The sequence below is a fragment of the Spinacia oleracea genome, chromosome 4, assembly GCF_020520425.1.
Source record: "Spinacia oleracea cultivar Varoflay chromosome 4, BTI_SOV_V1, whole genome shotgun sequence".
Classification (NCBI taxonomy): domain Eukaryota; kingdom Viridiplantae; phylum Streptophyta; class Magnoliopsida; order Caryophyllales; family Amaranthaceae; genus Spinacia; species Spinacia oleracea.
Window position 1 is genome coordinate 42366710 of NC_079490.1, and position 72089 is coordinate 42438798.

The window sequence follows — 72089 nt, forward strand, 5'->3', positions numbered from 1 at the left end:
CAGATCCATTAACTAAACCTCTGCCGCAGGCGAAGCACAACTCGCACACTGCAGCTATGGGAATCAAGCATATTGGAGAATGGCTTTGATGTCTCTGTTTAATGTTTTAAAGTTTTAGAGTTTAAATCTTTGTAAAACATTATTGGTTAATCATTCACAATAAATGAAAAGAATTCATTTTTCCATTTAATTTGTGGTTTATTAAATGATGAGTCCCTTCAATTTGACGATATATTCAAGATAGACTGTCAGGACCAGTCCTGTGACTAAGAAATGTCTATCAAGTGAACTTGAATGTCAAAGGTTGAAAATGGTCCCTAATCAAAGTTTTCTATAAAATTGGACGCATAGAAAACGTTAGACGATTAGAATGCAAGATGACTAGTAGTTCTGTTTCTTGAACTATGTGGACATGGCAATGTCATAATCATTTGCATAGATACTTACTTTGGGAAGACTAGTATCGGACAAGACCTATGAAACTTTACTGTAAGAGATGAAAGTCTGTCATAAGTAAATTTCATTAAATTATTAGACACTAAATCCTCAATACCTGAGTGATTTGAGATTACTTGTTTGAGAACTGGTTGCTTTGACGTTGACCAACCGTCGCACCGTAAAAGGAGGCTATAAAGGCAACGCTCAGGTAATCACCTATCAAACGAAGTCTAATCTCAAGATCGCAAGATTGGGATTGTCCTCCCATAAATCGGGATGAGATGCTTAAAAGTTGTACAAGGCCACTCGGAGAGCTAGAAACTGTGAAATGCATGGCCGTGCTCAGATGAATCATAGGCTATGATTATCTGTTTATTTGATCAGTTGAACTCTGAAACCGAGGAACACCTCTGGACATAATAAGGATGACAACTCTTACCTTATGTTCAAGAGCAAGCATCGAGCGACAAAGGAATTAGGAAATGCACACTTGTCCCTAAGGACAAGTGGGAGACTGAAGGAAATAATGCCCTTGGTCCAAGTATGCATTCTATGATAAGTCTAATAAATGCGGTTCAGTATTAATTAAAAAGTTAATAATTCAGTGAGATCAAGTGAGCTGAATGCCTAGCTAGAGGCCGCTTCAGTTCAAGTGGAATTAATGATATTAATCCACAGCTTACTCTTGACTGAACCCGTAGGGTCACACAAATAGTACGTAAACGGATCAAGTATTTAATGGCATTAAATACTCTATCTATGGATATTCGGAACCGACGGATCTTGGTTTCAGTGGGAGCTGAGATCGTCACAGGCAAGAAATGAATACTCCGGAAACGATGATATTACCGGAAACGGAAATATGGATCGTATCGGAAATATAAATATTATACAAGTCGTAGATGTTGCCGGAAACGGAAACATGGTACGTATCGGAAAATATTATCGGAAATGGAAATATTACCAGAATCGGAAATATTGCCGGAAACGGAAATATTGTCAGAATCGGAAATATTACCGGAATCGGAAAATAATTCCGGAAACGGAAATATTAAATATTTGTTCGAAACGGAAATTAATTCCGGAATCGGAAATGTTAAATATTGTTCGTATCGGAAATGAATTCCGGAATCGGAAATTTAATCGGAAGCGTATCGTACGAATAAGCATCGGACGAGGCCTGCCGGACGAGGGCCCAGCACGAAGCCAGGCCATCGCCCAGCAAGCCAAGCGCGCCGCACAAACAGCCACGCCAGGCCCAGCGCAAGGCCAGGCCCAGCAGGCCGTGGCAGCGCGCACAGCGCGCGCAGCGCGCGCGGGAGCTGCGTGGGCTTGCAGCTCGCGCAGGCCTCGCTGCGTGGGCTGCTGCTCATGCGCACGCATGGGCGGCCCATCGTGGCTGCCGTGTGTGCGTGTGTAAGTGTTTGTGTTCGTGCACGTTTCCTAAAACGTGCAGAGTTCGGTTAATGATTAAATTCCTAATTCTATTTGATAAATTAAATAAATTAGAGTTCTTGTAGAATTCTAGGTTTAATTAATTTGTATCTGAATAGGATTCCAATTCCCTTTCCATACCCCTATAAATATGTGGCCAGGGTTCACAATTTATAACGAGTTTTAAAAGTATTCAAAGTGAGTTTTTGAGAGAAAAATTCAGCCACACATCTTGCTCAAAAGTGCCGAAAATTCTAGTACCTTAAGGGCGATTCTAGTTGGTCAATCTTAAGGCGGATCCGGACGTGCTGTGGACTATCTACGGAGGGACGACACTTGGAGTCCTAAAGACTTGTTCTTGCTCGGTTCGGGCGCAGCTAGGGAGGGCACGCAACAAAGAGTATGCATCTAAATTATGCTATATGATTATGTGTAAATAATATGTAATCTTGGGTCAATGGTTGTTTCCGCATGATTTATGTAATATCATATGTTTCATAACCTAACAGGTCCGTATTACGAACCAAGGGCACGAACATGAGCAGGGTGGACGTATGGCTCGTCGAGCCATGCGGGGCCATTGTGCTTGACCGAGCCGCATGCGACACGGGCAGCAGCAGCTACGCTGCGTGCCTCGTGCGCGCTGGGCGAGGAAGGGCAGGCGAGCATTGCTTGCGGGGCTGCGACGAAGCAAGGCGCAAGCCTTGCGACGTCCAGCACACACACGATGCACAACACGCACGCAGGGGCAGCTACGCTGCGGGGACGCGGTGCGCGCGTGCGATGGGGCTGGGGGTGTGCCAGCCTTGCTCGTGCGCTCTTGGGCCTCACGCAAGGCTGGGGCTGGGCGCAAGCCTAGCCCGACTAAGTAATTGAACTTTTTTTGTTAAAAATTGTTTAATTCGTTGGGCATCGTATATTTGCATTAATTTGGGCAAACGGGATATTTAATTTAATATTTTATTTGCTTGGGCCGAGCCGCGAGTTTTAATTTAATATTTCATAATTAATTATCCGGAATAATTATTGGTTTGAGTGGGAGCCACTAAATGAAATTAAAATGAAATAATTATTTTTAATTATTTTCGTAGGTCGCATTATTTTAATTAAATTCAATTTTAATTAGAATAAAGTCTAAGGATTAATAATTTGGAAATTGATTAATCTTTTAGGACGTGTTTATGTGAACGTGAATTTTAATTAATTCACGTAAATACTTGCATATTAACATGGGCCATTCGTTTTAGCACACGAATGGGTGAATGCATAGAATTAATATATATATTTTATGCAATGCAGGTACTCCAAGTGACTAGTATGGCCAATTTAGGATAGTTAAATACGGTCTGCGTATCGTTCTATCTTTAAATGTAAAGTTTTAAATATGGTCTGCGTACCATGGAAATTTTGATGTAATTTATTATTTTCAAGTATTTCTAAGTTTAGAACTTTAAGTTAGCATTTGAATGAAGATTCAAGACGATGCCAAGCTAACAAGGAGGTGATGAAGATTGGATGCTTCAAGACAAAAGTTTTGGGCCATACTAGATCACCATTTATTTATGCACTTCAATATATATATTATGCGTGAATGTATGAATGTATGTATGCTTTGCATGAACAGGTTGTTTCCTATGAATCGATTAGTTTTAAGTTCACTAAATAATCGAACCAACATAGAAACAACTAGGTCCAAGTAATATTGAGTTTAAAATTGCCTTCCAAATCAACACTTACAAAAATCTAGGGATCTAAGATAGTAGGTTTACGCTAAAGCGAGGTGCTATTTTAGTTGACTTAGGTGGTAAGGCGTCCTAAAGGAGCACGTTGATTGTGGTTATGACTCAAACAACAATGGCATTACGTTATTATGTTTAACTGTATTCCCCTACAGTGGTATCAAAGACTTATGTATTCAAAGCATGAATTAGCATGATTATTATTGTTTTTGCATCTGTCGAAAATTTGGAATTTTTGTTGATTTTTCGGAATTTTTTACGAATTATTGGATGAATTGCGTAATAATCAGGTCCGAAATCAAAAATATTCTCTTTTTCGATTTTTAAAACCCTAATCGGATGGAAAACAATTTTCTAAGATCAACTCATGAGAATAGAATTGCGAAAACAGGCCTCGAAATATCGTTTTTTGGGCGTTTTTGTTAATTTTTCATTAAAAATTAAAAGTGTCGGACAGTAATTCAATTAAAAGGTCAACCTAAAATACTCGGAATTTCTGGAAATTTTGACACATTGTTTCGGGGTACATGCTTGATCTATGGTAAAAATTTCAGATTTTTCCGATAAGTATAAACCCTAATTTTGCCTTTCCCCAGTTCGTAAAATTTGAAACCCTAATTGAATTTTAATTAATTTTGGTTTAATAATTCGGTTAACTGGGAAAGGGGAAATAACTTCATGGGTCAGTGGATAATTTTAAAAATTATTGGATTAAAATTTTGAATGGTTTCGTTAATTTTAATCGCACTTAAACCAAATTTTTAAAAATCTGAAATTTAATTGTTTATGAACGATTTAAAGCTTCGGATTTTATTAATTAAAATTTCAAACTTTAATGTTGATTCGATCTATCTTAAAAGTTTGAATATTGTTAGCCCTTGATTTATTAATTTTACGAAATTGAATTGTCGTTAAAGTTTATTAAATCGTTAAAAATCGTTGTTTTTCGAAAATAAAAATCGTAACTTTTTTGAAAAATAAAATTAATGCAAGTTCGTGAATTAAATCTAATTTTAATTAAGTTGGTCCGTATTACGAACCAAGGGCACGAACATGAGCAGGGTGGACGTATGGCTCGTCGAGCCATGCGGGGCCATTGTGCTTGACCGAGTCGCATGCGACACGGGCAGCCGCAGCTACGCTGCGTGCCTCACTGCCTCGTGCGCGCTGGGCAAGGAAGGGCAGGCGAGCATTGCTTGCGGGGCTGCGACGAAGCAAGGCGCAAGCCTTACGACGTCCAGCACACACACGATGCACAACACGCACGCAGGGGCAGCTACGCTGCGGGGACGCGGTGCGCGCGTGCGATGGGGCTGGGGGTGTGCCAGCCTTGCTCGTGCGCTCTTGGGCCTCACGCAAGGCTGGGGCTGGGCGCAAGCCTAGCCCGACTAAGTAATTGAACTTTTTTTGTTAAAAATTGTTTAATTCGTTGGGCATCGTATATTTGCATTAATTTGGGCTAACGGGATATTTAATTTAATATTTTATTTGCTTGGGCCGGGCCGCGAGTTTTAATTTAATATTTCATAATTAATTATCCGGAATAATTATTGGTTTGAGTGGGAGCCACTAAATGAAATTAAAATGAAATAATTATTTTTAATTATTTTCGTAGGTCGCATTATTTTAATTAAATTCAATTTTAATTAGAATAAAGTCTAAGGATTAATAATTTGGAAATTGATTAATCTTTTAGGACGTGTTTATGTGAACGTGAATTTTAATTAATTCACGTAAATACTTGCATATTAACATGGGCCATTCGTTTTAGCACACGAATGGGTGAATGCATAGAATTAATATATATATTTTATGCAATGCAGGTACTCCAAGTGACTAGTATGGCCAATTTAGGATAGTTAAATACGGTCTGCGTATCGTTCTATCTTTAAATGTAAAGTTTTAAATATGGTCTGCGTACCATGGAAATTTTGATGTAATTTATTATTTTCAAGTATTTCTAAGTTTAGAACTTTAAGTTAGCATTTGAATGAAGATTCAAGACGATGCCAAGCTAACAAGGAGGTGATGAAGATTGGATGCTTCAAGACAAAAGTTTTGGGCCATACTAGATCACCATTTATTTATGCACTTCAATATATATATTATGCGTGAATGTATGAATGTATGTATGCTTTGCATGAACAGGTTGTTTCCTATGAATCGATTAGTTTTAAGTTCACTAAATAATCGAACCAACATAGAAACAACTAGGTCCAAGTAATATTGAGTTTAAAATTGCCTTCCAAATCAACACTTACAAAAATCTAGGGATCTAAGATAGTAGGTTTACGCTAAAGCGAGGTGCTATTTTAGTTGACTTAGGTGGTAAGGCGTCCTAAAGGAGCACGTTGATTGTGGTTATGACTCAAACAACAATGGCATTACGTTATTATGTTTAACTGTATTCCCCTACAGTGGTATCAAAGACTTATGTATTCAAAGCATGAATTAGCATGATTATTATTGTTTTTGCATCTGTCCAAAATTTGGAATTTTTGTTGATTTTTCGGAATTTTTTACGAATTATTGGATGAATTGCGTAATAATCAGGTCCGAAATCAAAAATATTCTCTTTTTCGATTTTTAAAACCCTAATCGGATGGAAAACGATTTTCTAAGATCAACTCATGAGAATAGAATTGCGAAAACAGGCCTCGAAATATCGTTTTTTGGGCGTTTTTGTTAATTTTTCATTAAAAATTAAAAGTGTCGGACAGTAATTCAATTAAAAGGTTAACCTAAAATACTCGGAATTGCTGGAAATTTTGACACATTGTTTCTGGGTACATTCTTGATCTATGGTAAAAATTTCAGATTTTTCCGATAAGTATAAAACCTAATTTTGCCTTTCCCCAATTCGTAAAATTTGAAACCCTAATTGAATTTTAATTAATTTTGGTTTAATAATTCGGTTAACTGGGAAAGGGGAAATAATTTCATGGGTCAGTGGATAATTTTAAAAATTATTGGATTAAAATTTTGAATGGTTTCGTTAATTTTAATCGCACTTAAACCAAATTATTAAAAATCTGAAATTTAATTGTTTATGAACGATTTAAAGCTTCGGATTTTATTAATTAAAATTTCAAACTTTAATGTTGATTCGATCTATCTTAAAAGTTTGAATATTGTTAGCCCTTGATTTATTAATTTTACGAAATTGAATTGTCGTTAAAGTTTATTAAATCGTTAAAAATCGTTGTTTTTCGAAAATAAAAATCGTAACTTTTTTGAAAAATAAAATTAATGCAAGTTCGTGAATTAAATCTAATTTTAATTAAGTTGGTCCGTATTACGAACCAAGGGCACGAACATGAGCAGGGTGGACGTATGGCTCGTCGAGCCATGCGGGGCCATTGTGCTTGACCGAGCCGCATGCGACACGGGCAGCAACAGCTACGTTGCGTGCCTCGTGCGCGCTGGGCGAGGAAGGGCAGGCGAGCATTGCTTGCGGGGCTGCGACGAAGCAAGGCGCAAGCCTTTCGACGTCCAGCACACACACGATGCACAACACGCACGCAGGGGCAGCTACGCTGCGGGGACGCGGTGCGCGCGTGCGATGGGGCTGGGGGTGTGCCAGCCTTGCTCGTGCGCTCTTGGGCCTCACGCAAGGCTGGGGCTGGGCGCAAGCCTAGCCCGACTAAGTAATTGAACTTTTTTTGTTAAAAATTGTTTAATTCGTTGGGCTTCGTATATTTGCATTAATTTGGGCTAACGGGATATTTAATTTAATATTTTATTTGCTTGGGCCGGGCCGCGAGTTTTAATTTAATATTTCATAATTAATTATCCGGAATAATTATTGGTTTGAGTGGGAGCCACTAAATGAAATTAAAATGAAATAATTATTTTTTATTATTTTCGTAGGTCGCATTATTTTAATTAAATTCAATTTTAATTAGAATAAAGTCTAAGGATTAATAATTTGGAAATTGATTAATCTTTTAGGACGTGTTTATGTGAACGTGAATTTTAATTAATTCACGTAAATACTTGCATATTAACATGGGCCATTCGTTTTAGCACACGAATGGGTGAATGCATAGAATTAATATATATATTTTATGCAATGCAGGTACTCCAAGTGACTAGTATGGCCAATTTAGGATAGTTAAATACGGTCTGCGTATCGTTCTATCTTTAAATGTAAAGTTTTAAATATGGTCTGCGTACCATGGAAATTTTGATGTAATTTATTATTTTCAAGTATTTCTAAGTTTAGAACTTTAAGTTAGCATTTGAATGAAGATTCAAGACGATGCCAAGCTAACAAGGAGGTGATGAAGATTGGATGCTTCAAGACAAAAGTTTTGGGCCATACTAGATCACCATTTATTTATGCACTTCAATATATATATTATGCGTGAATGTATGAATGTATGTATGCTTTGCATGAACAGGTTGTTTCCTATGAATCGATTAGTTTTAAGTTCACTAAATAATCGAACCAACATAGAAACAACTAGGTCCAAGTAATATTGAGTTTAAAATTGCCTTCCAAATCAACACTTACAAAAATCTAGGGATCTAAGATAGTAGGTTTACGCTAAAGCGAGGTGCTATTTTAGTTGACTTAGGTGGTAAGGCGTCCTAAAGGAGCACGTTGATTGTGGTTATGACTCAAACAACAATGGCATTACGTTATTATGTTTAACTGTATTCCCCTACAGTGGTATCAAAGACTTATGTATTCAAAGCATGAATTAGCATGATTATTATTGTTTTTGCATCTGTCGAAAATTTGGAATTTTTGTTGATTTTTCGGAATTTTTTACGAATTATTGGATGAATTGCGTAATAATCAGGTCCGAAATCAAAAATATTCTCTTTTTCGATTTTTAAAACCCTAATCGGATGGAAAACGATTTTCTAAGATCAACTCATGAGAATAGAATTGCGAAAACAGGCCTCGAAATATCGTTTTTTTGGGCGTTTTTGTTAATTTTTCATTAAAAATTAAAAGTGTCGGACAGTAATTCAATTAAAAGGTTAACCTAAAATACTCGGAATTGCTGGAAATTTTGACACATTGTTTCTGGGTACATTCTTGATCTATGGTAAAAATTTCAGATTTTTCCGATAAGTATAAAACCTAATTTTGCCTTTCCCCAATTCGTAAAATTTGAAACCCTAATTGAATTTTAATTAATTTTGGTTTAATAATTCGGTTAACTGGGAAAGGGGAAATAATTTCATGGGTCAGTGGATAATTTTAAAAATTATTGGATTAAAATTTTGAATGGTTTCGTTAATTTTAATCGCACTTAAACCAAATTATTAAAAATCTGAAATTTAATTGTTTATGAACGATTTAAAGCTTCGGATTTTATTAATTAAAATTTCAAACTTTAATGTTGATTCGATCTATCTTAAAAGTTTGAATATTGTTAGCCCTTGATTTATTAATTTTACGAAATTGAATTGTCGTTAAAGTTTATTAAATCGTTAAAAATCGTTGTTTTTCGAAAATAAAAATCGTAACTTTTTTGAAAAATAAAATTAATGCAAGTTCGTGAATTAAATCTAATTTTAATTAAGTTGGTCCGTATTACGAACCAAGGGCACGAACATGAGCAGGGTGGACGTATGGCTCGTCGAGCCATGCGGGGCCATTGTGCTTGACCGAGCCGCATGCGACACGGGCAGCAGCAGCTACGTTGCGTGCCTCGTGCGCGCTGGGCGAGGAAGGGCAGGCGAGCATTGCTTGCGGGGCTGCGACGAAGCAAGGCGCAAGCCTTGCGACGTCCAGCACACACACGATGCACAACACGCACGCAGGGGCAGCTACGCTGCGGGGACGCGGTGCGCGCGTGCGATGGGGCTGGGGGTGTGCCAGCCTTGCTCGTGCGCTCTTGGGCCTCACGCAAGGCTGGGGCTGGGCGCAAGCCTAGCCCGACTAAGTAATTGAACTTTTTTTGTTAAAAATTGTTTAATTCGTTGGGCTTCGTATATTTGCATTAATTTGGGCTAACGGGATATTTAATTTAATATTTTATTTGCTTGGGCCGGGCCGCGAGTTTTAATTTAATATTTCATAATTAATTATCCGGAATAATTATTGGTTTGAGTGGGAGCCACTAAATGAAATTAAAATGAAATAATTATTTTTTATTATTTTCGTAGGTCGCATTATTTTAATTAAATTCAATTTTAATTAGAATAAAGTCTAAGGATTAATAATTTGGAAATTGATTAATCTTTTAGGACGTGTTTATGTGAACGTGAATTTTAATTAATTCACGTAAATACTTGCATATTAACATGGGCCATTCGTTTTAGCACACGAATGGGTGAATGCATAGAATTAATATATATATTTTATGCAATGCAGGTACTCCAAGTGACTAGTATGGCCAATTTAGGATAGTTAAATACGGTCTGCGTATCGTTCTATCTTTAAATGTAAAGTTTTAAATATGGTCTGCGTACCATGGAAATTTTGATGTAATTTATTATTTTCAAGTATTTCTAAGTTTAGAACTTTAAGTTAGCATTTGAATGAAGATTCAAGACGATGCCAAGCTAACAAGGAGGTGATGAAGATTGGATGCTTCAAGACAAAAGTTTTGGGCCATACTAGATCACCATTTATTTATGCACTTCAATATATATATTATGCGTGAATGTATGAATGTATGTATGCTTTGCATGAACAGGTTGTTTCCTATGAATCGATTAGTTTTAAGTTCACTAAATAATCGAACCAACATAGAAACAACTAGGTCCAAGTAATATTGAGTTTAAAATTGCCTTCCAAATCAACACTTACAAAAATCTAGGGATCTAAGATAGTAGGTTTACGCTAAAGCGAGGTGCTATTTTAGTTGACTTAGGTGGTAAGGCGTCCTAAAGGAGCACGTTGATTGTGGTTATGACTCAAACAACAATGGCATTACGTTATTATGTTTAACTGTATTCCCCTACAGTGGTATCAAAGACTTATGTATTCAAAGCATGAATTAGCATGATTATTATTGTTTTTGCATCTGTCGAAAATTTGGAATTTTTGTTGATTTTTCGGAATTTTTTACGAATTATTGGATGAATTGCGTAATAATCAGGTCCGAAATCAAAAATATTCTCTTTTTCGATTTTTAAAACCCTAATCGGATGGAAAACGATTTTCTAAGATCAACTCATGAGAATAGAATTGCGAAAACAGGCCTCGAAATATCGTTTTTTTGGGCGTTTTTGTTAATTTTTCATTAAAAATTAAAAGTGTCGGACAGTAATTCAATTAAAAGGTTAACCTAAAATACTCGGAATTGCTGGAAATTTTGACACATTGTTTCTGGGTACATTCTTGATCTATGGTAAAAATTTCAGATTTTTCCGATAAGTATAAAACCTAATTTTGCCTTTCCCCAATTCGTAAAATTTGAAACCCTAATTGAATTTTAATTAATTTTGGTTTAATAATTCGGTTAACTGGGAAAGGGGAAATAATTTCATGGGTCAGTGGATAATTTTAAAAATTATTGGATTAAAATTTTGAATGGTTTCGTTAATTTTAATCGCACTTAAACCAAATTATTAAAAATCTGAAATTTAATTGTTTATGAACGATTTAAAGCTTCGGATTTTATTAATTAAAATTTCAAACTTTAATGTTGATTCGATCTATCTTAAAAGTTTGAATATTGTTAGCCCTTGATTTATTAATTTTACGAAATTGAATTGTCGTTAAAGTTTATTAAATCGTTAAAAATCGTTGTTTTTCGAAAATAAAAATCGTAACTTTTTTGAAAAATAAAATTAATGCAAGTTCGTGAATTAAATCTAATTTTAATTAAGTTGGTCCGTATTACGAACCAAGGGCACGAACATGAGCAGGGTGGACGTATGGCTCGTCGAGCCATGCGGGGCCATTGTGCTTGACCGAGCCGCATGCGACACGGGCAGCAGCAGCTACGTTGCGTGCCTCGTGCGCGCTGGGCGAGGAAGGGCAGGCGAGCATTGCTTGCGGGGCTGCGACGAAGCAAGGCGCAAGCCTTGCGACGTCCAGCACACACACGATGCACAACACGCACGCAGGGGCAGCTACGCTGCGGGGACGCGGTGCGCGCGTGCGATGGGGCTGGGGGTGTGCCAGCCTTGCTCGTGCGCTCTTGGGCCTCACGCAAGGCTGGGGCTGGGCGCAAGCCTAGCCCGACTAAGTAATTGAACTTTTTTTGTTAAAAATTGTTTAATTCGTTGGGCTTCGTATATTTGCATTAATTTGGGCTAACGGGATATTTAATTTAATATTTTATTTGCTTGGGCCGGGCCGCGAGTTTTAATTTAATATTTCATAATTAATTATCCGGAATAATTATTGGTTTGAGTGGGAGCCACTAAATGAAATTAAAATGAAATAATTATTTTTTATTATTTTCGTAGGTCGCATTATTTTAATTAAATTCAATTTTAATTAGAATAAAGTCTAAGGATTAATAATTTGGAAATTGATTAATCTTTTAGGACGTGTTTATGTGAACGTGAATTTTAATTAATTCACGTAAATACTTGCATATTAACATGGGCCATTCGTTTTAGCACACGAATGGGTGAATGCATAGAATTAATATATATATTTTATGCAATGCAGGTACTCCAAGTGACTAGTATGGCCAATTTAGGATAGTTAAATACGGTCTGCGTATCGTTCTATCTTTAAATGTAAAGTTTTAAATATGGTCTGCGTACCATGGAAATTTTGATGTAATTTATTATTTTCAAGTATTTCTAAGTTTAGAACTTTAAGTTAGCATTTGAATGAAGATTCAAGACGATGCCAAGCTAACAAGGAGGTGATGAAGATTGGATGCTTCAAGACAAAAGTTTTGGGCCATACTAGATCACCATTTATTTATGCACTTCAATATATATATTATGCGTGAATGTATGAATGTATGTATGCTTTGCATGAACAGGTTGTTTCCTATGAATCGATTAGTTTTAAGTTCACTAAATAATCGAACCAACATAGAAACAACTAGGTCCAAGTAATATTGAGTTTAAAATTGCCTTCCAAATCAACACTTACAAAAATCTAGGGATCTAAGATAGTAGGTTTACGCTAAAGCGAGGTGCTATTTTAGTTGACTTAGGTGGTAAGGCGTCCTAAAGGAGCACGTTGATTGTGGTTATGACTCAAACAACAATGGCATTACGTTATTATGTTTAACTGTATTCCCCTACAGTGGTATCAAAGACTTATGTATTCAAAGCATGAATTAGCATGATTATTATTGTTTTTGCATCTGTCGAAAATTTGGAATTTTTGTTGATTTTTTGGAATTTTTTACGAATTATTGGATGAATTGCGTAATAATCAGGTCCGAAATCAAAAATATTCTCTTTTTCGATTTTTAAAACCCTAATCGGATGGAAAACGATTTTCTAAGATCAACTCATGAGAATAGAATTGCGAAAACAGGCCTCGAAATATCGTTTTTTGGGCGTTTTTGTTAATTTTTCATTAAAAATTAAAAGTGTCGGACAGTAATTCAATTAAAAGGTTAACCTAAAATACTCGGAATTGCTGGAAATTTTGACACATTGTTTCTGGGTACATTCTTGATCTATGGTAAAAATTTCAGATTTTTCCGATAAGTATAAAACCTAATTTTGCCTTTCCCCAATTCGTAAAATTTGAAACCCTAATTGAATTTTAATTAATTTTGGTTTAATAATTCGGTTAACTGGGAAAGGGGAAATAATTTCATGGGTCAGTGGATAATTTTAAAAATTATTGGATTAAAATTTTGAATGGTTTCGTTAATTTTAATCGCACTTAAACCAAATTATTAAAAATCTGAAATTTAATTGTTTATGAACGATTTAAAGCTTCGGATTTTATTAATTAAAATTTCAAACTTTAATGTTGATTCGATCTATCTTAAAAGTTTGAATATTGTTAGCCCTTGATTTATTAATTTTACGAAATTGAATTGTCGTTAAAGTTTATTAAATCGTTAAAAATCGTTGTTTTTCGAAAATAAAAATCGTAACTTTTTTGAAAAATAAAATTAATGCAAGTTCGTGAATTAAATCTAATTTTAATTAAGTTGGTCCGTATTACGAACCAAGGGCACGAACATGAGCAGGGTGGACGTATGGCTCGTCGAGCCATGCGGGGCCATTGTGCTTGACCGAGCCGCATGCGACACGGGCAGCAGCAGCTACGTTGCGTGCCTCGTGCGCGCTGGGCGAGGAAGGGCAGGCGAGCATTGCTTGCGGGGCTGCGACGAAGCAAGGCGCAAGCCTTGCGACGTCCAGCACACACACGATGCACAACACGCACGCAGGGGCAGCTACGCTGCGGGGACGCGGTGCGCGCGTGCGATGGGGCTGGGGGTGTGCCAGCCTTGCTCGTGCGCTCTTGGGCCTCACGCAAGGCTGGGGCTGGGCGCAAGCCTAGCCCGACTAAGTAATTGAACTTTTTTTGTTAAAAATTGTTTAATTCGTTGGGCTTCGTATATTTGCATTAATTTGGGCTAACGGGATATTTAATTTAATATTTTATTTGCTTGGGCCGGGCCGCGAGTTTTAATTTAATATTTCATAATTAATTATCCGGAATAATTATTGGTTTGAGTGGGAGCCACTAAATGAAATTAAAATGAAATAATTATTTTTTATTATTTTCGTAGGTCGCATTATTTTAATTAAATTCAATTTTAATTAGAATAAAGTCTAAGGATTAATAATTTGGAAATTGATTAATCTTTTAGGACGTGTTTATGTGAACGTGAATTTTAATTAATTCACGTAAATACTTGCATATTAACATGGGCCATTCGTTTTAGCACACGAATGGGTGAATGCATAGAATTAATATATATATTTTATGCAATGCAGGTACTCCAAGTGACTAGTATGGCCAATTTAGGATAGTTAAATACGGTCTGCGTATCGTTCTATCTTTAAATGTAAAGTTTTAAATATGGTCTGCGTACCATGGAAATTTTGATGTAATTTATTATTTTCAAGTATTTCTAAGTTTAGAACTTTAAGTTAGCATTTGAATGAAGATTCAAGACGATGCCAAGCTAACAAGGAGGTGATGAAGATTGGATGCTTCAAGACAAAAGTTTTGGGCCATACTAGATCACCATTTATTTATGCACTTCAATATATATATTATGCGTGAATGTATGAATGTATGTATGCTTTGCATGAACAGGTTGTTTCCTATGAATCGATTAGTTTTAAGTTCACTAAATAATCGAACCAACATAGAAACAACTAGGTCCAAGTAATATTGAGTTTAAAATTGCCTTCCAAATCAACACTTACAAAAATCTAGGGATCTAAGATAGTAGGTTTACGCTAAAGCGAGGTGCTATTTTAGTTGACTTAGGTGGTAAGGCGTCCTAAAGGAGCACGTTGATTGTGGTTATGACTCAAACAACAATGGCATTACGTTATTATGTTTAACTGTATTCCCCTACAGTGGTATCAAAGACTTATGTATTCAAAGCATGAATTAGCATGATTATTATTGTTTTTGCATCTGTCGAAAATTTGGAATTTTTGTTGATTTTTCGGAATTTTTTACGAATTATTGGATGAATTGCGTAATAATCAGGTCCGAAATCAAAAATATTCTCTTTTTCGATTTTTAAAACCCTAATCGGATGGAAAACGATTTTCTAAGATCAACTCATGAGAATAGAATTGCGAAAACAGGCCTCGAAATATCGTTTTTTTGGGCGTTTTTGTTAATTTTTCATTAAAAATTAAAAGTGTCGGACAGTAATTCAATTAAAAGGTTAACCTAAAATACTCGGAATTGCTGGAAATTTTGACACATTGTTTCTGGGTACATTCTTGATCTATGGTAAAAATTTCAGATTTTTCCGATAAGTATAAAACCTAATTTTGCCTTTCCCCAATTCGTAAAATTTGAAACCCTAATTGAATTTTAATTAATTTTGGTTTAATAATTCGGTTAACTGGGAAAGGGGAAATAATTTCATGGGTCAGTGGATAATTTTAAAAATTATTGGATTAAAATTTTGAATGGTTTCGTTAATTTTAATCGCACTTAAACCAAATTATTAAAAATCTGAAATTTAATTGTTTATGAACGATTTAAAGCTTCGGATTTTATTAATTAAAATTTCAAACTTTAATGTTGATTCGATCTATCTTAAAAGTTTGAATATTGTTAGCCCTTGATTTATTAATTTTACGAAATTGAATTGTCGTTAAAGTTTATTAAATCGTTAAAAATCGTTGTTTTTCGAAAATAAAAATCGTAACTTTTTTGAAAAATAAAATTAATGCAAGTTCGTGAATTAAATCTAATTTTAATTAAGTTGGTCCGTATTACGAACCAAGGGCACGAACATGAGCAGGGTGGACGTATGGCTCGTCGAGCCATGCGGGGCCATTGTGCTTGACCGAGCCGCATGCGACACGGGCAGCAGCAGCTACGTTGCGTGCCTCGTGCGCGCTGGGCGAGGAAGGGCAGGCGAGCATTGCTTGCGGGGCTGCGACGAAGCAAGGCGCAAGCCTTGCGACGTCCAGCACACACACGATGCACAACACGCACGCAGGGGCAGCTACGCTGCGGGGACGCGGTGCGCGCGTGCGATGGGGCTGGGGGTGTGCCAGCCTTGCTCGTGCGCTCTTGGGCCTCACGCAAGGCTGGGGCTGGGCGCAAGCCTAGCCCGACTAAGTAATTGAACTTTTTTTGTTAAAAATTGTTTAATTCGTTGGGCTTCGTATATTTGCATTAATTTGGGCTAACGGGATATTTAATTTAATATTTTATTTGCTTGGGCCGGGCCGCGAGTTTTAATTTAATATTTCATAATTAATTATCCGGAATAATTATTGGTTTGAGTGGGAGCCACTAAATGAAATTAAAATGAAATAATTATTTTTTATTATTTTCGTAGGTCGCATTATTTTAATTAAATTCAATTTTAATTAGAATAAAGTCTAAGGATTAATAATTTGGAAATTGATTAATCTTTTAGGACGTGTTTATGTGAACGTGAATTTTAATTAATTCACGTAAATACTTGCATATTAACATGGGCCATTCGTTTTAGCACACGAATGGGTGAATGCATAGAATTAATATATATATTTTATGCAATGCAGGTACTCCAAGTGACTAGTATGGCCAATTTAGGATAGTTAAATACGGTCTGCGTATCGTTCTATCTTTAAATGTAAAGTTTTAAATATGGTCTGCGTACCATGGAAATTTTGATGTAATTTATTATTTTCAAGTATTTCTAAGTTTAGAACTTTAAGTTAGCATTTGAATGAAGATTCAAGACGATGCCAAGCTAACAAGGAGGTGATGAAGATTGGATGCTTCAAGACAAAAGTTTTGGGCCATACTAGATCACCATTTATTTATGCACTTCAATATATATATTATGCGTGAATGTATGAATGTATGTATGCTTTGCATGAACAGGTTGTTTCCTATGAATCGATTAGTTTTAAGTTCACTAAATAATCGAACCAACATAGAAACAACTAGGTCCAAGTAATATTGAGTTTAAAATTGCCTTCCAAATCAACACTTACAAAAATCTAGGGATCTAAGATAGTAGGTTTACGCTAAAGCGAGGTGCTATTTTAGTTGACTTAGGTGGTAAGGCGTCCTAAAGGAGCACGTTGATTGTGGTTATGACTCAAACAACAATGGCATTACGTTATTATGTTTAACTGTATTCCCCTACAGTGGTATCAAAGACTTATGTATTCAAAGCATGAATTAGCATGATTATTATTGTTTTTGCATCTGTCGAAAATTTGGAATTTTTGTTGATTTTTTGGAATTTTTTACGAATTATTGGATGAATTGCGTAATAATCAGGTCCGAAATCAAAAATATTCTCTTTTTCGATTTTTAAAACCCTAATCGGATGGAAAACAATTTTCTAAGATCAACTCATGAGAATAGAATTGCGAAAACAGGCCTCGAAATATCGTTTTTTTGGGCGTTTTTGTTAATTTTTCATTAAAAATTAAAAGTGTCGGACAGTAATTCAATTAAAAGGTTAACCTAAAATACTCGGAATTGCTGGAAATTTTGACACATTGTTTCTGGGTACATTCTTGATCTATGGTAAAAATTTCAGATTTTTCCGATAAGTATAAAACCTAATTTTGCCTTTCCCCAATTCGTAAAATTTGAAACCCTAATTGAATTTTAATTAATTTTGGTTTAATAATTCGGTTAACTGGGAAAGGGGAAATAATTTCATGGGTCAGTGGATAATTTTAAAAATTATTGGATTAAAATTTTGAATGGTTTCGTTAATTTTAATCGCACTTAAACCAAATTATTAAAAATCTGAAATTTAATTGTTTATGAACGATTTAAAGCTTCGGATTTTATTAATTAAAATTTCAAACTTTAATGTTGATTCGATCTATCTTAAAAGTTTGAATATTGTTAGCCCTTGATTTATTAATTTTACGAAATTGAATTGTCGTTAAAGTTTATTAAATCGTTAAAAATCGTTGTTTTTCGAAAATAAAAATCGTAACTTTTTTGAAAAATAAAATTAATGCAAGTTCGTGAATTAAATCTAATTTTAATTAAGTTGGTCCGTATTACGAACCAAGGGCACGAACATGAGCAGGGTGGACGTATGGCTCGTCGAGCCATGCGGGGCCATTGTGCTTGACCGAGCCGCATGCGACACGGGCAGCAGCAGCTACGTTGCGTGCCTCGTGCGCGCTGGGCGAGGAAGGGCAGGCGAGCATTGCTTGCGGGGCTGCGACGAAGCAAGGCGCAAGCCTTGCGACGTCCAGCACACACACGATGCACAACACGCACGCAGGGGCAGCTACGCTGCGGGGACGCGGTGCGCGCGTGCGATGGGGCTGGGGGTGTGCCAGCCTTGCTCGTGCGCTCTTGGGCCTCACGCAAGGCTGGGGCTGGGCGCAAGCCTAGCCCGACTAAGTAATTGAACTTTTTTTGTTAAAAATTGTTTAATTCGTTGGGCTTCGTATATTTGCATTAATTTGGGCTAACGGGATATTTAATTTAATATTTTATTTTCTTGGGCCGGGCCGCGAGTTTTAATTTAATATTTCATAATTAATTATCCGGAATAATTATTGGTTTGAGTGGGAGCCACTAAATGAAATTAAAATGAAATAATTATTTTTTATTATTTTCGTAGGTCGCATTATTTTAATTAAATTCAATTTTAATTAGAATAAAGTCTAAGGATTAATAATTTGGAAATTGATTAATCTTTTAGGACGTGTTTATGTGAACGTGAATTTTAATTAATTCACGTAAATACTTGCATATTAACATGGGCCATTCGTTTTAGCACACGAATGGGTGAATGCATAGAATTAATATATATATTTTATGCAATGCAGGTACTCCAAGTGACTAGTATGGCCAATTTAGGATAGTTAAATACGGTCTGCGTATCGTTCTATCTTTAAATGTAAAGTTTTAAATATGGTCTGCGTACCATGGAAATTTTGATGTAATTTATTATTTTCAAGTATTTCTAAGTTTAGAACTTTAAGTTAGCATTTGAATGAATATTCAAGACGATGCCAAGCTAACAAGGAGGTGATGAAGATTGGATGCTTCAAGACAAAAGTTTTGGGCCATACTAGATCACCATTTATTTATGCACTTCAATATATATATATTATGCGTGAATGTATGAATGTATGTATGCTTTGCATGAACAGGTTGTTTCCTATGAATCGATTAGTTTTAAGTTCACTAAATAATCGAACCAACATAGAAACAACTAGGTCCAAGTAATATTGAGTTTAAAATTGCCTTCCAAATCAACACTTACAAAAATCTAGGGATCTAAGATAGTAGGTTTACGCTAAAGCGAGGTGCTATTTTAGTTGACTTAGGTGGTAAGGCGTCCTAAAGGAGCACGTTGATTGTGGTTATGACTCAAACAACAATGGCATTACGTTGTGGCAATGGGATAAATTATGGCATTAATTTATTAACCAAGAGTAATTTGGAGATTACTAGCAATAGGTTTTGCTTACCTGAAATCTTAAACTACTTAAGACATGCTAAAGCTGCTTAAGGATTTAGGACTTTTGGGGTCTTGGAATCGTTTCATTCATTTTGGACCATATTTTTGCTTTTTGCATGAATGAAATGTTTTAATAGCTTTAATGATTGCATGTTTTTGCTTTTATTTCAAAGTTATTGAATTGTATGAATGGTTATTTATTGCAAATTCTTTTCGATTGTAGTAATCAATATGGCCGCGATCAAAACAAAACTCAAAGTAACTGAAATTCTGGATGTAAAATTGAACCTATCAAACTTTCTTGATTGGGAGAGGAAGCTTCGGCAAGTCCTCAGGTGGAACAACATTGAATATGTAGTTGACCATCCCATCCCCAGCTATTACTCAAAGGATATGACTCCAGAAAAGCACTGTACGTGGGCAAGCCACGTGTCGCTAGTGATGGATCTTATTCTTGGCTCTATCCCCAATGATTGGAGTGCAAGGTTCGTTGCATACGAGCCATGGACACTCCTAAGGCATCTTAGGGATATATGTCGTGGTAGATTCCAACATGGTGGTCAACATGTCGACCAAAATGTTTTTGAATTGGTAAATTCATTTGAGGATCTAAAGCTTAACGCTCCACTGGGTTGTTGCTTTGACGTCGAAAGACAAAAAGCAAGGGAAAGGGTCATTGATCTTGAAATGACAGAACGGACACCAATTAGAACTCATACAAAGAAAATGGTTGGGCTTCTCAACCGGCTTGAGTTACTTGGTGATCCATTCCCAGATTCTGCAGCTACGGGAATACTTTTGAATTCTCTTCACCCTGGTTATAAGAAATTCAAACTACTCTATTTCTCAAAGAAAAGGGAGAATACTCTTAGTGAACTAATTTACTTGCTTCATCAGTACGAATTGGACTTTGTAAGTGATAAGCAAGCATCGCTAAAAGTAAAGAGTAAGAAAATCAAGAAAAAGGTTCCGGGGAAGATCCGAAGCTAGGGTGCATCTCCATCTACTTCAGGAAGGCAAGTGGCGCCATCCAAGAAGAAGATGAAGAAGGATCGTTCTCCATCTACATCGCAATGCTTCAATTGTAATGAAATTGGTCATTACAAGCGAGATTTCCCTAAACTAAAGGAAGAGAAGAAGGTCGGAAACGTTGCTTCTCCTTCAGGTATGTATGTTATACATTGTAATCTTGCTAATTCTACTTTTTGGGTATTAGATATTGGTTGTGGCTTCACACTTATGTTCCAATTCACAGGGACTAAGGAGAAGTAGAAAGCTTGATAAAGGCGAGATGGATCTACGCGTGGGAAATGGAGCACGGATTGCTGCATTAGCCGTAGGATCTTATTTTATTTCTTTGCCTAGTGGGTTTGTTTTGGAACTAGAAAACTGTTACTATGTTCCTAGTATCACCAGAAACATCATTTCCGTTTCAAGTTTGGATTCTAAAGGTTTTAGTTTTCAATTTAAAGACAATAGTTGTTCTTTTTCTTTGAATGGAATGTTTTATGGTTCAGCACAACAAGAAAACGGTCTTTATGTGCTAGATACGAGCAAACACATTTATAACATAAATACCAAAAAGGCTAAAACTGGTGATTCGGATCTCACATTTCTGTGGCATTGTCGATTAGGCCATATAAACATAAAGCGCATGGAATTACTTCAACGGAAAGGAATTCTAGAATCATTCGACTTAGAGAAGATTGATCAATGCGAATCTTGTTTACTTGGCAAAATGACAAAGCAACCTTTCTCAAAGATGGGAGAAAGAGCAAGCGAACTACTAGGGCTAATACATACTGACGTATGTGGGCCTATGAGTACGAAAGCTAGAGGTGAGTTCAACTATTTCATTACAATTACGGACGACTTCAGTAGATATGGCTATATTTACTTAATGAAGCACAAGTCTGAATCGTTTGAGAAATTCAGAGAATTTCAAAATGAAGTAGAGAATCAACATGGCAAGAAAATCAAAGCTCTAAGATCGGATCAAGGAGGTGAATATCTTAGCCACGAGTTTGATGACCATCTAAAAGAATGCGGTATTCTTTCTGAATTGACTGCTCCGGGGACACCTCAATGGAATGGGGTGTCGGAACGGAGAAATAGGACCTTACTCGATATGGTCAGGTCAATGATGGGTCAGGCCGAACTTCCTTTACAGTTCTGGGACATGCGTTGCAAACTGCAGCACTCACACTGAATCGTGCTCCGTCAAAAGCTGTTGAAAAGACTCCATACGAATTATGGACTGGGAAACTTCCAAAGTTGTCTTTTCTGAAGATTTGGGGTTGCAAAGCATATGTCAAGCGATTAATTTCGGACAAGCTACAACCTAAATCTGACAAATGTTTCTTCGTTGGGTATCCAAAGGAAACTATGGGGTATTATTTCTACAACAAGTCAGACAACAAGGTATTCGTTGCTCGTGACGGTGTCTTTTTGGAAAGAAATCATATTTCCAAATTGACAAGTGGGAGAATAATAGACCTCGAAGAGATTCGAGATGAACAACGAACTCAGAACTCTTTAGAAGCAGTTCAAGTTGATGAACCTCCAAGGTCCTTAGAAGAGCCAGTGGGAGTAGTTCCTCAAAACGATGTTGCCCCTCGTAGGTCAAATAAAACTATTTTTCAGCCGGATAGATGGACAGGTGTCCTCTTGACTGAAAACTTAGACGTTCTCATATTGGATAGTGATGAACCTTTGACTTACAAGCAAGCTATGACGAGCCCAAGCTCCATTAAATGGTTAGAGGCCATGCAATCTGAAATAGACTCCATGTCTGAAAATCAAGTCTGGGATTTGGTTGATTTGCCGGATGGGTTCACACCTATAGGATGCAAATGGGTCTTCAAGTTGAAGAAAGACAAAGATGGAATTGTATACATATACAAGGCTAGATTGGTAGCAAAAGGTTACAGGCAAGTTCACGGCGTTGACTACGATGAAACCTTTTCTCCAGTCGCGATGCTTAAGTCTATTCGGATAATCCTTGCGATTGCCGCTTTTCATGACTATGAAATATGGAAAATGGATGTCAAAACTACCTTCTTGAACGGTGTTCTTGAAGAGACTGTGTTCATGACACAGCCGGAGGGTTTTTTCGATCAAAAGAACCAAGGAAAGGTATGCAAGCTTAAGAAGTCCATCAACGGACTAAAGCAGGCATCAAGGAGTTGGAATAAACGATTTGATGAAGCAGTCAATAAGTTTGGTTTCATCAAGAATCAGGACGAATCTTGTGTATATAAGAAGGTCAGTGGGAGTAATACTGCATTCCTAGTCTTGTATGTTGACGACATACTGCTTATTGGAAACGACATTCCTATGTTGGAGTCTGTAAAGACTTGGCTCGGGAAGTGTTTCTCAATGAAGGACTTGGGAGAGGCACAGTACATATTGGGCATCAAGATCTATAGGGATAGATCTAAGAGGATGATTGGACTAAGCCAAAGCACTTACATTGACAAAGTGCTAGCTAGGTTCAATATGATGGAAGCCAAGAGAGGCCATCTACCCATGTCACATGGCGTATATCTAAGCAAGAATCAGTGTCCCAAAACATCTGATGAGCGTAGAAAGATGAGTGGAATTCCATATGCTTCGGCTATTAGATCCATCATGTATGCTATGATTTGTACAAGGCCGGATGTTTCATTCGCACTCAGTGCGACGAGCAGGTACCAGTCAGAACCAGGTGAGGCGCATTGGACTACTGCCAAGAACATCCTAAAGTACCTGAAAAGGACTAAGGATCAGTTTCTGGTTTATGGTGGTACAGATGAGTTGATTGTTAAGGGCTATACGGACGCAAGCTTTCAAACCGACAGAGATGATTTCAGATCACAGTCTGGGTTTGTGTTCTGCCTCAACGGCGGAGCAGTAATCTGGAAAAGTGCTAAGCAAAGCACTATTGCGGATTCTACAACTGAACCCGAGTACATTGTTGCCTCAGAAGCAGCAAAGGAAGCTGTTTGGATTCGGAAGTTCATCGAAGAACTTGGTGTTGTCCCCTCCATTAAAGGACCAGTGGCTTTGTATTGCGACAATAGCGGAGCCATTGCCCAGGCAAAGGAGCCTAGGAGCCCCCAGAAGTCCAAGCACGTACTGCGGCGATTTCATATACTTCGAGAGATCGTTGAAAGAAAGGAAATCGAGATTTGCAAGGTTGAAACTGACGACAACGTCGCAGATCCATTGACTAAACCGTTGCCACAAGTGAAACACAACGCACATGTAGCAACCATGGGAATCAAGCATGTTGGAGAATGGCTTTGATTTTCTAAGTATTGTTTTAGAACATCTGTTAGATCTATGTTTAAAATAACTGGTTTAACCATTTCATATTTATGAAATTTATTTATTTCATATTCATTTAATTGTGGTTTAGAATTAAATGATAAGTCCATGTGATTCAAATCATTCAAATGGGATGTCAAGATGGATTCTTCGACAAAGAAACACCCATAAGTGAACTTGAATATTGAAGTCACAAAGGATCCCTAATCCAGGTCATTGAAAGGTGGACGACCAATGACTAATGAAGATTAGATTGCAAGTAGATTACTTAGTTCTGTTTCTTGAACTAGAGTGACTGGATGTCAGAATCTTTTGCATAGATACTTATTGGATCTTGTATCGGATTGACCATGAGAATGCTTTAAGAGATTAAAGTCATGTCATAGGTAGTTCTCATTAATGGTGATTAGAAACCGTCCCTCAGAACATGAGCGATTATGTATGCTCGTTTGAGAATTAGTTCGCTTTGATACTAGCTAAACGTCGCACCGTAAAAGGAGGCTATAAAAGCAGTTATTGAGCGTACTATGAATCAAAGTGAGTGTTCATAGATTGCAAGAATGGATTGTCCTCCTGTCTTTGATAGGATATGGTGTTGTTGTGTAACAAGGCCTCTCGGAGAGTTAGATACTCTAAAATGCATGGCCGTGCTCAGAATGGTTAGGCGTAACCTTCTGCAAAAGTTTGACAGTTGAACTCTGTAATCCGAGAAACACTTTTGGACCTAATAAGGATGGCTTGGATCTTACCTTATGTTCAGTAAGTAACACTAAGTGACAAAGGAATGTGGATGCACACTTGTCTGAATGACAAGTGGGAGATTGAAGGAAATATGTCCTTCACCCAAGGTGCATTAAGTCTAATACCAAGGTTCAGATTAATTGTGAACAATTAGTTCAGTGAGATCAAGTGATCGGAACAGCTAGCTGGAGCAATGCTTCCGATCAGTGAGTTCTAATGGATATTGAACTCACAACTTACTCTTGACTGAACCTACAAGGTCACACCAATGACACGTAACAGATCACCGGATTAAATGAATCAGAAATTCATTTAATAGCTTTTCGGGATTTAAGTTGGAAACGTATTATACGATACGACCTTGCATCGGAATCGTATATCGTATCGCGAATATTCGTAAGCTAGGCGACACGAATAACTCGTATCGTACGAAGGTGATTCGTTGTATACGAAACGATAAATAATATATCGGAAATATATTAAATCGCGAATACGAAGGGCATCGGAGTTGCCGGCCCGTCGAGCCAAGCACGTAAGCGTGCAAGGCCCAACGAGCCAGCAAGCTCGCGAGCAAAGGCGACCAAGGCCAGCCCATTGGGCGCGAGCACGGACAGCACGCAACAACGCAAGCACAGCAGGGACGAGCGAGCAAGGCCCACGGCCTAGCTGCTCGGCGCGCGCGCGCTGTGGGCTTCGGCCTGCAGTGTGTGCCGCTGGGCGGGGCTGTGCGGTCCGTGGCTTGCGTGATGTGGCCGGTCAAGGGCCATTGGTTCTTGGCCGGTTACATCATTAATACAATAGGCATATTGTATTTTCCAACAACACACAATTCATATTACTCAAACCCTAGAGACACAGAGAACCCTAATTCTCTCTGTGCCTCCAAAGTGAGTTCTTCCCAAAAGCAAAGTATCTTGATCGATTGTCTAAGCTACGATAATCAAGACGGATCTGACGTGTCGGTGAACCAAGTAGAGGAACGACAAGTGGAGTTCTTTGTTCGTGTTCGTTGACAGATAATTGTGGAAAACATGCTTCGAATGTAAGTTTGCTTAATGTGTGCTTTATACATGTTTCCTGGCTTTGAGGATTGTTCCGCACATGTTATTATGTTTAACTGTATTCCCTTACACCACCAAAATGGCATGGTCCCCACTTGTTTAATTATTAAAATATCTATCCAGCCCCACTCGCTTTATTATTTTATTTCATTCAATTCGTCTTTCTAATACCCGTGCCCGGCCAAGTGTATCTCTTAAATAAATACGGAGGGAGTAGTATTCTAGTTGGGTAGCAAATGAGTCACGTGACATATCACATATGATCTAAACATTTTTTAATAACTTTTATATTATTTGGATAAAGGGTCACATAGTGATTTTGAAGGATAATTTTTTATTAAAGCAAAAAAAATTATCACTATAAACCGAAAACTTTTAAATTTTACCAAGTTAATTTTAAATATTTTTTTTACTTTTATTATGATATATAATATTTATTGTACACCATCTTTAAATAAAAAATTCTGTTTTCTTTCTTCATGTGGTTTTTTTTTTTAAACAAAAAAATGGTTACTGTTGATATAAAAATTTAAGTAGTAGGAGATAAAAGACAGTTAGTGGAGTTTGTGTAAGAAAAGGTAAGAAAGACAGTGAAACACGTGAGGTTTGATATAAAAACAGAGAGACAAATGTTTGCAAGTAGAGTTGTTTAACACCCGCGCGAACTCCTAATAAGGGTGGAGCCAATAGTCATAAAATGAGCGTTTAAGATCAACAACTGGCTCCACATATCACCATAAGTCCACCTGACGCATTTTATCTTCACTCATGCGCATCTTGGAAAGTTTCTAGAAAGTCACCCACCTAAGACCACTCCTGCCAAAAATGCGCTTAACTGTGGATAGAGTTTTTCAGCATATGACCTCCTTAAATAAAGATGCATCTTAGTGGTATAATTAGTACATCAAATTCTTTTAAAGCAAAGGAGGGGGATTTCAATTTGTGTGGGATATTAAGTGGGTAAAACTTTGTCAAAATAGAAATAAATGCAAGTAAAACCAACAAAAAAGATGGATGAAAATGAAAAGTGTAATCCAAAAAAGTGGAGGGGGAATATATACGCATATAGAAATAGAAATCATAAATTACATACGGAGTAACAACAAAATTATACAACTAGGGTAACACACTAGCTTAACAAAGGAAAAAATAATGTTAACAGGTAATTAGCCCCTTTTCTATTCTACAATTTTTTTTTAAGAATTTTAGTTCAGTTCCGGCCTAATATGTTTAATTCAATTTAACACTATATATATATAAGTTTATTTACTTTAGATCTATTCAATTAAAAAAAACAAAGTCTTATCTTATCAGCTACTATCTCCGTTTCAAAATAATTTTTACACTTTTCATTTTAATCCGTTTCATAATATTCTTTGCTTTATTCTATTTTTGACATGAAAATCCATTATTTTACGGTCTTACCCCTTTACCCCACCACATTTACAACACTCCACTCACTTTCTAATTACTTTATTCATTATTTTCTTACACCCACTCACTTTTTAATCATCTATTATACTCTATCCATATTTTATTACTCCGTACATCCACCCACGTTTTACGCACTTTGTCGATTTTATCTTAATATTTGTACAAATAATAATGTAAAGATGATTTTAAAACGGAGGTAGTGTACAAAGTAATACTTCACATAGTAATATCTAAACAGGTTTATTTTAGCGGTGTAACGAAGTTTTATATACCATCCATTAAAAAGTACAATTTTTTATCCAAAAAGGATACTATTATTAAGCATGTTCTGAGAGTTGCTCATTTTCTTCCAATGTAAAACTATTATTAAAGACTAGTCATATGTACACAAATTGTTTGCGAAAGTAAATAGAAAGCAAATCAAAAAATAATTTATGAAAAAGATTATTGATTTTTGGACATAAATCATAGAGTTGCTAAGGGGCTTTTCAAAATTTTATTATGTATTTTAAGCTGTTAATTATTCAAATTAGTCATATAATTTGTTATTATTAGGAACATTTTATATTATTTTATAGGGGATACTAGCTAAAAGACTTACGTTAATGATTTCAGAAATTCCTTCTAGAGAAGAGATGAAGGTTATAGTTAAGTAAACGTTAGACACTAAAACATTATGATATGGACATACCGATAAAAGAATGTTATAAATACCTAAGATATTCACCACATTACTATCGCACTTTTTCTTTTAACTCCTGAATAAAGTGGCATATTTTCCTAGTGCAATTAGTGTGTAACACATCTTAAAGTTTTTTATTTCATTCACGATGCCAATATTATCTTCAATTTCTTTGGGGTTCAGGTAAATTTTTATTCTTCTTTTCAATACCTTAATTATAAATTCAAAATTATTTTTAATTTTCTGCTTTAGTCGAAATCCATGTTCATACTCCGTACATTAGAACGCAATTGCGCCATGTCAAACTAACCTTTACTGTTTTCAGTTATTATATTGAGATATGAGACTATAATAAGACAAATTTGTTAAAAATGATCTTTTATAGCCCAAATTTTGCGAGAAATGACCTTATATAATTTTTTTGTAAAATCATATTTTAATGTTTTTTTTTTTTTTTGCGAAAGACAACCAAATGAAAGTTTCTGGCATTGACTGGGCTTTTCCGGCCATTGACTTGCACGTGAGCAACACGTGTGGCTTTAATTTATTTTGCTAACACACCCAATTTCCCTCAAAAATTCTAAGCTTTAAAACCTAAAGTTGAAAAAAAAAAAATCAAGTTTGAAAATCCAAGACTCGCGAAAATGAGTGTCTTTAGCCCACTTAAGCCACACGTGCTACTCATGTACAAGTCAATGGCCGAAAAAGCTCAGTCAATGCCGAAACCTTGCCTTAGGTTGTCTTTCGCAAAAAAAATTTACATTAAGGTGTAATTTCACAAAACAAAATTATATAAGGTACTTAATTTGTCGCAAAATTCGGGTTATAAAAGGTTCTTTTTGGTAAATTTGCCTAATAATAATTTAATTTTGGAATTAAATACTCAAGTAAATACAACATTTTTTATTTTTTGTATTGGTAAATAAAGGATATCTAGACTCCTTTGTCTAACATCCCATTTTTCCAAATGTTAAAAATCAATATTATAGCCTATCTTGCGAAACTAGTTTGTTTTACTGTTAAACAAAATTGGAAAAATCATTGTTCTCGAAAGATCACTCTGTATATAGTAGAATTTTATCCTTGAACTAATGTAATAGCTTGTTATCCTTCTTGGGACAAAAATGTCCAAATGTTAGCCTTACCGTTTTGAGGCAACGAAAATGATAAAGGTCGCAACACGCGACCTTTAAACCGTGTCACAATGATGACATGGCATGCTTATGTGTCATGATTTAAATTGGAAACTAAAATATTTAATTTATATAATCTATTATACATGTTTCAAAAAAGGTAAGAAAATTTTAATATTCTAATTTGTCTCCTTTTTTATATCGATTAATCTATTTACATATTTTGATAGTAAAAATACTGAATTGATAGTAAAAATATCCTGATGACACATAGCCTATGTGGCGCCTATATGTATCAATTAAACTGCGACACGTAAGATTGTGACAACTAAATGTTGTCGTAACTTGCGACCTTTATCATCACCCTTGAGGCAAATCGAGTATAACATTTAATTTTTTGTTTGTTGATTTGGCGATTGACAGCTGCGTCACCACTGGTGAGGATGGCTACGCAGAAGTTGATTGGGACACTATAGGACACGCCATAACTCCCACAGATTACATGTACATGATGAAATGTCCCAGAGATGAGGAGTTCACAGAGGGTCGACTAATTCCATATGGAAATATTGAGTTGAGCCCTGGTGCTTGTGTCTTGAACTATGGCCAGGTACTTTATTAAGTTGATAATATTGAGTGATTATTATTTTTGTATGCTTTCACAACTCTGAAAAAGAAAGAGTACAACAACCGTGAACAAATAAGAAATCGGTTTCAATTTTGTTTAATCATCTACATCAGTATGAAATGGCTCCTTCAAATGCAACAATATTCTAATCAATTGAGGTTGGCATAGGTGGTTAAGGATATTTTGCTCCTTAACCAAGATTTAATATCAGGGGCTCTCTTCTCAAACCCAGGATAACAAATATGGGTTACAACCCAGGATAACAAAAAATTATTTCTCTCGTAGATATATATGTCTTTCAAATATAAAACGTTTCCTCCTTAATATCTCCTTTATTTTATCTCTTATTTTCTCCCCCTTGTTTCTTCGCTTTTCTACATATTACTATAATGAAATAAACATGTTACATACTTCCTCCGTTCCGGAAATATCGCACCATTTGTTTTTTACACTATTCACACTACGACTTTGGTCAATTTTTGTAATTTAATTTGTACGTAAGGAAATTTTAGTCATGTGGGTCATGTTAAATTCGTATTGATATATATTTTCTAAATATTAAGTTTTTATAATTTTTAATTACTTGCACGTGATTTGAGATATTAAGAGTCAAAATAATGGTTTGAGGAGTAAAAGTCAACCATGATGCGATATTTCCGGAACGGAGGAAGTATATAACTTCTCTTTAACTAAATATATAGAGGATAAGAATTATTCTCAATATTAACCTCTCAAAATTATATAAAATTCTAATATAAGTAATGTAATAATAGTAATTCTAAAATTAAAGTTTGTGCCTCTCAACACGCCCCCTCAAGCTTTAATTTTCATTCTCTCTCAACCTTTTGAAATTGTCAAGAGATAGTAGCTTTGTAAATATGTCTGCAACTTGCTCTGTAGTATTACAATACTCTAGCGTGATTGTCCCTTGTTTAACTTGTTCTCGGAGAAATTGAAATCGAGTATCAATATGTTTACTTTTTCCTTGTTATACTGGATTTTTAGCAAGTTTTATTGATGACACATTATCTACATAGATTGTAGCTGTTCCTTCTTGAACATGATCAATTTCTTTCAGTAAGTTCCTCAACCATAACCCTTCATATACGGCAGATGAAGATGCTATATATTCTGCTTCATAGCTTGACAATGCTATAAATGGTTGTTTTTTAGAACTCCAAGTGAAAGCAGTTTCACCTAGGTAAAAAGCATACCCAGTTGTACTTTTTCTTTCGTCTTGATCTCTGTCCCAGTCACTATAGGAGTAGCCGAACAATATTGCATTATCTTATCTCCATAAGAGTAAAACATCCCATATCCTAAGGTACCTTTAATATACCTTACAATTCTCTTTGCAGTGCACCAATGAGAATCTCTAGGTATCTCCATGTATCTACTAACAAGTCCGACTCCATATACAATATCAGGTCTGGTGATGGTTAAGTATCTCAAACTTCCAACTAAACTCTTGTGCAAAGTTGGATCAATTAACCTCCCTTCTCCAACTTTTGTCAACTTCAATCCGGTTGCAACGGGAGTACTTGTGGGTTTGCACGACTCATTTTTAAACTTCTCAATAATATCCTTGGTATATTTCTGTGAAATGAATATCCCATATTCACTTTGTTGTACTTCTATCCCAAGAAAGAAATTCATCAGCCCACAATCAGGCATTTCAAATTCTTTGAACATTGCCGCTTTGAAATCTTCACACATACTTTTGTTGTTCCCGGTGAACAGTAGATCATCAACATATAAACTCACTATAATAATATTATCACCATTTTCTTCACGTAGATAGCATGTTCGTAAAGACATTTGGTAAAGCCATTGTGTATCAAATAACCATCAATGCGTGCATTCCTTGCACGAAGAGCTTGCTTTAAACCTTCAGATGAGGTATTCTTAACGATGAGGTTGATCCTTCAAATGTAGCTGAACTTGGCTCATTGTTATTTCTCTGTGGCGAAGGTGTCATTGGTTGATTATTTTCGAAACTCGTATGTGTAGTCTTGTTATTGTTGTATTCTTCAAATACAATTTTTTTTCTTTCTCTTTCTTGATTGTCCCATTTTCATGATTCTCCTTCACTAAATATTACATCTCTACTCTCAATCAATTTTCCAGTGATTGGATTGTGAAATATATCCAATGAAGATACATTTTTCACCATGATCATCTAATTTCTTTCTCTTTGCCTCGGGTATTTGAGCATATGCTATGAACCCAAACACTCGAAAATGTTCAACATTTGGCTTCTCACCACTCCATGCTTCATGTGGAGTCATATTCTTCGCACTTTTTGTAGGACACCGATTTAGAATATAAGTTGTCCATGCAACAACTTCTGCCCATAATTGCTTCGGTAATCCTCTTTCTTTCAAGATGCTTCGTGCCATGTCTAGAATTGTCTGAATTGTACGAAGAGAGGAACTTTTTATCTCATATAATTCTTTATCAATGAACCGTAGTAGAACTTACTACACTCAAACGATGTAGTATTATTGAATCTGAAGACAAAAGCAATAAATAATTAAACAAAAAGGGTAAAACCTTTGAAATTTATAAACCTTAGAGAGAGAAAAAACGAGGAGACGGCTAGAGTGATGAATGATTGAGTGGTCATGTGTTTTATGATAGAAATTTGAGGACGCACGCGGAAGTTTTGATGGACCTTAATAATATATCAAAATTGCATTTTTATCATTGATTACATGAATAAGAATTGTACAACAATATTTGCGAGAGATCATGTCTCTCACTTATCTCTTTGGTAGAATCCTTGGTTCTACCATTTTACCTCTCATATTTTGTGTGGGAGCTCTCTCTTGATTGGCTTACATCTCAACTTATGCACATACTACATATTTAGAGTGGTTGAATACTAGTGCCTAGATTTTTCTATACTTGTCATTTATCTAAATTCTTCTTAACTAGATATTTCTTAAGTAAATTCTAGACATTACTTTAGCTAGATTTTTCTACACACTTTACTACTAGATTTTTGTATAGTACATTCTAGATTTAGATTTTTCTAGATTAACATTTTAATACTCTCCCTTAATCTTGAAAAATGTTGTACTCCAAAATGCTTATCTTTCGAAAATCTCATTGATGCACTTGTCACCCACCACCAATCGTAATGAAAGCTTGAGTTCAAATAACGTTAGCACCCGTGTTACCAACCTCCTTCTTCTCGATACCTTTTATTAATCTTGATGATCTTCACGTTGGTATGGTATTCATGTTACCAACTATCCCACTAATGTACATGTCACCAGTTATCTCCTGAAATTTTTCTTCAAATTGTATTTTGTTATTGGTGCTCATGTCACCGATCATCCCGCTAATTCTCTTGTCATTAGCAAACTTCAAAATCTTCTTCAAATATTTTCTTCTTCATTTTCTCCATTGACATTTGTTTCTCCAATTTTTTCTTTTGTTGTGGTGCTCATGTCACCATCCATCACTGCTAATGCTCATGTCATTAACAAACTCCAAAATTCTCTTTGTGAACATTTTTTCCTTTCCTTTTTTTTTTCTTGTCACCAACATACTATGCTAATGCTCTGTCATTAGCATCCTTCAAATAATTTCTTCTTCAAAAAATATATTTTCTTCTTTAATTTTTTTTCATCCTTCCTTATTTCTATCATCAACTTTATATTTTCTCCATTTTCCTCCATAGATTTTGTTCTGCTATTTTAATTTTCCTTTTTTTTTATCTACTTTAACAAAATTTAGATTTAGCACTTACCTCTTCTTCTCTTGCTATGTTCCATACTTTCATCAAGTCTCAAGAGTTTCCGGTCTTCAATTTTGTCGTAATCACTTTCCGGCTTTGATAGCATGATAGAAATTTGAGAACGCACGCGGAAATTTTGATGGACCTTAATAATATATCAAAATTACATTTTCATCATTGATTACATTAATAAGAATTGTACAACAATATTTGCGAGAGCTCATGTCTCTCACTTATCTCCTTGGTAGAATCCTAGGTTCTACCTTTTTACCTCTCATATCTTGTGTGGGAGCTCTCCCTTGATTAGCTCACATCTCAACATATGCACATACTACATATTTATAGTGGTTAGTGCCTAGATTTATTTATACTTGTCATTCATCTAGATTCTTCTTAACTAGATATTTCTTAAGTAAATTCTAGACATTACTTTAGCTAGATTTTTCTACACACTTTACTACTAGATATTTGTATAGTACATTCTAGATTAACATTTTAACATTTTATTCACAATAGAAGCAAAGTTCTTCTTTTTTACTATGTTATTTTCTATTTATCGTTTCTTTTAATTTTTTTTTGTATTACACTACAAAAATTTGTATCTTTTATGACAACCTAATAACGACGGGTAAAAATCCCGTCGCAAAGTCTTTTGGCGACGGGGATAACAACCCAACAAAGATGGGAACCACCGCCGCAAATGTCTTTTACGACGGGTTAACGACGACCCCCTTTTATGACGGATTCGCGGCGGAAAATCCCGTCGTTAATAAACAATTATTGGCTTTTAGCGACGGAATTTCCCGTCGTTAATAGTACAATTTCTTGTAGGGTTACCTCCTATTAAAATCTACATTTTTGAATAATAGTACAATTTCTTGTAGGGTTACCTCCTATTAAAATCTAAACAATTATACGCCGCTACATAATATGTAATACAGTTAATTATTTGATTTTGTAATTTCTTGAGAATTATATTCTTCTTAAGCTGGAAAATGTTAGGGAACTTAATTTTCTATTTTTTTTAACACTATATCGGTTAATTTTGAAGTACTATTTGATTATGATATGAATGTTTATTACTTTTTAGATGAACTTTTTTATATTCATGCATTAATTAGTTATTGATTGGTACGGGGTTTGTGAACTATGGTGATACGCCTTAGGTATACTCATATACGCTAACATAACAGAGCCCTAATTGAAATGGCAAAACATTTGTTATTCAAGTAGGGTGATGATAAAGGTCACAAGTTGCGACAACTTTTAGTTGTCGCAATCTTATGTGTCACAGTTTAATTGGCACATTTAGGCGCCACGTAGGCTATACGTCATCAGAATATTTTTACTACCAATTCAATATTTTTACTATGAAAATATGTAAATGAGATTATCGATATAAAGAAGGAAACAAATCAGAATATTAAGATTTTTCTACCTTTTTTGTAACATGTATAATAGATTATATAAGTTAAATATTTTAGTTTCCAATTTAAATCATGACACATAAGCATGCCATGTCATCATTGTGACACGCCTTAAAGGTCGCATGTTGCGACCTTTATCATTTTCGATTCAAGTAAATCAAATTGATTAATCAGTTAAACAAATCAAACATCTTTGTAGCTTTTGAGTATTAGCTTTGTGTTTGGCAAGGGTCTATATGAGGGACTGAAGGCAAGAAGGACAGAAGATGGAAGGATTGTGATATTCCGGCCTGATCAAAATGCATTGCGCATGAAAATGGGTGCCGAAAGAATGTGCATGCCTGCTCCTTCTGTTGATCAGTTCGTCGATGCAGTCAAGCAGACCGTTATTGCTAATAAACGTTGGGTATGTAAAAATATCTGCACTTTATATAACTATAATAAGATGATAGTTTAATTTTATGAACTAGTCGTAATTGATCGTTTGATAATATTTGCGAAAAATGAAACAGATTCCTCCTCCAGGGAAAGGCACACTTTATATTAGACCTTTGCTCCTAGGAAGTGGACCGCTCCTCGGTCCAGGCCCTGCTCCTGAGTTCACATTCCTTATTTATACTACTCCTGTTTGCATTTACTGTTTCAAGGTAATTTCTCATTCTACAATTTATCTGTTTTGGTTGACTCGATATTGTGGAATGTGGAGTACGTTAATAATGCACTTAATTCTAATTCTTCTTTTTCTTAATAAAGGAAACGAGCACGGGCTTAAACTTGTATGTTGACGATCAATTTCATCGTGCGTCCCCTGGTGGTGCTGGTAATGTGAAATCGATTACCAACTATGCACCAGTAAGCAAATGCTTTCTCTTTGAAATAAAAACGTACTTTATTAATATATACTTCATATAGGAAAATATTTCAATAGTTTATCTGCTGCCTTTCAATTTCTTATCGAGTTTGACAGTTTAGGAAAATCATATCTTGACGTGTTATGTACAGGTTTTCAAACCTATGAAAAAGGCAAAAAGCGAAGGATTTACTGATGTCCTGTATCTTGATTCTTCGAGCAGTAAATATGTAGAGGAGGTTTCTGTCTCCAATATATTTATCGTCAAGGTAACATTTCTTGAAGCAATTTATTCAACTAGCTCCGAGCTTTGATATCCATTTTCCATTTCACCAGTGCCGTCTTAAACAATTTTGAGTCCCAGTACCAAATTACCAATTACTCCGTACTAATTTACTACGTAAACGAACCTATATCTCATATCCAGGGTCAATAAAAGGAGCCTTAGCCCCGCGTCTGGACCACCAACGCATAATCAGTTTACTGTCAAATGTTACAGATTTTTATTTTTGACCCAATTTTCAACTGACCTACTTATATTAAAAAAAAAAAAAAAGTTTAAATAAATAAAATAAAAGATGGAACACCCTTTTGGATCAATTTTTGTTAATATCTTGTGTTTAAAAGCGTAAATTCTATTTCGTATGTTAGTATACAAATAAGATAAATATACAATATGATGAAAGTACTTTTTGTTGTCGCATCTGTTATGTTAAAATCTTTTGATGATAAAAAAGAAATAAGAATATGATTAATAAAAATTTGATCTCATACTTGTATCTAATTACCTATACGCTAATCATGAAAAAAAATCCTTATATTTTTAAGTGATCTTAATTATGTTAATTCTAACTACACTAAATAACTTTAAAAATCAAATAATCAACAACACAAAACTCTTCTGCCTAACTATGTAGTCCACGCTAATAAAGAATTAATTAAGAACGTAAGCCATAATCATGTTTGTTGTAACTGCAAGGAATTGAACCACCAATCATACTCCCCATCGTAATATTGTATAGGCCTCTCTAAAATTTCTCCACACTCTTCATTCCCTTCAATCCCTTGTGAAGTCAAAGTTGACCAAAAACATTACCCGTACTATCTGTTGCCTTTGAAGTTACCTGGTTAGTCAGATTCATTCAGGAGATTGGAGTAACAAATTTGAAATTAACCTATGAAAATCAAAACCCTTTTGCTTTCAAAATTGTTTATGAGAGAACAGTAACACATGAAGAGACTTGAATGGTATCTCAGTAATTAGCGTTGAAGGCTTGTTCCGCACCCTTCTTCTTGAATTATCATTTTATGATAATTGTTAAGTTTTTTTTTTTTTTTTTTTTTTTTTTTTTTTTTTTTTTTAAATATGATAATTACGTATCTTTATCTTATCATGAGATAATTTTATATTTTTGTATTTAATTTAAAATATATTAATAATAATTTTGTGACTGGACAATCCTAAGTGGACTCTCTAAATCCTTAAAATATATTCGATTAATCTGTTTACACATGGTAATTTATGGTTGATGGGCGGATGCGGATGATGCCATGATGGTATCTCGGCGCCTATATACGCCTAAAAATCTCATTTTTATACCTACCCACCACCCATGGCGAATACAATATCAACATTCATCTCCGCCCAGCTGATACAAACTAAAATCCATCCCCGCTCCTACCACCCACCTGGTTATCCATCCCCGCCTCATTCTCACGTCCATACCCACCTAGGTTTTATATTTACCAAAAATATGACAACATATAGAATGAAAAAAAATCCATTCAAAAAGTATAAGATAACTAAAAATACTCCCTCCGTCCCGGAATACTCGACCCGGTTTGACCGGCACAGAGTTTAAGGGACTTGAATTGACTTATTTAATTTAATAGGTAGTAGTTGATAGTGGGGTATTATTTTAATGTAGTTAGTGGGAGGTGGGTTAAGAGGTGGGGTTGGGGGAGAGTAGGGGTTGAATTTTTAATTATTTTTTGTATGGAGTAGGGGTAGGTGAGTTAATAGGGGTGGAGTGAGAAATAATATAATATTGTTAGAATATTTCCATTTTTAGAAACAGGTCAAGTATTAAGGGACGGCCCGATAAGGAAAACAGGTCAAGTATTCCGGGACGGAGGGAGTAACATATACTTTGTATAATAGCTTGTTTGGTTAGACATCTGGCATCTTCTTTTAAGTTTCTTAAAGATCGACCTATTAAAAAATAAAATAAACAAGCTTTATTTTTTATAAGTAAATATTTATGCACACATTATTTTGCGTATGAAAGATAAGTGAGTCGGGTAAGCGGGTATGGTACAAGGCAGATGCGGATGAGGCGGATCCAACGTAAAAGTCACATTCACCTCATCACCATTGCGGTTACGACTTTTATATCTATTCCCACCCCATTACCACCAATCCTTACCTCATCCCCACCCCATTACCTCATCCTTACCTCATTACACCCGCCCAAGTACCCTATCCCATGCCAATAGCCGGTCCTGAGTTGATCTACATAGATGAAAATGTATTTTTTTTTTGTATGAATCAAGATTCAAGAGTTAGATGGCTCAGCTTTCCGCATTTATAGGACAAAACAATATCAACTCCAGCAACAAGTGGCACTATTCTCGCGGGAGTGACAAGGAACAGCATCATTGAAATAGCATGTGATCTTGGTTTTAAGGTAAACATATTATACTATACTAAGTTAGACATTAAATATAACAGGTGTCAATTTCCGAATAAAATTTCCCTACCTAAAACATTATTCCTAAAAAATCTCTAGCTATTGTATATTTCCGAACGCATTAAAATGAAGGGAAGGTGGAGGAACTTTGACAATTTTATCCGATTACTGGTCAATGTGACCCATCAAAAGAAAATAGGTATAAAAGTTCGGATTTTTAAATAATATCATATGTAGGCTTAATTAAAGAAAATCGGTCAAAGGTTGGATTAATATTACCAAATTTTTCTATTTTATTTTATTTTTTATTATTTTTTATTAACTGCTTATGTATGTAATTAGTGAAATAATATATGACACATAATAATGATTTGATAAATATGATTTTTGGTATAGAGTAATATTTAAGTAAAAAACGTACGTAATTACTAGAAATCTTATTTACTCGATATTTTGGTCAGATAAGCATATATGTATGTCGAATATTTTTGTCAAATTAGCGTATCAAACATATAAAATATGTAATATGTACCTTCAAACAAATATATATATATATATATATATATATATATATATATATATATATATATATATATATATATATATATATATATATATATATATATATATATATACTTCCTCCATTTTTTTTAATTGCACCATCTTAGATTTCACGCTTGCCAATGCACTATTTTAACCATTAATATATTTTATTATACAATTGAAAAATTAGAAAAATTTGATAATTTAAAAGTATATTTCGAGATGAATCTAACAAGATCCCACATGAATATATTTTTCTTTACATATAAATCACAAAAAATAACTATATAAGAATATGTGAATAGTGCCAAAACCTAAGAGGGTGCAATTATAAAAAATGGAGAAAGTATATATATAAATATATATATATATATATATATATAATACGACAGACATTACATACTTCCTATGATAATTAAATGTGTAGTTCAAGATTTATTAATTTATATATTAATTTTAGGATGAAAAATATATCAGTTTACATAGTATTAAAAATAATATCGATGTATGCAGGGGCGGGCCTAATCTAGTTTGTATTAAACCTCATTTACTGTCCAAGTTTATCTTTTTCATTCCCTTTCTGTAATATAACTTTCTATGAAGTCATTAGTCATAGCAATAACAATACTAAACTCTTTCAACTGGTTTAGGTTGAGGAACGAAAAATTCCGGTCGAGGAATTGCTCGAAGCAGATGAAGCTTTCTGTACCGGAACTGCCTCCGGGGTTGCACCTGTGGCCAGCATCACATACCAAGGCAAACGGTATATGAGTTTTTCTATTCATTTACACTTGGTCATGGAGAAATAAAATAACCATTTTGGTCGACAATAAAATAAATGAGATTATATGTGTTATAAGACAAATACCAAAACAAAAAAGTCCTTTTTTAGCCACCAAAGTACGACATTTAATTTTTTTGGCAAATTTGTCAAAAAGTACCTTATAAAATTAATTATTTGTAAAGAACTACCTTATAAAAAAAATGTTGTAATTAACTAACTTATAAAAAATTTATGTTGTAAGATACTATCTTTTCCAGAATTACGAACGTCTGATCGATATTCCGGGATTGACTTTACCATATATATGTCACGTACCATTTAATTATGTCTTTCCCGTTAGATGTCGCGTAAGTTGCACCTAGTAAAGTCAACTTCGTAATTTTGAATTAATGCTCATAATCCGGCTAAAGGAAGTATCTTACAACATAACATTTTTATAAGGTAGTTTATTACAACATTTTTTTTATAAGGTAGTTTTTCGCAAAAATCATATTTTATAAGGTAGTTTTTGACAAATTTGCCTAATTTTTTTTAAAAACACCAAAGTAAAAGTTAGCTACTCCCTCCGTCCCAAAATTATAGTCATGTTTTATAAATTGGATGTCCCAAAATTATAGTCTTGTTTTTAATTTTGGCTATTAAGGTCCCCACTTTCACATGTACTATATTAATTAAAAATGCATTGAAAACCCCACCTATGTAATATATATTCCGCTTTTTTATGTACTATATTCTCTTTCCCATATATTTTATTCAACTTTTCCATAAATTTCAATCATCATTTGTACTTTATTCCAATTTTCCATGTTCTATGTTCAATTTTTCTTAAAACCCGTGTTTTTTGTCAAACGGAACTATAAATATGGGACGGAGGGAGTAGTATATATTAAACACCATAGTAGAAATATAAAGCTTTAAAAACCACCAAAATGAATTAGGGTGTCTATAGTACACCACAACAAAAAAGAAGAAATTTGAAAACCACTTAATTCAGTTTGTAATTAAAGTCTAAAATTTTAAATATAAAAATAGTTTTTAAAATGAACAAAATTACTTATTGAAATTGAAAAATAAGGTATTATTGTCCAAAAACAAGAAGTTCATCTCAATCAAAATAAGCAATAATCATTCACACCCCATGATCTAAAGTTCATCTTAATAATCAATATCTTAATTTTTTTTCCCTATAAGTAAATGAAACTAGGCGACTAACAAACTCAACCTTTCCGATGAAATACAATTACTACGATATAAAGAAATAAAATCGAAAAAATCGGACATATGAACTGCACTTTAACCTCAAACTACCCAGTCTCGGTCTCAAGAAAAACTTGGTGAATGAAATACAATCTTAAATGAATAGCCGAGCAATATAAACCATTCAATCTCACAGTGAAACCATAACGTGAAGCCCATACACACTGATTACCTACACTAAACAAAAAAAAAACAACTTAGAAAACATAAATTGAAAGAAAATAAAAAATAAAGAAGTAATGACATCAATTACAAAAAAAAGAAAGAAACGAAAAAGGATTTAACATATACATCAAAATAGTAGTAGAATAGCCTATCAACAACTAAACAAAAAGATACACCACCATACTTGACAATAAACATTCCCGATCGAGAAAAGAACTGGTAGCTTGATTAATACGTTCATATTCCACAAAAAGTATTTTGAAACCAACTTCCGTTGACAATTTCAAAAATCAAAAAATACAATGATTATCTTTCACAATATTCATCATCTAGACATTTGAGGCGGGCATTATGCATCTTGAATTGTACTACATGGTGTGTATGCAATTGCTTCACGTAAATTTTACAAAATTATTATTTTTTATTTTAAAAGTGATTTTTTATTTAGTAAAAAATTTAGATTTTAACTAGAATATGAATTAAAGTGATTTTTACGTCTATTTATTTTTGGGGTGATGATAAAGGTCACAAGTTGCGACAACTTTTAGTTGTCGCAATCTTATGTGTCGCAGTTTAATTGGCACATTTAGGCGCCACGTAGGCTATACGTCATCAGAATATTTTTACTACCAATTCAATATTTTTACTATGAAAATATGTAAATGAGATTATCGATATAAAGAAGGAAACAAATCAGAATATTAAGATTTTTCTACCTTTTTTGTAACATGTATAATAGATTATATAAGTTAAATATTTTAGTTTCCAATTTAAATCATGACACATAAGCATGTCATGTCATCATTGTGACACGCCTTAAAGGTCGCATGTTGCGACCTTTATCATTTTCGTTATTTTTGTTTGATGTGTTATAAACTTATAAGTACCTTAATTAACTTTGATGTTTTTCAAGCCTTATATTTCTACTTTGGTGTTCAATACATACTAACTTACTTTGGTGTTTTGTAAAGACTATATATCTGATTTGGTGGCTAAAAAAAACTTATTGAATACCAAAACCTATGGTAATGCTAGTTACCATCAAGTATCTTGTTTTCTTCTTTAAATTTTTTTTACCATCAATTACCTTGGAATCGAATGATATCGGGTAAGGATGAAAATTTATGAAAAAAATCCAGTTTGAGGATGGGATGTTTTTTTCTGTTACCGTCATTTTTTATTAATTTTTTTTTTGGACATAAGCTCACCGTTATCCATTACCGGTTACAAGTAATTTATTTCTATGCTTATTTTAAACATAAAAATATTGTTATGCAAAAATTGCAGGGTAGAATACAAGACAACAAACATCAATTCAGTGAGTGGGAAGTTGTTATCAACGTATGACGCAATTGTAAATGGTCAGCTTAAATACAAGAATACTGGTTGGTTAGTTGAAATTAACTAAGCTGGTACTAGTGGTATACCGTTTCTCCCTGAAACAGACCGATCGGCATTCAATTAAACATGTAACGCTCCCTCAATTAATAATAAAAAAAACACGTACATGCAAAATTTCTTGGGACTTATTTCACTGTATTATATTCATCGTGTCTTGCAAAATTTCATCAATAAGACAGACTCTTTGACGAAAGAGCTTTTGTACATGCACTCTAGGGCCATATGGCCAATGTCCGTGTTTGACAAGAAGAGGATAACTATTATGGAGTATCTGGTATGACCGTATGACTATAGATACATATTGTGTTATACTTCGTATTTATTATTCTATTTTTTCATTCATTCAGATTATATATAGAACATCTATTTTCTACAAAGGAACTCTTGAGGTTATCAATGTAAATGATCTTTTGGTGTCTCTCTATAGAATAAACCAGATGATCTTATTCACAATTAAAAGAATCAAATTATATTAAATAAAAAAATAATTATTTAATATAATGAATAAATTAAGAATGTCTAATTTAAATAATGCAATAAACTCTCATATCTTAATGCAGATCACCAAAAAAAGTCAAACAAATGTTAATTTGTCATGCAATCTCTACTAAAGAAGCAATCAAGGATAAAATTATATAGTCTGTCAAAAAATAAGTTATATGCAATAATTTTATTGAGTTCCTTTGTTAATTAATGGTTTTATTTATATGTGCAATACTACTTAAATTAATTTACTTTGTATGTTGTTGATTTAGCATGTTGGGTGATGAAAACAATAAATAAGTAAAGCAAAACATCACAACAAAAGTAAGGTGCGAATAAAGTAAAGATTATCCACCACCTAGAATGGAATAGGTGTAACCAAATTGAATGAATAATAAAGGTGCAAAATTGTAAAGTTGCAATATTGAAGCAAGCAATTAAATAAGCATGTTAAGGTATCAATAATTGAAATGGCAATAATTGAACTTGAAACATGTGATGTTGAAAATCCAAACGAGAAACACTTGTTCAGGTATGATTTGGTTTCCCATGGATTCAACTTTATAAGAATCTAACTTTTAAATGACGTTGCTCATAAAGTATCATCTATTTTGAACTTGAATATTGAAATTAGAACTTGAATATAAAACTTGAACATAGAACTTGAATATTGAAATTAGGAGGCCAACTAGATTCTTAAAGATTATAACTTTTATGCTAAAAGATTTCATCTTTCATATGCTCTAAGATTTGAACTTGTTCTAATTTAAAGAGAGTCTGCTCTTATTTAAACATCATTGAACTTTGAATATTGAAATTGAAGCTTAAACGTGAAACTTTGATGTATTCTAGTTTGAAGAAGGAATTGCACTTCTTCAAACATCCTTGATCATTTGCAAAAGTTAGAGTTTTTGTAAAACTTGTATTATGATTATTTTAAAGAGTATTTTCAGGAGTGAAAACGTCATTTACTAATCATTATTTTTTAAAATAAACATTAAATATTAGAACGTACTTTGAATTTGAAATGGAGTATGGAAGATCATTTAAGGAGGATTCAAGTATAAAACCCCTTAAAGATTACTCATTTTGTACAAATCCTAGTTTAAGTGAATTATGAACTCACCAAACATATATCATAGGATTACTTAAAAACATGAAATAGGAAAGGTAGGAAATTAGATTCGAAGAGTCATCAGGAATTTACCTAGACTTAAGTGTTGATTGATTTCCAAGCTTGGACTCCCAAATTGCTCAGGGCATTAGAACATTGAACTTGTATTTTGTAGGATTTGTATGAGAATATTTTGTAGAGATTTATGTGATTGAATATTGAAAGATTTGAAGATTAAATATGAAATTCGAAATAGGCAGAGCTTTGCTGCTCGAAATTATGCGTTGTTGCCTCCATTTGTTTGTGGAAAATTGGGGTTATTTATAGAAAAACTTGGCAAAGTTTGGGGATGGCGCCAGGCGCAGGTAGGGGGTGGCGCCAGGCTTAGCTGCTGCCCCGGCTCAGGTACAACTGCCAACTGACAACTGTTTTTTTCCTTTTTGCGCTTTTGGCAGTTTTACAAAAAATGCTCGTGTACCTTCTCCGTCCCTTTTCTTGGAGGTTAAGGAATGGAATTTTATGTCTTTGAAATTGAAATTTTTGAGGAGTTTTTGGGGATTGCTAATTTATACGGGTTTCGCTCGGTTTTGCGGGTCGACGCCCGGGATGCTCGGTTTTGGGGTCGGCGCCCGAATTTCACTTGCCTTATATGATTTTGAGTGGAAACGTGCGTCGAAGATTGATCGTGGCATCTATTTCTTGAGATTGAACTTGGATTTTGGAAGTGTTTTTTGGAAGTGTGTTTGAGCTTGAATTTCAGTCCGAGGTTAGGATTTGAACCTAAGGTTTGTAACTTTGATTTGGAGGTTCGGAATAGATATCGAACTTGGGGGTTGAATTTGTATGGCCTTGAACAAGGGATTGGAGTTGGATTTTCGGAGTTGGCATGTGTTTGGATTTGAATTGTGTTTGTTTTGGAATTTGAAGTTGAGTGTTGAAAGAAAGAAGGAATTGAATTGAATTATGTCCTTTGCAACCAATATCTTTCACTTAGAAATTAACCACCCAAATCTATTAACAATATCATCATGGACTCTAGGAGAGACACAAATTAGGTGTCTACACACGTGGTTACATCTATAAGTTGGGTTAACACTGGTATCAACCAAGAGTAGCTTCAACTATGCTGGATGACGTTCAATGATCCACAAATTTATGAAATTTTTGTTCAAACCCTAGTTGAACTTTCGTTCACAAGCAACAATGAATATAGCCAAGACTGTCAAAACAAACAGAATCACTTGCAGCTTGCGCTTTCATTTTTAACCCCCCCCTCAATATAGTGACCAACTATTGCCAAAACATTTGGATAAGATAACACTGGACGAAACATCATCGGTGAAAAGACAACGCACCAATGATGAATTTGAACCCTGAGCCTTTGATGCCTTTTCCAAATGGGATTTCGCTTGTACTGTTGCTGCTTGAGCATTCTCAACATTGGTTCCAATATCATATGTGCAAGAGAACCATCATATGAATTATTAATACAGAAAGATGGTATCCCTATTCATTATAAGAAGATTAGTTGACAACTTACCAATCATAGCTCCTTGATCATGGAAGAGCACATCAAAATCTTTGAAGATCTCATTTACCTCACCAATTTGCAGCAGGATTTCCTGAATTCCCTGCTCTCTTTCCTCGATTACCGCCTTGTTCAAAGTTATCTCATTGTCCAACAATATCATGTCTTACCTTTATAACTCTATATATGGAAGTATAGATAACAACATGAGGCCAATAAGAGACTGTTGTAAACAGAAAATGAGCATCAAATAGTTGAGCAATGCAGAACTAAAGCTGTGACAGAAGCAAACTCACAAACACCAACTTCACACTTAATCCATGCAACAACATTAATTTGTCACTTGTTTTTGAGAGTATCTTTTCTTATATTGTTAAGAATGCAGACTTGCACCTGGTTTGCAGCAAATGACGATTTTTCTTCTAGTGAATAACAAGCAATAATCTATGCAAAGTACAAAAACACCCAGAGCATATATTGACACAATATATAACTGACCAGGTTTGTATTGACACCATAGAAGGAAAGACGTTCAGATATATGATGATTACCTGTACTTAGAAGAAGAAAGGGGCAGGGTAAGGTTAAACGGTTAAGACTAAAGATTCTAGCATTCTGACTAGAATAGTCATGGCTAGCATTCCAACACTCACCAAAAATAAAATGGCAGGCTCTCCAATTTCAAGTTTTTCTCTTGAGGACATGCCTCCCTTGAAAATCTTGTGCGCCATTTCCAGTGGTTAGTTTACAATTATCCTCCTATTTATATTAAAATACAGATAAGGAGAAGACAAGTAATCCTTCACAATCTGCAAGGAACTACGTACAAAGTCTAAACAATAGACATTTCACATTCGATACTGGTACTTATTCGAGTAGAAAAGTTGATATTTAAAAAAATCTCAGCTACAACTATCAATGGATAACCAGTATAAACAACAATACGAATAACTCTTGATTAATTAAGCTACTAGTACGTTACAGTTTAGTAGTTGGGACATCTGCAAGACCGAAACTTTCCAAAGGACATTTAACTTTGAGACTTTGACTACCTTATAAGATTCGATATTTATATACATTCATTCTTTGATTAAGCGACATCAAAATGTAAAGTTTATGGATTAAACATGGTTACACATAGTATACATAAACTTAAAGTGCACATATACAGTTATAAACTACATAATCATATTAAACAATCAAGTTGCATTGCTGGAAAAAACATGTAAATTAGATCAGTAACATATTTTACTCTGAACAACCAAGAATACAAATTTTTATTTCTCAGTAATGCCCAAATTTGAAAATTCTTCTAAGCATCTTAAAAAAAAAACTTGGCATCTACCCCTACAATTCACTTCAGCTAAGGCACAAAAGTAAAACAAAATATTAAATGGTGAATACGAAACTATCAAATATTCAGCAATTCAGAGAAATTCCAAATTCCATTAATTGGATCGATAATTACCCTTGTGGATATAATCTGCAGCGTTATTCAATATGAATTGGAAATTAATAATTAAATATGCAATTATGAAAATGGATAAACTACCAATAAACTTGAAAATTAAAATTCAATCGAAGTAGAAACATCAAATATATTAATCATGATCGACAAAATAAATAGAAACATTAAAAATTAACCAAAAATCAAATTAATAGGAAGTTAGGGTTTGTAAATTGGGGGTTTTGATTTTATTCAAATTCAATTGAATTGATGAAAGGTAATAGGAAATTACCGATCGATAGGGCGCAAGGATGACAAACCCTCTGCCACCACCCTCGGCCACCGTTGGCGGTGGCGATATGAAGGAAATAATGCCCTTTGTCCAAGTTTGCATTGAATGCATTCAATGCTAAGTCTAATAAATGCGGCTTAGTATTAATTAAGAAAGTTAATTATTCAGTGAGATCAAGTATTCTGAATGTCTAGCTAGAGGCCGCTTCAGTTCAAGTGTAATTAATGTTATTAATGCCACAACTTACTCTTGACTGAACCCGTAGGGCCACACAAGTAGCACGTGAACGGATCAAGTATTTAGGTGAATATTATATTCAGTAAATACTCTAATTATGGATATTCGGTAATGATGGATGTTGGTTTCAGTCCGATCTAAACAAACTATCAAAAGGCAAAGAAAGAATATTTGCTGGAAATGAAGATATACCAGAAACAGAAATATGATTCATAACGAAAATATAAATATCATCCAAGTCGAAGATATTACTGGAAACGGAAATATGGTTCGTATGGAAATATTACTGGAAATAGAAATATTGTCAGAATCGGAAATATTGCCGGAAATGAAAATTTTACCAGGAATCTGAAATATTTACGGAATCGGAAATATTGTCGGAATCAGAAATATTAACGGAAACGTAATTATGGTTCCAAACGAAAATAAATTTCGGAATCGGAAGCTCGACGAGCGACAGGCGAACACATGCGGCAGCTCATCGCTTGACGAGCCAGCCCCGCAAAGGCAGCGACCACGGGGTCAGCGCGCAGTGCCAGCCCTGCTCATATCGCCAGCCCACGAGCAAGGACAGCGCGCACACAACATCCCAAGCAGTGAGGCAGGAACGCTGGGCCAAGCAAGGCTTGCGTACACAAGCAAGCCCATGCGCAGGCTAGCTTGTGCAACAAGCTTGTTCACCGACCAACCCTAGGGTGTTTAGGGTTTTTGAATTTTCCTAAAACCCAAAACTAGGCGTAAAGAACCAACCAGATTGACCTAGTGGATAAATCAGGAATACAAAAACAACGTTTATAATCGAAAAGAAGAAAAATAAGGGGTAACTGCTTAAATTATTCTAGGGTTTTGGCTCCTAGCTAGGGTTTATCCTATTTCCTATAAATACATGACCTATGGCCATGAATTAAATACATCATTGCAACACACTTTGCCTATCACCTAAAAGTGAGATCCCAAAATCATAAACCTTATTTCATATCCTAGTTGGTACAATCTAAGGCGGATCCGAACGTGCTGTGGACTTTCTACGGAGGGACGACGTTTGACGTTCTAACTTGTTTTTGTTCGGTTTGGGAGGAGCTAGGGAAGGTACACATCACAAAGTGCGTATACGAAATTATGCTAATTGACTAAGTGCAATTAATTTGGATTCTGGCATTTATGGTTTATTCCGCATGACATTGGATTGTTCATAACCTTGCAGTGGTATCACGAGCCTCTAATAAATTACTTAATCAATTACATTAACATGGATTAAATTTTATAAATTTGCAAAGAATTAAAGAGGTGAATTAATTTGGTGTAAATAATTGAAAATTCATGCGATTATTTAATTATAGGTTCACAAGATTTTTGGCAGTTTTGTCAATATTGATCGCAATCTTATGCTTTTATTGTGTATTCTGCATGTAAACGACATTTTAAAATTTTGACAGACTCCTAATTCTCGGGCGAACCCAGAATTCCCAAATTCGAAGCCTAACTATGATTTTCGGGAGGTTTTAATTTTTCGAATGCATAATTATAATTTTTAATGATGTTTAAATTAAATTGCGAATCTTGTTTAAGAATCTTGAATTAATAAATGACCTACTAAATAAGATTAACAATTTCAAGATTTAAATTCGTTAATTATGCTACCTAATTTTAATTTTAATTAATTTGTTGAATTTTCATATAATTTAGAATTTGATTTGATTTTTATAATTAATTGATAATTTAATTGGGATCCATTGATTAAAAGACCACCTAAAATTTGTTAAAGTTTAATCTTAAACTTTGCCCAAAACGAAGAGCAATTTTTTGTGAGAGAAAGAATGTGTTTTCGATTTTTGGATGAATGATTTTCTATGTATAGAAGGAATACGAAATTCTGATTTAAGTAATCAGAATGCAAGCAACCCAACAGACAGAAACGGATGAATTAAATGAGGATTGCAACAGCCAAAAACGGTAAGAAATAATCAATGTCGTAACGGATGTAATTAATCCAACGGTTACGTAATCCATACAGATTCCTGTAACAATGACTTAACTAAAATAGTCCAGTTCCCAAAAAGAATAGGGTTGACCCACAAAACCCACCCCACGCCCGCGAATCGCATTCCCAAGAGCTCAGTACCAAAGCCCACGACCCAAGTCCCACGGCCCGAGGCCCGAGCCCGGCCCGGCCAGGCACGCGCGCGTGTGTGATATGTGTCCACCCTCACCACTCTCACACTTTCTTAAACAAGAGTTACACCCATTCCCCAATTAATAAACATGGAGAATATGAAGAGTTTTTTCCATGTGGGACTCTCATATTTTTCACTCTTTTTTTGCTTTGTGTTTCCCAATGAGAATTTCCAACAATCCCACACAGGTTCGAATATGTGGAAAAGAAAGAAGAAAGTGAAGGATATTGGTTTTGGGCAAAACAAAACAATTGAATAGGTGTCAATGTCTTTCGACTTGAATTAACACTTAGTGACATTTAAGCTATGATCTCTTTCTTACCAAGTGACTTTCGTATTGAACTTGATAGGGAGTTAGAAACCTGTCACTTAAAGCACGCAACTGAATATGTATGATATTCTGACTCCGCGAATAAAGTGACGCCTTATACTGGCCATACCTCCGACCTGGATATGCTCATAGGTGCTCTAGAGAATAGCCCACATCGCAATTCTCATAGGAAGCGGCTTTAGGACCAATCTTGTCCCTTTTAAAGCTTGATATAGCCACCTTTGCTAGACACCCCCACACTTTCAAGTAACTTAGGTTAGGTGCACGACCCTTCCATATTTCATATGGAGTCTGTCTAGCTTCTTGTGAGGTACCATGTTCAACACATGACAAGCAGATAATATAGCTTCCCCCCACATGTTATCAAAAAACCCCAAACTAATAAGAATAGAATTCATCATGTTCTTCAATATTCTGTTCTTCCTTTTAGCAATCCCGTTCTGCTCGGGCGTGTAGGGAGCCGTTGTCTCATGAATGATCCCATTATGCTCACGAAATGCCTTCAGAGTGTTAGGGTCATACTCACCACCCCTATCACTCCTAAGTCTCTTGATCTTCCTATCAAGTTGGTTCTCCACTCCGGCCTTGTATTTGAGGAACATTTCCTCAGCTTCATCTTTTGACCTGAGAAGATAAATCATGGTAAATCTTGAGCAGTCATCAACAAAAGTAATATAATACCTTTTACAACCCCTGCTTTCATAATTTTTAAAATCCTCCAAGTCACTATGAACAAGCTCTAGTACTTCAGTTTGTCTATCTTTTGATTTAAATGGCTTCTTTGCAAACTTGGCCTCAACACATACTTCACATTTTGCAAAATCAGTTTTAGAAAAACTGGGAATCAAGTTAAGTTGTTTAAGATTTTTAATTGAAGCAATGTTGAGATGACCCAACCTTGCATGCCATAAATCAATAGACTCGGCAATATAAACAGAAGAAGTACTAGCATTCTTATTCATAATTTCAAGTTTGACATCAAGAGTAAATAAACCCCCATTACAAAAAACCTTTCCCACAAATTCCCCATTGTGAGTAATAACAAGCCTATCAGAATCAAATGAAAGCTTCAATCCAGCCTTCATTAGCAAGCTACCAGAAATCAGGTTCCTACGCATTTTTGGAACATGCAACACATTGGTAAGAGTAATAAGTTTTCCAGAGGTAAGAGTGAGAACGATCTTCCCTTTGCCATGAACGGTTGCAGAAGTTGAATTACCCATGAAGACATTTTCACCATCAATTTTTCGTAGGTAGTGAACATGTCTTTGTTGGTGAAGATGTGTCTCGTTGCTCCAGTATCAACGATCCATTCAGCAACATTACCTGTCAAGTTAGCTTCTGAAACAACAGCAACAAAATGGTTAGGATCAGAAACTTCATTAGCTTCAGCAAGATTGTCTTGGTTCTGATCCGGCTTCTTCTTGGATCTGCAATCCATAGACTTGTGACCAGTTTTCCCACATTCAAAACATTTCCCCTTGAACTTATACTTCATTGGTTTCCCTTGAGGCTTGAAAGGACTTCCCTTTCCCTTAAACTTGTCAGAATATGCATTAGGCTTAGGTTCTACAAGGTTAGCCTTAGCGGAACCAGAAAACACAGATTGACCCTTATCCTTCATACGATTTTCCTCCTCAATTTGCAGGTGACCTACAAGCTCCTCTAAGGTAAGGTCCTTTTTCTTATGCATTAACTGATTACGAAAATCTTTCCAAGAGGGTGGCTGTTTCTCAATTAACACAATAGCAAGAGTTATATCACAAATACTCAAACCCTCGACAGCCATCGCAATGCAAATATTCTCATAAGCATGAATCTGATAAATAATTGGTTTATGATCTTGAAATTTAAAGCCTAACCACTTACTAACATAATAACGTTTAGTACCAGCATCATCAGTTCCATACTTCTTTTCTAATGCATCCCAAATATCCCTAGCATGAACAAACCTCATATAGATATCAAGAAATGCATTCGACATATGATGCAGCAACATGCCCTTACAAGTCCTATCATCTTTAGCAAATTTCAACTCAAAATCATGCAATTCAGTTTCATCATCAGGTTCGACAACATCACCAAGCACATAAGCAATCTCAATTTGTTCTAAATAAAATCGCATCCTAATAGCCCAACGTTTATAATTCTTGCCATCAAGAGGTTCTAACTTAGACTTATCAGGAGCCATGAAATTCGAAGTCAAAGCCATAATAATCGTCTTTTAGATTATTGCGATTAAACCAAAAATTAGAACAAACTTATTTGATTCGATGAACTGAATGAAGAAAATTTGTTGCGTCGTGGACACCCACTGTCCTAAAAGACGATTCCGCGCTACCTCCCGGTGTAGTAGAACAGATTGCGGTCGCCCTCCAAGATTAGCGCAACTCCGACGTTGTGTGCACTCACAAAGCCGGATGGAGTCAGAACATATGCCCAAAACGTTCAACAAGTTTTTTGTGAGAGAAAGAATGTGTTTTCGATTTTTGGATGAATGATTTTCTTTGTATAGAAGGAATCCGAAATTCTGGTTTCAATAATCAGAATGCAAGCAACCCAACAGACAGAAACGGCTGAATTAAATAAGGATTACAACAGCAAAAAACGGTCAAAAATAATCAATGTCGTAAGGGACGTAATTAATCCAACGGTTACGTTATCCATACAGATTCCCGTAAAAATAACTTAACCAAAACGGTCTAGTTACCAAAAAGAATAGGGTTAACCCACAAAACCCACCCCACGCCCGCGAACCGCATTCCCAAGTACCAAGTACCTAGTACCAAGTACCACGGCCCACGGTCCGGCCCGGCCCACGCGCGCGTGTGTGATATGTGTCCACCCATACCACTCTCACACTTTCTTAAACAAGAGTTACACCCATTCCCCAGTTAATAAACAAGGAGAATATGAAGAGTTGTTTCCATGTGGGACTCTCTTATTTTTCACTCTCTTTTTCCTTTCTGTTTCCTAATGAGAATTTCCAACGTAGAGGACTGTGCACCCTGTTCCACCATCTAAATTGGGTTATTTTGAATTCAAGCGTCTGGTTTCAACTTGATATATTTTGCATTATTTTTTATTTGAAAAAGTAAAAAGTAGGTAAGATAAATTAATGACTTTGAGTCAAGATTGTAGAAGAAAAAAAAGAGATTTAAGTAAGATGTATGTCAAGTTAGTGGAAGATGCATGATGTGGAATTAATAAGGAGAAGGATGAGAGCGAAGTTATCTTTCACTTGACCGAAGGTCAATAATGCACATGGTCTTCCAGATCGATCTTATGCATCAAACAGGGAAAACATCGGGTTCAGTCTTTCGGATAAGCTTGGGTCACTTCGAATATGGGTGAACACGCATCATTTTTGGTTTCGAGTTCGATACCGTTTCGATTCAAGTAGGCCCGGCTAGTGGATGGTCCAAATATCCAATTCCTTTTACACAGGCCCGACTATTAGGTAATCCATTCGAACTTATCGCATAAGACCCCAAAAGAATGCTGGAAATTAAAACCAAGGAAAATTTGCCAATTACTACCTACATCTTTAGTTAATGATGTCATTTACTATCTACTTGTCATTTAATCTATTTTCTTACCAATTAGTCGACTAATAACACCATTAAAAGGGGGAAATCCTACTGCTTGTTTACTTAGAGATAATGTTAAAGCTGAATCAATGGGAAAATGTTATTAACCCACAATTATATACATAAATATCTTTATAACAATGGAATGTTACTACTCCTGCTGTATTCTTCCATAGTGAAGGGTTTTTGTGACTCGATTTGCGTCATTAATTAGATGAACGTAATGAAGTGTTGTCCTTTGGGCCATATATAATTGCTAATAAACATGTAATTGTTAAAGCCTGGCTAATTATCGTTTCAAGGATGAGGTCGGTGTTGCGATTAGTTCCATTGTGGGTGCAATTTTCGAATTCGTCGTTCGGTTGTTGGGTAATGAATTCCCTAAGTAGAATTTGGAGCACGTCAGGAACACCATTGTTCACTGATGGATGCACAACTACGCAATCTAGAATTTATTTTGCTTGGATGTTGATTGAAATTGATGATACCTTCCCACTTTTCCACTTCATTATGGTTGAATCGCCTGATGGTAAGAGTTTTGAACAAAAGGTGGATTATGATTGGGTCCCTAGCTATTGCCAGAAATGTCAACAGGGTGGGCATGACTGTGGTAAGATCAAGGTGGTTGAGAAGAGAGCTACTACGAAGAAATAGGTTCTTAAGGTTTTTGTTCGGCCTACTGTACCTGCTAGTCCTCAAATTGTTCCTATGAATCCTGTTACGACTAGTTGGTCTGTTCCGAGAAGGCCTATATAAAGACCTAAATCTAGTTATAATGTAACAACTCCTATTCGGCTTAGTAATACATATGGTTTTTTATGTGTTGATGAACCAGATTTGAAGGAAGCTCGTGAACCTTCTGTTGAGATGATTATTCCTCTTGATAGGGGCGGGGGCCCCTCACCTTTAGCGTCAATGTTAGGAATAGTACGAGATAAATATCTAGACAAAGCAAACACAATATAAATAACGTGGTATACCCACGTCCCAACTTGTATTATTAATCAAAGCCGTTATTAATAATACAATCAATCAACCTCACAGGTATTTCTCTCAAACTATGCTCAAGCTCAGGATCTCAAGCATGTAAATCATAATGGTATATAAATCTCTATTTATATACCCCAACTTCCTAACCCTAGCCCTAGTATTAGGAAACACAATATTAACAAAGATAACAATAAAATAACTTCCTAATTAATATCTAAGTAGATTAGGAATTATTTTCTTAGAATCCTTGTTACCCACTAAATTTGATTTCGTGAGATCTCCTTGCTGCCCAAGTAAATTGTTGCCCAATTACATTATCTTTCCTTGTAGTCATACGTAGTATATTAGGTAACAACAAAACTCACCGGCAATCTTTATCTCACGACTAATGATCCATTTTGACCCATTCGGGTCCATACGTACCATATTGGGTTTAAACATAACAATTCCTCCCCTTCAACCCAATATGGTTCTACAACCCGTTAACGGTCACCATTGAGGCACCGTCGTCCATCCGACAATGCCTCCCCTCGAACAAGTGTAAGGTTATGAATTCATGCGGAAAAACCATAAAGCCAGAATCCAAATCAATTGCCATATAATCAATTAGCATAATTTAGGTTACATACAACGTGATGCGTGCCTTCCCTAGCTGCTCCCGAACCGAACAAGAATAAGTCTTTAGAGCCCCAAACGTTGCCCCTCCTTAGAAAGTCCACAACATGTTCGGATCCGCCTTAGGTTCAACCAACTAGGATTTTACTTAAGGTTTTATGTATTCGGGCTAGGCTATTTTATGTTCTCCCGTGGACACAAAGTAAGTAAAGAATATGATTTTCAATGTTGTGATGTATATAATTATGAGCGCCTAGCCTCATATTTATAGGGTAGGAAATAAGGAATTTGAGTCTTACTAGGAAAAGAATTACCAACCCTACTAGGATTGAAATTCTTATCCAATTAGAATTGTAATATTAATTAAACTCTTAATCAAACCAATTATAGTAGGACTAGGAATACTTAATCCCAAAGTTACTTGGCAACTAAGTAATCGGACTTTTCTTGGAGCCTAAGACAAAGCAACGAATGCAGCCACAATGGGCCACGCTTGTGCGCGTGCCTTCCTAGGCCCAACCGCAGCCGCAGCTGGCTAGAGGCCCAACACGCTGCGGCCTTGCCTTGGCGGGCTTGCTTGGTTGGCAGGCTGCATCGGCGCAGCTGCCTTGCTTGCTTGGCAGGCTGCTATGTTGCTGCTGCCTTTCTTGCTTGGCGTGGCCCACTGTGCTTCCTGGCCCATCGGTTGGGCGCTGGCGCTGGGCTTCGTGCTCAGTGCTATGCGCTCGGCCTTTGCTTGTCGAGTGATGGGCCGGCTCGCTTGTCGGCTTGTCCCTCGTCGAGCTTACGATTCGTTTTCCAATTCCGGAATCCATTTCCGTTTCGAACAAATATTTACGTTTCCCTTAATATTTCCGATTCTGGAAATAATTTCATTTTCCGACAATATTTCCGATTCCGGTAATATTTCCGTTTCCAGCAATATTTTCGACTCCGACAATATTTCTATTTCCGATAATATTTTCCGATACGAACCATGTTTCCGTTTCCGGCAATGTCTACAACTTGGATAATATTCATATTTCCGTTATGAACCATATTTCCGTTTCAGGCAATATCATCATTTCCAGAGTATTCTTTATTTTTCCTTTTGGCGATTTCAGCTCCCACTGGAACAGAGATCTGTCGTTTCCAAATGATCATAAATAGAGTACTTAGTGAATAATATATCCACTTAAATACTTGATCCGTTCACGTACTATTTGTGTGACCCTACGGGTTCAGTCAAGAGTAAGTTATGGATTAATATTATTAATTCCACTTGAATGGAAGCGGTCTCTAGCTAGGCATTCAGTTCACTTGATCTCGCTGAATTATTAACTTGTTAATTAATACTGAACCGAACTTATTAGACTTAACATTAAATGCATACTTGGACCAAGGGCATTATTTCCTTCTGTCTCCCACTTGTCCTTAGGGAAAAGTGTACATTTCCTAATGCCTTTGTCGCTTGATGCCTGCTCATGAACATAAGGTAAGAGTAGTCATCCTTATTATGTCTAGAGGTATTTCTCGATTTCAGAGTTCAACTGATCAAATAAACAGATACTTATAGCCTATGATTCATCTGAGCAAGACCATGCATTTTTCAGTTTCTAGCTATCCGAGTGGCCTTGTACAACTTTGGACATCTCATCCCGATTTATGGGAGGACAATACCAATCTTGTGATTTTGGGGTTAGACTTCGTTTGATAGGTGATTATCTGAGCATTGTCGTTATAGTCTTCTTTTACGGTACGACGCTTGACAACGTCAAAGTTACCAGTTCTCAAACAAGTAATCTCAAATTACTCAGGTATTTGAGGATTAGTGTCTAATAATGTAATGAAATTTACTTATGACAGATTTTCATCTCTTACAGTAAAGTTTCATAGGTCTGCCCGATACTAATCTTCTTTTTTTCCTCAAGTAAGTATCTATGCAAATGATTGCGACATTGCCATGTCCATATAGTTCAAGAAACAGAACTACTAGTCATCTTGCATTTTAGTCGTCTAGCGTTTTCTATGCGTCCACCTTTATAGAAAACTTTCGACCAGGGACCATTTTTAACTTTTGACATTCAAGTTCACTTGATAGACATTTTTTTTTAATATATTGTCAAATTGAAGGGACTCATCATTTAATACTAAACCAAGATTAAATGGAATATGAAATTACATTTCATATATGATAGATGTTCAACCTAAATGTTTTACAACCATGGGCCTCGAACCCATCTTTTAAACAATTAATGGAATTCAAAACTATGTTTGACTTCCAGTGCCACAATGTGAGTGTTGTATTTTACTTGTTGCATAGGTTTAGTTATCATGCTTTGCCAATCTTAATATCCTTTTCATCGAATGCCTTTCGAGATAGGATGATCAGATCTTTTGAGTATGTTTATTTTGTGATCTAGTCTTTCTTGCTTCAAGAGTGGTTCTACGCATTTTGCAATGAAGAACTATCAAACCAGCAGACATGTGATCTACCGAAGTTCAGTGAAGAACTCTTTAACATAAAAAACTTTGTTTCATTGCTTCTTAGGAAATAATTACTTTTACTTCAACTGTATAGGTTGCTAGTGATGCTTTGTTTGGATTTATTTATCCAAGCAGTTCACATATATGTGGAAGACTTTTCATCTGTATATCTGAACATAGAAATAAATGTATAATTTCCCACGTACGCAACAACTCATGGTCTTCAATCCATGCCGCCATTTCAAAACACGATGCTCTATAGCGCGTCCTTGCCAATGGTTAACTCCAAAGGGATCTTGCTTGATCCTTTGCCAGTGTTTATGCGTGTAGCATCAATATTTAGCATATATTCATTTCCTTGAATTAAGAACTATTCCTATGTACCTTTCAAGTACCATAAGTTTTTCTTGATCTCAATCTAGTTGATCTTTCCTTAGACCAATAGAGATTGGTATACGTTCGTCATGCCTAAAGCTATACGATACATTTTTGGCGATCCTCATATTATATCATATATGATAAATTCTTTTGCATAATTATTCTCAATTGAATTCTATTCATGTAACTATAGCTATCCAATTTCACTAGATACTGAATCCATCTAAATTCTTTGATATATAAATAGGTGAAGATTCTCATTTATATCCTTTGATGTTTAACTTAGTAAATGATTATACATAGTTATTCTTTACTTAGATTTATTCATATGGGTCGAATATCTCCAATGGAGTTTTTCGTATTTGATTTAATAAATTCCATTACTTAATCTAAAACAATATTATAAGATCATTGTAAATAAATCTTAATACCCAGTATTTACTAACTTTCGCCTTGGTCCATCATTGATGAATAATTTTAAATCTAAGTCATTAGCATTTGAATGTTATTTCACAATAGAGAGATATGTGTGTGATACACATATGACCAATTAAGTTTTATGTACTCCCACTAAACTTCTTATATATCTATAAGAATCATGTACATTTTATGAAACTAAAATACTTATTAGCTTCACTAAAATACAATTCCAATTCCCAATTGCTTGCTTAAATCCATACCCAAATTTCATAAGCTAGCATTCATTTTAAGCATTATTTGGATCCGCAAATCGTATGAAATACCATGTACATAGTTTCTTCGAACATTTGATTAAGGAATATGTTTTGTCATCCAATTGCCATATGTACCAATATGCAATCATTGCTTGATTCATAGACTGAGTCTATATATGGCCTCTAACCATTTTAGGGAATCTAGGTTTCTTCATAGCTTTCTTACAGGTCACAAACTCATTAATCTTTGTGATAATAGTTTGACTGTAAGTTGTAGGTTTCTTCACTATCTAATAGAAGAATCTCATAGCTTCAGTGACCTGAACTCTATGCCTACATGGGTATAGAACATCAAACAATAGAATATCAATAGACACTTTGAAAGTCCTTTGACTATTCTATTCTCCTTGAAGCACTTGTAAAATCTTCTAAGAGATGTCTATTCTTTAAAGCCACTTCTAAAATCCTTTAAAGAATAAGCGTTCGGATTTTCTAAAGAACTTCTAAAAAGCCTCTGGAATGTGCGTTTATGTTTGGTATTCGCCTCGAAGACCTTTCGAGGTCTATTTTCTCCCACTTGTCATTTTGGAAACGAATCTCCAAAAGGACACTATTTCGAGCAAACAAACATTATGTTCTCAAAGTTCGTGGTCGAAATATTACCCTTGTGTTTCATTTGAATAAATCACAATGAAACATATATCTATAATTGGGCCTTAGTTTGTTGAATAACAAACACTAAGCTCCCACTGAGTTTAACAACTCTTTAGATATATATAATTGAAAAAGTAATCTGAAATTATTTTTCAATACCTTTGACGAATTTTGGTTTAGTTTGGTGGTAGTTGAGCATTTTGTTTAAGAAATTATAGGAAAATTCTTTATGATTCATCATTGATCGAATCAAGTACCAATTGACTTCGATCATTCCAATTTAGATATACCATATTTTATGGAGCTCGATCGTGAAATTACAATACACAATCATTGATGATCATTCTTGACTTAAGTAATCATCAACATGATCTAACCTAGATCTTTATGATTTCTTGCCAAGTGGATTTTATAATTCTGAATCTTTAAACTAGCCAATCAGATTCAAATTTATGTCACATTGAGTAAATAAACCTATATTTACTCTAATTTAGGTGAAATAATAAAGTCATAAAATTTTTCTTTAGCTTTAAACTCTATAGTCTAGGCGTTCTAACAATAGTTCATATCTTTTGTTACTTTCAACAAGTAAGACTAGCTTGTCTTGAATTGATCTAGAAATCAATCTACTTTCAAAAGTCCATTAAAATAGAGATTTTGAATGTTAACTTGTTGACTTGGTCTAAGAAACAATGCTAAAGGTTTGGGGAACTCAAATCAAGAGATTGATTTGTACCTAGTAAAGTTCTTATTGTTAAAGAGTTGTTTGTTTTAATCAAGCACACATGACTCATTCCGTAATTGACCATTTCATTCAAATAAACAAACAAACATTGTTTTTTTTTTCTTGAATGTGAGTCTTTTGTGTTTGAAACAGAAATTTAGGTATGCCGATTATGGAACAAAATAGCCATTAAGTTCCAGCCTTGAAAGGACTTAAAACAATCTAGATGACCCTACAACTAATGTAGCAAGGCCATGCTTCATTTCCCACTTGTAGGTCATTATTGTATCTTAGCTTCCATCATTTGAGTTATTACCGAAGTAAGAACCTCAAGCGGTATATGATACCAAGGAGGTTTGATTTCTAGGTCACTTCTCTTTAAACATAAACTTATAGGTAGAAAAGGAAATGTAAATTCCTTTTCGCTTATTCCTTGTTTTCCTATTTATTGTACCCTTTCTTATAGTCTTAAGAATTGACTTCTCTAGTGTTGACTTTTATACTTTGTTAGACATGTCCAATGTCACTCCAACAAAGGTCATACCATTTTATTTATGTTGAATATTTTTCTTCAACTAGATGATCTTACCAGAAGCTTCTAAAGTTCTCTAAGCATCAATCTATTCGAATGTATAGGGACTAGACTCATTCGAGAATTAAATGGACAAAGATATTAGGTTGTTAACCATTGGTAAAGCCGAGCATTTAAACTTAATGCTTTATGATCTCAAAACTACATTGTATTTTGAATTCACAAGCACCAATCGGTTTTCCATTCGACTTTGATACTCGAAAACAACCATAAAAGTTGCTAAAAGAAACCTACATTTGAAGTTGCTCACTTTCTCTCATTTCCGTCAATCGATCTTGTATTCACTACCAATCGAGGAAATTTACTGTTACCTTTCTAAAAGGATTTACTGCAGTGCAAGATATTTAATTATAAACAATAATTAAAACATACATTGAAGCATTCAAATTCTAAACATTTATCACGAGTAATAACTTTAAAATTAAAGCAATCATGCAATTTGAACAAGTCATTGGCATTTTATTTGAAATATTTAGTTCCGGAAGATGTGAATAAAATGAATCCAAGACCCCAAAATCATTGAAAAATTAAGCACGATTTTACTTAATTCTAAAATATTTTAGGTAAGGAAATCAGTTGCTAATAGTCTAGAAACTACTCTTGGTTGATAGGTACGTCTAAGAACTTATTAGGAAAACCTATCCCATTTGCCACGACATAAAAGGACTCCTTACTTATATCGTTGAGTTCAACCAAAATCAACTTGTACTTACAACTAATTGTGTATTACGATCAGAAGTAACACCTCGCTATAGCGGAAAACTATCACTAATTGATCGAAAAATGTACTCACAACATTGTGTACCTTACCCCTTTAGAATCAATAAGTAACACCTCGCTGTGGCGGAAAACTATTACTATACTGATGTAAAGGTTATCCAAGTAAGCGTTATTTTGGAATGGCACCTTTCAACTCAATTTTAATGTTTGGAACTTAGGGCTCTTACTATGTTGGTTAGATTTTAAGTGAACGAAAATCCTAAATCATGCAACATAATTAAGCCACAATCTCATGCATAATATCAAGACATATTTAAAGCAATAAATATTTTAAAACATGCATAAGATTTAAATGTGATCTAGTATGGTCCGACTTCATCTTGAAGCTTTAACTTCAAACTCTGTCTTGAAAGTGGACTGGAAACTTCGTCTTCAATTTCACCATGGGAGGCGCCATTTTCATAGAAATAGGATATGCTATAATTAAAACTAATTACAACTATTTGATGGTACACATACCATATTTAAATAAAACTTTGGTGCATCAGACCAATTTTACATTCAAATTAATGGTACACATACCATATTTACTATCCTATTTGGGCCATACTAGTCACTTTGCACAACCTGCAAAACAGTACATTTACAATATACCATTCATCCATTCATTTATCAAGGAATGACCTACATAGCAGGTTAGTAGAAAAATCATGCATCACATAAACATTTGCAGCAACTAATCAAAGGTTCCAACAATCTACAAATTATTCAACCTTATTAGTTCTAATCTAGTAGTTTTAACCTTAAAGGAATAAAGACCTAATCAAGAGTTTAATGACTAAAAGCTCCCACTAAAACAAAGAATTTACATGCTTTACAAATTTTAAACATAAAATTGTATTTCCTAGTCCAACCGGAAACTTACAAATTTAATTAAAATTTAAAGCTCACATAAAATAATTTAAAATCCCTTTATATTATTTTCAGTTGATTAAAATTAATTAATTATAATTTTGCCAAGGTTTTAATTTTACTAAAATAATTAGTATATACCAAATTATAATAATTTAAATTAATCAAAATTAAATTCCGAGAAAAATTAAATTACAAAATTAAATCTTTCTATCTGACAAATTCACCGGCGGTCCGGTAATTAAAATCGTTTTTCAACAAAAAATTAAAAAAGAAAACGAAACAAGTTAATCGGCCAAGGCAAGGCACATGGGCGCAAGGCCCATGCCTTGCCAAGGCTTGCAGCGTCATAAGAGCTGACCGCACGCATGGCCACTGAAACATACTTTCGACGCCCATTCAAACATACTTTCGACGCCCAGAGTCCTTTTTCTTGTAGTGAGGCCATCGCACAGCCAAGCCCTCGCCAGTGTCCATTGGCTCGACGCCATCGCTGGCTGCTGTTGCGTGCTTGCTTGCTTTGCGCGCATGGCAAGAGGGCATCCATCGATTTCTCGTCGCCATCGCTGCTGAAAACAATGCGGGTTGGTAGACGTGCACGACTCGAAAGCCATGGCACGCTGCCTCGACGCCAGCACTGCTGGGCGTGTGCAGCGTTGCCCCTTTTCCTTGCTCAATCACACCGCACAGCACACACTACACAGGGGCTGTCCCCGCGCGCGTGGCTCGTGCATTGCTCGTGGCCTTGTACTGCTTGGGCGACGAGCTCCCTTGCTCGTGGTCGCTTGCCCGCACAATGCAACACCCCTTAAGGGTAACACTTAGCTTCCATTGCTTCGTGCATGCAATTTTGTGAAAGATTTATAAAAATCAAAACTTTTATATTTAAATTTAACGACAAATTAGTAATTCATTTTAATTTCACTAAATTTTGGCGAAAAATCGAAAATTTATTATTCAAATTAATTTCCGATTACATATTTGCTTAGGGATTAAAATCTATGTCCTAAAATTTTAAAAGATTTCAATTTTAACAAACTTTATTGTGGTTTTTAATCATGGGATCCTAATTAAATTATCAATTAATTATGAAAATAAAAACAAATTCTAAATTATTTGATATTCAACAAATTCTAAACTATTTGAAATTCAAGAAATTAATTATAATTACAAATTAGGTTGTATAATTACCAAAATTAGACCTTAAAATTGTTAAGAATATACAGTAGGTCAATCATAGATGCAAGATTTACATACAAGATTCGCAAATATTTAATTTAACATCATAAAAATTACAAAGTTTGCATTCGAAAAACTTAAACCTCCGAAAAGTCATAGTTAGGCTTCGAATTTGGGAATTCTAGGTTCGGCCTCACATTTTTGATTTTTATCAAAATTTTAAAACGTCGTTTACATACGAAATTCACAATAAAAATATAAGATTTCGACCATTATTGACAAAACTGCCGAAAAATTCTGCGAACATATAATCAAATAATCGCACGAATTTGCAATCAATTACATCCACAAAATTAATCACCCCTTTAATTCAATGCAAATTCATAAAATTTAAACCATGTTAACTATAATTGATTATGGAATTAAAAGGCTCGTGATACCACTGTAAGGTTATGAATAATACAATAATATAATTCATGTGGAAAAACCATAAAACCAGAATCTAAATTAATTGCCACATAGTCAATTAGCATAATTTAGGTTACATACAATGTGATGCGTGCCTTCCCTAGCTGCTCCCGAACCGAACAAGAACAAGTCTTTAGAGCCCCAAACGTTGCCCCTCCGTGTCCACAGCACGTTCGGATCCGCCTTAGGTTCAACCAACTAGGATTTTACTTAAGGTTTTATGTATTCGGGCTAGGCTATTTTATCTTCTCCCTTGAACACAAAGTAATTAAAGTATATGATTTTCAATGTTGTGATGTATATAATTATGAGGGCCTAGCCTCATATTTATAGTGTAGGAAATAAGGAATTCGAGTCTTAGTAGGAAAAGAATTACCAACCCTACTAGGATTGAAATTCTTATCCAATTAGAATTGTAATATTAATTAAATTCTTAATCAAACCAATTCTAGTAGGACTAGGAGTACTTAATCCCAAAGTTACTTGGCAACTAAGTAATTGGACTTTTCTTGGAGCCCAAGACGAAGCAACCAACGCAGCCACAATGGGCCACGCTGGTGCGCGTGCCTTCCTAGGCCCAACCGCAGCCGCAGCTGGCCAGAGGCCCATGCAACATTGCCTTGGCGGGCTTGCTTGCTTGGCGGGCTGCATCGCTGCTGCTGCCTTGCTTGGGGCTGCTATGCTGCCGCTGCCTTGCTTGCTTGCTTGGCGCGGCCTACTGTGCTTCCAGGCCCATTAGCTGGGCGCTGGCGCTGGGCTTTGTGCTTAGTCCTATGCGCTCGACCTTTGCTTGTCTCGCGATGGACCGGCTGGAACTATAAGAAAATTTAGATACAGAGGCAACACCTTGAGGCAATTCATTTTTTATGGCCTCTAAAAGTGCCTTTTAGCGTTAGTTAATTATGGCAGCCTCTAAAAGTTACTTTTAGGGTCGGAGAAATTTAGCCTGCCCCTAAATGTACTTTTTGAAGGAAATAATGCCCTTGGTCTAAGTATGCATTCTATGTTAAGTCTAATAAATGCGGTTCAGTATTAATTAACAAGTTAATAATTCAGTGAGATCAAGTGAGCTGAATGCCTAGCTAGAGGCCGCTTCAGTTCAAGTGGAATTAATGATATTAATCCACAGCTTACTCTTGACTGAACCCGTAGGGTCACACAAATAGTACGTAAACGGATCAAGTATTTAATGGCATTAAATACTCCATCTATGGATATTCGGAATCGACGGATCTTGGTTTCAGTGGGAGCTGAGATCGTCACAGGCAAGAAATGAATACTCCGGAAACGATTATATTGCCGGAAACGGAAATATGGATCGTATCGGAAATATAAATATTATCCAAGTCGTAGATGTTGCCGGAAACGGAAACATAGTACGTATCGGAAAATATTATCGGAAATGGAAATATTGCCGGAATCGGAAATATTGCCGGAAACGGAAATATTGTCAGAAAAGGAAATATTATCGGAATCGGAAAATAATTCCGGAAACGGAAATATTAAATATTTGTTCGAAACGGAAATTAATTCCGGAATCGGAAATATTAAATGTTGTTCGTATCGGAAATGAATTCCGGAATTGGGAATTTAATCGGAAGCGTATCATACGAATTAGCATCGGACGAGGCCCGCTAGACGAAGGCCCAGCACGAAGCCAGGCCATCGCCCAGCGAGCCGCACGCAACGCATGCCTCGACCAGGCCCAGCGCAAGGCCAGGCCCAGCCAAGGGCCCGCGCGCGCACGCAGCACCGCACATGGGCTGTGCGCTTGTCGTGGGCCGCAAGGCCTGCGCGGGTGCACGGCTTGTGCGATGCGTATGCCGAAAATCCTAATTCTATTGGGATTTGTGCGAAGATTAAAATCCTAATCTTATTAGAATTTCTTTGTTATTTAGAGTCCTAATAAAGTTCTAATTAACAAATCCAGATCCTAGTAGGATTACAATTCCTTTTCCATACCTCTATAAATAAAGGCCTAGGGGTCATTATTTATACATAAGTTTTCAAGTATTCAAAACTAGGATTTTTAAGCAGAAAAATCAGCCATAACTCTTGCCCATTTTAGCCGAAAATAATAGTACCTTAAGGGCGATTCTAGTTGGTCAATCTTAAGGCGGATCCGGACGTACTGTGGACTATCTACGGAGGGACGACACTTGGAGTCCTAAAGACTTGTTCTTGTTCGGTTCGGGCGCAGCTAGGGAAGGCACGCAACAAAGAGTATGCATCTAAATTATGCTATATGATTTTGTGTAAATAATATGTATTCCTGGCTTAATGGTTTTTTCCGCATGATTTATGAATTGTCATATGTATCATAACCTAACAGTGGTATCACGAGCCTCTTATTATTTTCATAATCTAAATTGCATGAACATGGTTAAATTTTACAAATTTGCAAGAATTAAAAGGGGTGATTAATTTTCGTAATTGTTAATTAATTGCAAATTGCGTTTATTTAATTATACGTACGCAGTTTTTCGGCAGTTTCTTCGTTACTCATCCAAATCGAGTGATTTTTGTGTCAATTCCGCATGTAAAAGGCATTCTAAAATTTTGACAAAAATAATATTTTCTCAAATTCGAAGCCTAACTATGACTTTTCGAAGGTTTTAGTTTTTCGAATGCAAAATTTCGTAAATTTAAGATGTTAAATTAAATATTTGCGATTCTTGTTGATAAATCTTGAATTTTTGATTGACCTACTGTATATGTTTAACAAGTTTGAATGCCTAGCCTTGTTAATTATGCAATCTAATTTGTAATTATGATTAATTTGTTGAAAATTAGAATAATTTAGAATTAATTTGATTTTCATAATTAATTATAATTTAATTAGAAACCTATGATTAAAAACCACCATAAAAATTGTAAATTTATGATAAATTTTAAATTTTTATGACCAAGGCTTGAATCCATAATAATCGGAAATCAATTGAATAATAAATTTTCGATTTTTTCGCCCTAAAATTATGAAATTAATATTATTTATTAATTTGTCATTAATTTTAAATATAAATTTTAAATTTTTATGCGATTTGTTCATATAACTTGCACGCACAAAGCAATGGACGCTTCGTGTTACCCTTAAGGGGTGTTGTATAGTGCGGGCATGCGACGACGAGCAAGGGAGCTCGTCGCCCGTGCGGCACGAATGCAATGAGCAGGGGCATGGTGCACGAGCACAAGGCAGCAGCCCTGCCTTGTGTCGTGGGCCACGAGCTATGGATGAATGGGCATGGGCGAAGGCAAGGCATGGCAGTCGCGTGTGGGCAGCAAGCGAGCTGCGCCACAACGCGCACTGCCTCGCGCAAGCGCGCGCAGCGAGCGCGCAGCGAGCGCGAGCTCGCGTGCCACGAGCGCTGCGCCCAGCATTGATCGCGCGCAATTGCTCGCGCACAGCGAGCGATGGCTCGCGTGCATCATGCGCTGGAGCGCGCGCAGCAAGCGCTGGCAAGCGCGCACAGCGAGCGATGGCTCGCGTGCGTCGAGCGCTGGCGCGCGCGCAGCGAGCACCACTTGTGCGATGGCTTGCGATGGAAGATGCAGCAGCTATGCGACGAGCGCATGGGCTGCGCGCACATGGCCAGCGATGGCTGTGTGCGTGTGGCCCATGGGTGTGCGATGCGTAGGGTGTTTGCGTTGCGATTAGATCGTTTTGAATGTTTAATTTGAAATTTTCAGTTTACGTAATTTTAATTAATTTTAAAATTAATAATTTAAATTATTTTCTTGGATTTTAATTTTGAATATTGTAATTATAATAAATTTTATTTATTCTAATTATTTTACTAAAATTAAAATCATGAATTAATTTAAATACGACTGAAATTAAATTAAACTTTTTGGATTCAATTATAAATTTATATGAGCTTTAAATTTTAATTAAATTTGTATGTTTCCGGTTAGACTAGAAATACATTTTTATGTTTAAAATTAGTAAGGCATATGAATTTATTGGTTTAAGTGGGAGCCCTTTTAGTCATAAACTCTTGATTAGGTCTACAAATCCTTAAGGTTAAAACAACTTGATTAGAATTAATAAGGACTGAATAATTGGTAGATTATTGGTGCCCTTGATTAATTGCTGCAAATGTTTACGTGATGCATAATGTGTTTTACTAACCAGCTATGTGGGCCATTCATGATAATGAATGGGTGAATGGTATATATTGTATATGTACTGTTTTGCAGGTTATGAAATGACTAGTATGGCCCAAATAGGATAGAAAATATGGTCTGCGTACCATTAATTTGAATGTAATTGGTCTAAAGTACCAAAGTTGTTTTTCAATTCAAATATGGTCTGCGTACCATCAAATAGTTGTAATTAGTTTTAATTATAGCTTATCCTATTTGAAGAAAATGGTGCCTCCCACGGAGATTTTCAAGACGGACTTTGAAGTCAAAGCTTCAAGATGAAGTCGGGCCATACTAGATCACATTTATCTTATGCATGCTTTAGGTTATTTATTGCTTTAAATATGTCTTAATTATGCATAAGATTGTGGCTTGATTATGTTACATGATTAAGGATTTTAGTTCACTTAAAATCTAACCAACATAGTAAGAGCCTTAAGTTCCAAACTTAAAAATTGAGTTAAAAGGTGCCATGCCAAAATATACACTTGCTTGGATATCCTTTACATCAATCTAGTAATAGTTTTCGCTCAGCGAGGTGTTACTTATTGGTCCTAAAGGGGCAAGGTACACAAATAATTGTGAGTACATGTTAGTTTTGGTGAAACTCAACGATATAAGTAAGGAGTCCTTTTATGTCGTGGCAAAATCGATAGGTTTACCTAATAAGTTCTTAGACGTACCTATCAACCAAGAATAGTTTCTAGACTATTAGCAAAAGGCTTTTGCTTACCTAAGATGTTTTAGGATTAAGTCGACAAATTGTGCTTAGTTCTTCAATGATTTTAGGATCTTGGAATCATTTTATTCACACCTGCCGGAACAATAAATTCGAATAAAATGCTAATAACTTGTTTAAATTGCATGATTGCTTTTCAAGTTGTTACTCATGATAAATGTTTAGACTTAGCATGCTTCAATTATGTTTTAATTATTGTTTATAATTAAATATCTTGCACTGCAATAAATCCTTTTAGAAAGGTAACAGTAAATTTCCTCGATTGGTAGTGAATCCAAGAACGATTCACGGAAATGAGAGAAAATGAGCAATTTAAAATGTACGTTTCTTATATCGACTTTTATGGTTGTTTTCGAGAATCAAAATCGAATGGCAAACCGATTGGTGCTTGTGAATTAAAAATACAATGTAGTTTTGAGATCATAAAGCATTGAGTTTAATACGCTCCGCTTTACCAATGGTTAACAACCTAATATCTTTGTCCATTTAATTCTCGAATGAGTCTAGTCCCTAGACATTCGAATAGATCGATGCTTAGAGAACTTTAGAAGCTTCTGGTAAGATCATCTAGTTGAAACAAAATATTCAACATAAATTAAAATGGTAATGAACCTTGTTGGTGACATTGGACATGTCTAACAAAGTATAAAAGTCAACACTAAATAATTCAATTCGTAAGACTATAAGAAAGGGTACAAGAAATAGGAAAACGAGGAACAAATGAAAGGAATTTACGATTCCGTTTCTACCTATAAATTTATGTTTAAAGAGAAGTGACCTAGCAATCAAACTTCCTTGGTATCATATACTGCTTGAGGTTCTTACTTCGGTAATAACTCAAACAATGGAAGCTAGGATACACTAATGACCTACAAGTGGGAAATGAAGCATGGCAATACTACATTAGTTGTAGGGTCATCTAGTTTGTTTTAAGTCCTTTCAAAGGCTGGAACTAAATGGCTATTTTGTTCCATAATCAGCATACCTAAATTTCTGCTTCAAACACAGAAAGACTCACATTCAGAAGAACAAAAACAATGCTTGTTTGTTTGTTTATTTGAATGAAATGGTCATTTACGGAATGAGTCAATATGCTTGATTAAAACAAACAACTCTTTAAAGAACTTTACTAGGTTCAAATCAACCCCTTGATTTGAGTTCCACTAATCTTTGGCATTGTTGCTTAGACCATATCAACAAGTTAACATTCAAAAGCTCTATTTTAATGGACTTTTGAAAGTTGGTTGATTTCTAGATCAACTTAAGACAAGCTAGTCTTACTTGTTGAAAGTAACAAAAGATATGAACTATTGTTAGAACGCCTAGACGATAGAGTTCAAAGCTAAAGAAAGATTTTATGACTTTATGGATTTGAGTGAATATAGGTTTATTGACTCAAATGTGATATAAGTTGAATCTGTTTGGGTAGTTCCAAGATTCAGAAGTATAAAATCCACTTGGCAAGAAATCATAAAGATCTAGGTAAGATCATGTTGATGATTACTTGAGACCAAATATGATCATCAATGATTGTGTGTTGTAATTTCACAATCTAGGTCCATAAGATATGGCATATCGTAGTTGGAATAATCGAAGTCAATTAGTACTTGATTCGATCAATGATGAATCATAAAGACTTTTCCTATAATTTCTAAAACAAAATGCTCAACTACCACCAAACTAAACCAAATTCGTCAAAGCTATTGAAAAGTAATTTCAGGATATCTTTTCAATTATATATATCTAAAGATTGCTAAACTCAGTGGGAGCTTAGTGTTTGTTATTCAACAAACTAAGGCCCAAGTCTAGATATATGTTTCATTGTGATTTATTCAAATGAGACACAAGGGTATTGTTTCTACCACGAATTTTTGAGAACATAATGTTTGTTTGCTCGAAATAATGTCCTTTTGGAGATTCGTTTCCAAAATGACAAGTGGGAGAAAATAGACCTCGAAAGTCTTCGAGGCGAACAACAAACATAAACGGACATTCCGGAGGCTTTTCGAAGTGCTTCAGAAAAACCGAACTTATTCTTTAAGGACTTTAGAAGTGGCTTTAAAGAATAGACATCTCTTAGAAGACTTTACAAGTGCTTCAAGGAGAACAGAATATTCAAAGGACTCTCAAAGTGCCTGTTGATGTTCTATTGTTTGATGTTCTATACCCAAGTAGGCATAAAATTCAAGTCACTGAAACTATGAGATTCTTCTATTAGATAGTGAAGAAACATAGAGATCAGGTCAATGAAACTATGAGATTCATCTATTAGATAGTGAAGAAACCTACAACTTGCAGTCAAACTATTATCATGTAGATTAATGAGTTTGTGACTTGTAAGAAAGCTATGACGAAACCTAGATTCCCTAAAATGGTTAGAGGCCATATATAGACTCAAATGTTTAAAATGGTTAGAGGCCATAAAACTTACTCAATGTTTTGATGACAAAATTGAAATTTTGTTGATTTGCAAGAATAGTTTCACACCTATTGGTTGAAAGTTTGTTTTAAAGGATAAAAACCATCAAACATTGAATTGTGTTCACACACAAAGCTAGATTAGTTGCTAAAAGTTACAAGCAAATTCACGGTGTGGATTGTGTTGAAACCTCATGCATAATCGTAATGCTCAAGTCTATATTCAAGCAATGATTGCATATTGGTACATATAGCAATTGGATGACAAAACGTATTCCTCAATCAAATGTTGGAATAAACTATGTACATGGTATGTCATAGGATTTGTGGATCCAAATAAATGCTTGAAAAGAAAAGCTAGTTTATAAAATCTAAGTACAGATTTAAGCAAGCAATTGGGAATTAGAAATGTATTTTAGTGAAGCTAATAAGTATTTTAGTTTCATAAAATGTACGTGATTCTTATAGATATATAAGAAGTTTAGTGGGAGTACTTAAAACTTAATTGGTCCTATGTGTATCACACACATATCTCTCCATTGTGAAATAACATTCAAATTCTAATGACTTAGATTTGAAATTATTCATCAATGATGGACCAAGGCGAAACTTAGTACATACTGGGTATTAAGATCTATTTGCAAAGATCTTATATTAATGTTTTGGATTAAGTAATGGCATTTACTAAATCAAACACGAAAGACTCCATTGGAGATATTCGATCCATATGAATAAATCTAAGTAATGAATGTTTGAACTATGTATA

General features: G+C 35.2%; 2 protein-coding genes across 2 annotated transcripts; one reads left to right on the forward strand and one right to left on the reverse strand.

The window, feature by feature from the left end:
* Window positions 1-29452: 29452 nt before the first annotated feature.
* On the forward strand, window positions 29453-42752 carry LOC110805614 (branched-chain-amino-acid aminotransferase 2, chloroplastic). Its single transcript, XM_022011234.2, has 8 exons — window positions 29453-29575; window positions 34995-35171; window positions 35278-35412; window positions 35519-35617; window positions 35768-35884; window positions 38207-38302; window positions 39499-39611; window positions 42342-42752. Exons 1-8 carry the CDS (start codon window positions 29468-29470, stop codon window positions 42460-42462), a joined length of 966 nt encoding a protein of 321 aa, XP_021866926.1. The 5' UTR covers window positions 29453-29467; the 3' UTR covers window positions 42463-42752.
* A 2574-nt stretch (window positions 42753-45326) lies between these two features.
* Window positions 45327-45743, reverse strand: LOC130471495 (syntaxin-22-like). Its single transcript, XM_056841671.1, has 2 exons — window positions 45593-45743; window positions 45327-45508 (listed from the first exon to the last, which is right to left on the reverse strand). Exons 1-2 carry the CDS (start codon window positions 45741-45743, stop codon window positions 45327-45329), a joined length of 333 nt encoding a protein of 110 aa, XP_056697649.1.
* Between the last annotated feature and the right edge of the window lie 26346 nt (window positions 45744-72089).

What these genes read in the sequence shown, in the direction of transcription:
- LOC130471495 (XM_056841671.1), bottom strand. Translation starts at nt 45,743, where the DNA reads ATGATATTGTTGGACAATGAGATAACTTTGAACAAGGCGGTAATCGAG. An exon ending in TGATCAAGGAGCTATGATTG is followed by an intron (nt 45,509 to 45,592) that starts GTAAGTTGTCAA and finishes TCTCTTGCACAT; the next exon opens with ATGATATTGGAACCAATGTT.
- LOC110805614 (XM_022011234.2), top strand. Translation starts at nt 29,468, where the DNA reads ATGTACATGATGAAATGTCCCAGAGATGAGGAGTTCACAGAGGGTCGA. An exon ending in GTGTCTTGAACTATGGCCAG is followed by an intron (nt 29,576 to 34,994) that starts GTACTTTATTAA and finishes GTGTTTGGCAAG; the next exon opens with GGTCTATATGAGGGACTGAA. An exon ending in ATCACATACCAAGGCAAACG is followed by an intron (nt 39,612 to 42,341) that starts GTATATGAGTTT and finishes CAAAAATTGCAG; the next exon opens with GGTAGAATACAAGACAACAA.